The following is a 72089-nucleotide window of genomic DNA, read 5'->3' as shown; positions in this document are numbered from 1 at the left end:
CAGCTATCGGATAACATGTATTATTCTTCTTCTTTAACCAATTCGGCCTTGTTGAATCCCACGCAGCATCGACCAGGGACAATTGAAAGTTACCAGTCAACAGAAAGTAACCGCATCACACCTTTATCGTCATTGTCGTTGTCATCGTCATCATCGTCTTCATCGTCGTCGTCGTCTTCTTGCTCGTTTTCAGCTTCTACTTCGACATCGTCTTTGTCAGGTAGGATGTCAAGTGGCAAAGGAACACCTGGTCAAATGGTGACGACAGCAACGACAACAACGGCGACCACAGCAACAGCACTATCAACAACGCCGATCCCAGGGGCTTTATTATCAACGACAACCACCACCACGACAGCAACAACAGCTTTATCAACTAACGCAACAACAATAACCACGTCAACATCAAATTACTTGTTGAAAAACAAAATCCCCGTGAACAACCTCAGTTTGGGGGGTTCGGTCCCGACTAGTTGTATTTCGTCTACAGTCGCAAACATAACTGCGAATGGCAGCAACCATGGAGTAAGAGGGGGTAGTAATACTAGTAACAGCAGTAATGGCAGCTGTAGCAACATTAATAGTGGATGTGGTAACAAACTCAGTTTGAACGATGCTAATAACAAGAGCTATGTTCCTACATTGAGCGCATTTGCATCGTCGGCCTTCATGTCTTCAAAGACACCGGCTAAGACCACATTTACACCACGAACAAAACAACAACAACAACAACAGCAACAACAACAGCAACAGCAATCTAAAGCCATTAACATAGAGAAAAAGCCATCTTCTTATGATGAGATCTGCCCCCAGTTACAACCGAGTAGTAACTCGGAAGATGATGATAATTCTGAAGATTCGGGTCTGCCACTTGTGCACCAAGCACCCAGGAGACTTGATTCAATGACTTTCGATGAGTTTGAAGCTCTGAGTAGTTGAAACTTAAAGAAAAAACAAACGAAACAAAAAACACAAAAACAGCTAATAAATATTAAAAAAACACAAAAAAGCAACATAAAGCAAGGAAAATTTTTTAAATTTACAGTAAACAAGCAAGGAAAAATAAAACAAAATATATAATATATATACATATACATATATATACATACATATATGCATGCATATATATACATATATATATATATTTAACAAAGCTTGGTAATGAAACCAGAGATGGAAAAAAATGTTAATCAAGGTTGAAACAATAGAAATCATAATAATTATTAATAATATTAATATTATTGTTATGGTTATAGACGGAGCATGTAACTTAATTGATTACGGCCACCCCCACTCCCAACCCCTTGCTCCCTTCTCCACTCCTGTCGAATTCTGTCGGACTCTGCCAGTTCAACATAACCCTTTCCTTCTTCACCCCAGTCGACCCACCCTGTCCCTATTTACTTACACGGTTACCCTGCCAACCATCTCATTATGCGTAGATCGTTCTTTAACAACAACAACGACAACAACAACAACAACAACAATAACAGTCATCATCGATGAAAATCTTAATTAATTCAGACAACGCTGCTTCAAGTGGGGGTGGGCAAGAAGGCCTTTGCGAGTAAATGTAAGTAATGGCAAGCACAGTAGTCGTCATCATTATCAGCGTCATCATCGTCATCGTCATCGTCATCGTCATCGTCATCATCATCATCATCATCACTGTCATCAACAATAACAACAACATGACAGCAATGATTATGAAGAGAGCAATGGCAAAGTTTGAAATAAAAAGTTATCTTAGATTTTAAAATAACGAGGGGAAAAAAAATTAGAAAAGTATTTCAAATTAATTCAGTCGTCAAATGGATCAACAATAATGGCTGTGTTTAGACAGGAGTTCATAATGTAGTTTTGTTTGAAAGATTTTATTATTATTATTATTATTATTATTATTATTATTATCATTATTATTATTATTATTACTTTGTTGTTTTTGCAACGTGGTGTCTGAGAATGTGTTTCTGAGTACCAGAGTACGTGTTGCAATGATGCTGTTTGTATGTGTATTTCTGTGTATGTATCAAGTATTATGTGATTACAAAATCAATGAGTATGTGCACATACACCCATGCATGTGCACTTCCAAATGTGCACACATACGCATACACACGCACATGGATATATTATCTGAACCCCATGCTATCATGAAAAACTAGAAGTTAAAATGGTGGTGGTGATGGCGACAGTAGCAGTAGTGGTCATATGTGTGTGTGTGTGTGTATATATATATATATATATATATATATATAACACATATATGTATGTATGTATATACACACATACGTGTGTGTGTATGTATGTGCACGTGTATGTATGTGAATGTGTATGTTTTAAGATGTATCCATGTTAAATGTTCCTATATTAATCTTGGAGCAAAGAAGTCAATGATTCTCAGACAAACTAATAGATTAAATTAATCAGTGTAATTAACAATCAATTTGTAATGAAAGTTTTGGAAATCTGAATGACAAGGGACAGAAAAGAAAAATATCATTTCACAGAATTTGCCCAGTAGATATTTTCTTTGTGTTGTATGTTTTGACTGAGTGTAAAAATTTTTCTTCTAAATATTTCCTCATTTACCGTTTTATTGACAAACTCCAAGGTAGAATTAATCAGTCATGTAATAGGTATACCAAATTCTTACATAAATTGTAGGCGCAGGAGTGGCTGTGTGGTAAGTAGCTTGCTTACCAACCACATGGTTCTGGGTTCATTCCTACTGCGTGGCACCTTGGGCAAATGTCTTCTTACTATAGTCTCGGGCCGACCAAATCCTTGTGAGTGGATTTGGTAGATGGAAAACTGAAAGAAGCCTGTCATATATATGTATATATATATATATGTGTGTGTGTGTGTGTATATGTTTGTGTGTCTGTGTTTGTCCCCCCAACATTGCTTGACAACCGATGCTTGTGTGTTTACGTCCCCGTAACTTAGCAGTTCAGCAAAAGAGACCGATAGAATAAGTACTAGGCTTCCAAAGTATAAGTCCTGGGGTCGATTTGCTCGACTAAAGGTGGTGCTCCAGCATGGCCACAGTCAAATGACTGAAACAAGTTAAAGAGTAAAAGAGAGTAAAGAGTAAATCCTGCAAGTCTTCTTCTAAAACATCCATTACATCGAATTTATAACTCTTTAGTCAATAGAAATATATGTAGCTCTACATCTAAATTAGAAATAATTGATTCTATAATGCTATAAGAAACTAATTATTGGACTATCTGTGTTGGAACATTTAGTTTTATTTACTCTAAGTTCCAAAACCTAATCTAGTGGGGCTTGCTTTGCTCTTGACACTGCATAGATAGATAAATAAACTCTTGCTGATTCAGTTGATTATATCTCACATCATTTCATATCAGATCATTGTTAATAAGGTGGTTAGTTGGCAGAATCATTAGCAAGCCAGGCAAAATGCTTAGTAGCATTTCAACTGTCTTTATGTTCTGTGTTCAAATTCCGCCAAGGTCGACTTTACCTTTCATCCTTTTGGGGGTCGATAAAATAAGTACCAGTTGAACACTGGGGTCAATGTAATAGACTTACTCGTTTATCCTGAATATTACTGGCCATGTGCCAAATTTTGAAACCATTATTAATATGGCTGTGGCTTATTGTAGAAAAGCATAATTTATTAAGATAAAATTTTGGATTAAATCAAAAGTATGTGTATGATTGTGTATTGAAAGAAAAGTGTGCAGTTAATAAGTTTTTCAAAATGGGTTATATAACAATGGAACAACAGAGAAAGGCGGTGAATGAAAATACCTCAGTGGCACCATACTTACGGTATTTTATCACTGGCTTAGCCCCTTTTCTCAATTTCACATCTGATTTGTTTCCTTGAAAATTCAGGGATACAAATTAGATGAAATCCTAATTATTTTTTTTTTGTTTGTTCTTTATATAAATATTGAATGGTATTGATTTTTGTGGATTTCATTTTTCGATTTATTTCTCCATTTGTTAGATTTATCGAAAAATTAACTATTTCCAAGGATCATCATTCAATATATATATCAATACATGAACATGGGCATACTTTCTGCTGCTAGTTTGTAAGATTGTTCTCCGGTTCCAATCAACCTTACAAACGTGTTAAGCAGTATATGCAAGGACCCCATCCAGTATGATAGTTATGATAGAAAGAAACTTCTGGAAGATTTCAAAATTAGAAGAAAAAAGGTGGAGGAAGAGTGAGAGGGAGAAAAAGAGAGGTGCATACTATCAGATATCAGTGATGACAGAATGAGTGTGAGTTCAAATTCTTCAAAGTCATATATTAGACAGCTTGGAAAACATTTTTTGACAAAATTATAGAAAATTACAATTGGTATAGTGAATTCTTTAAAGTGTTTCATTTGGTTGGTGCCTCACAGATTTTGGTCCAAAACCTACTGATATAAAGTTGGTCATTCATTCTGCTGATATAATTTTATATTCAAGTATTAAATTTAAAAACTAGTAATTTAATGAGAGCTAAGTGGCTTCATGGTTAGGTGCATTGAGTTAATGATCATGAGGTTGTGTGTTTTATTCTTTGAGCAAGGCACCTCGTTTCACATTGCTCCAGTCTGTTCAACTGAAAAATGAGTACAGGCTGAGTGTGAGTGCAGCCTTCTCTCCTTGCGGTAGTCACATCCTTGATGTTCTGCTGAGTCACGGGAGGGAGAGATGAGGGTGTGTCTATGTCTGCTCATGACTCCATAGGCATCTAAAACAATTAGTGAAAGCATGCTACATGCTACCAAGTCATACTTGCTGATGCATAACAACTATAGTTTTAGTAATCTACTTCAGTGTTGAGATGACACGATAAATTTGAGCCAGTTCTTAAAAAGGTAGACAGACAGACAGATAGATAAACTGATACATAGGCAGATAGATAGATAGATTTAAGTTACTGACTAGCTATGCATTTTTTTTTTTTTTTTGTTATCTGGTTAAAATTTGATTATTCTTCAGTTATTCAAATACTAACAAAATATTACAGTAAAATAAATAAATATCAGTATAAATATCTCAATTTTTTTTTTTTTTAATTAAATTAATTTGTTTCTGATTGTACAGAACTGTTTCAATTTTACTTGTAATGTAACTTCCTGCAGTTTGTTTGAGTGTTGGCAGAAATAAAAATCTCGTTAACTTTTTTCTTTCTACATTATGATACGAATGTTGAAATCTGGCAAAGATATATAACTTACCTACATTTTTTTCCATAAAAACTTTTTTTTTTTCACCAGATGTTAGCTTTTCTGGTATCTGCAATCATCTCAACCATTAATTCTGTTTCGAAGTTATTCTCTTTGTTTTGGGTGGGGCTTAGATTATGCTAGAAAACGTCATAGGCTAACATATATATAATAGAATACATTTCTAAGAAGATACCTAGGTATTTCTTTACCTATGCAAAACTTTTTCGGGCCAAAGTGTTTTTTGGAAAATTTTTGGTATTTGACGTTTTCTAAAAATAAAAATAAAAACACAAAATTCTTTGGAAAATGTAACAAAAGTTCCAAACAAATTTCGTTATTTTCAAATATTTTCTTTTATTTAGTTTTACATTAAAGAGGAATTGCGGGATACTAAAAATTTAGAGTGATTGCAAACATATAATTTGAATACAATATGTAGGTTGTGTCTGCATTATAGGAAGTAAGTAGTGGTAGTAGTAGTAGCAGCAGATATATTCCACAAGATTTAAGTTTCAAAGAAACTAAGCTTTGTTTTGGATTGATTCAATAACATAGTTTTTAATCTAAAGAACTATATATAATTCTTTTTTAATGCACTGTAGAATACATTGAAACAAATACATGTGTATTAAATATATTTTCGGTAAACATACTGAAATTAACTCTTTTTCAACGACTTTTCTCTTCCTTTAGATTTATCTATCTATCTACCTGTACATATATATATATATATATTGTGTGTGTGTGTGTGTGTGTGTGTGTGTGTGTGTGTTAGCTTTCAGATGTGGATAAGATATACAAGTATGTATAACTAATATATGGAGGAGCAATTAGTTAAAACTTACTCACAAAAGAAATTAAATGCAGTTTTTAGCATCAATCCAGGTAGACAATATTCATAAAAGATTGAATGATCTTATGACTGACCATCTATTGTAAATAACCTTTAACTGAACTACAATGATAGCATCTTAAGAAGTGGGTCTCAGACTGACAAATTCCAGCCTTTCCAAATGAAATAGATAAATAAAAGATTTAACAAAATAGATTGAACAAAATAGATAAATAAAAGATGTAATTCCTCTTTCGGGTTACAACGCTGAACAAATTTAAAACGTTAAAAATTTTAATTTTATTAAACAGCTTGGGTATATGGCCACCTCTTTTTCAGTCCTCTCAGCGCCCTACTTCTATGAGAAACACTGATCCCAGACAGAAGTTACAGAGAACTCTTCAAATGTAAATTTGTATCTTCCTAAAATCAACTCATTTTTTTATATTGCTCTAGCAGTGACCGATTTAGTCTTTGCTGATATATATATATGTATATATATATATATATATATATATATATATATATATATATTTATATTTATATATATATATAGCAGTGGATGTATTTATGAAGAATTAGAAGTGACTCATGCAAATTCTGGTAATTGATTAACACAGAAAGTTCAACAGCTACGGTTGGTTAAATCATAAACAAAAAAAGATCTCATTCATTATTTATTATAAAATTAACCAATCATTCCTATACTTCCTTCCAACAGTTGTACAATTTTAATTAGAAACCTAGTTGCCTTTCAAGGCAACAGTTACTACTACTACTACTACTACTACTAAATCATAAGGATAATAGTAACAATAGTTTTGCAATTAGCAAAAATAGTTTCGTTTTTTTTAATTGACTAGTGCAAAATCATTTAGCAGTAATAGTAGTAGAAATAATAATAATAATAATAATAATAATAATTGTGTTTTTTTTCTTTTTGCCACAAGGGTTATGGATGAAGGGGACAAATTAAAAATAACAAACAAAAAAATTTTAAAAAAACACGTGGATGCTTCATGCAGAAACGATTATGAAAACAACAAAAACAAACATGGAAGTATGATGATGATGATGATGATGATGATGATGATGATGATGACAATGCTAATTAAGAAGAGGAGAAGGAAGATGGAGATGACAACAGTTTTTTTGTTTTTCTTTTTCAAAAAAATATTCTGTTATTTTTCTGAAATAATCTGTTATTTTTCAAAAATTGTCAAAACAATATTTATATTTCTGTCTTCAAAACTTCGCCTGAAAATTCTTCAGACTCTCTATTCTTTCAATGACAGCGACGTTGTTTTTTTGTTGTTTATGTTTTTGTTTTTGTTTTTGTTTTGTTTTCTTTTTTTCTTTCTTTCCTTTCCCAACCTTCATCCCTTCACCACAACCCTCCCTTTCTCTTTCTTGCTCTCCCTTTTGTTCCTTTTTGCTCTCTCTCTCTCCTTCTATCTTTCTCTCTCTCTCTCACTGTTATATCATAGGAAAAGCAATGATAATATTTACACTAAAACCAATAACAGAATCACACAAACTGACAACACCACCACCACCACCAACAACAACAACAACAAAATGGAAACAACAGCTGAATTCCAATTAAAAAAACAAGTCACGTGTATTCATTATTATGATTATCAACAACAACAACAATAATAATAATAATAATAATGATGATGATGATGATGATGATAAATAGAAAACATTCAGGGTGTAGGGTTAAGATGATTTATAGACTTTTTCTCGATTTTTTTTTTTTTTTTTGTTGCTACAACAGATTTTCATCGGCATCTTAATGGTTTATTTATTTCAAATATGCTAATTTTCTATGTCTACCTCTTACAGTGTTGTACATCTACTTAGTCAGCCTCTCATTGCTATGGCGACAAGTAAGGTGAAGTTTAATCTTGTTCCATTGATGAGGTCTAATAAGGCCGACTTGCCGAAAATTATTAGAATATTAGTGATTAAGATACAGTGGGTTTTTCTTTTCCTCATTGCATAAGTATTTCTAATTAGATTGTAATGCTCATTGATTTAATTATGCTGACATAAACTTAACCATCTAATGTACAGTCCACCCTTCACCTAGCTGTTCTCATACATATTGACAAAACAAAACATCAGTTACACAGTGGCTCCAGTTCTAATAGTGACTTGTATTTACCATCATAATGGTGCTTATAAAGCTAAAAGTAGATTGAACCAGTTGAGAATTATGTGTCTTGGTAGTTTATGAGAGTACAAGGTTACCAACAGGAAAGCAATCAGTGGGATTACTACATCGTCAGGTTGAATAACACATAAACTCAGCCAACCAGCTACTGTTCTCACTATTATAGAAACTATAACATGCAAAGAGATGATATGGGATTTCAAGATTAAAAGTGTTAGTGCAGTAACACACCCATAAATATACACACTTATGCACATACACATGGATAAGAGGTGGACTACTATTATGAAGAGTCAATGCAAAAGGTGAACGAGTAGAGAAAGAGAGAGAGAGAAAGAGAAGTTAGGGAAAAAAATAAAAATTTATAGTACTTAGATTCAATCACACACACTTACATACACAAATACATACATACACGCACACATGCATGTGGGTGTTGATGTACATATATTTATACAGCCATAAATATTAATATATTCATATGTACCTAAGCACACATGCATAGGTATAGACCGTATTATTTCATATTAGTTTACATATTATGTTATACACTGTTTAATGCATTGCTGATATGTATACAAATACATGTATTTATATATAACTACCTGCATACATACTTGAAGACATGTAGGAAAACATATATATATATAAGTATACTGGATCATAAAAACAGACATGTAAGAACACACACACACACATATATATATATATATATATATATATATATATAAATATATTATGCTCACTTACAGCCATATATGCATGTACACACACTCAAACATTAATAAAAGTATATACACATACACACCCTAACATACCCCAGTTTCTGTTTTAACACCTTCCCACCCAATCATTGCATGTCTCTGAAATCCAGCTTCTGTTTTCAAAAGAAGTGAGATGTTTGGTTCACTTTTCCAGAAATTACAAAATTGTAAAATACCTGTACCTGATGCGTTTGTTTTCATTTATTTCAAAGATCTTGTTGCTAATTGGGTGTGTTTGTTTGTACAAACAATTTTTAAGGTGATGTACTGAATGCCTATACTTGTTGCAGGCATTCAGCTGGTGAGATTAATAGACGGAAGAAAATTTTTAAAAAACGGTCTATCAATAATTATTTGTGATTCGCAAAGAAAATGGGAGATGATTTCAAGAAAAGGGTCAACTTGCAATATGAGCAGTGAGTTTCAGATGAAAAGCAGGAATAGGAAAATGGAGATGACTGGTAATGATTCTTAATGATCAGGATAATTAACAGTGGTAAGAAGCTTACTTCCAAACCCCATAGTTCAGAGTTCAGTCCCACAGTATGGCACCTTGAGCAAGTGTCTCCTACTATAGCCTCAAGCCAACTAAAAGCTTGTAAATGGATTTGGTAGATGGAAACTGAAAGGTGCCCATTATATATATATATATATATATATATATACACACACACATATGTATATATCTATGTGTGTATCTTTGTGTCTGCATTTGTCCACCACCACCACTTGACAACAGATGTTGGTGTGTTTACATCCCTATAACTTAGCAGTTTGGCAAAAGAGACTGATAGAATAAGTACTAGGCTTAAAGATAAGTCCTGGGGTTAATTTGTTTGACTAAAACCCTTCAAAGCAGTGCTCTAGCATGGGCTGCACTCAAGTGACTGAAACAAGTGAAAGATAATATTAACCCTTTAGCATTCAAACTGGTCAGATATGGCCTCTCACACTCACCCTACAATGTCATTCTAAAAATATACAAACACATCATTGAAATCTCAAAGCTACAAGATAATTAATTCAAGATAATTAATACAAGATTAATTCAAATCTGAATGCTAAAGGATTAAGTGAGTGAGATATGGAGAAATAGAAGGAGAAACAAGGTTACCAGGTAGAGTGTGCCACCTGGGGAAGAGTAAGTGGCTACAGAAAAGAGCATTCATGGATGTGTTCGAAAACTGTCTAACTTTTTAGCACCTAATCCAGCCATATCCAGCCTAAATATTCTGGCCGTTTTTTATGTTAAAAATGATCAGATCTAACCTACAATGTCGTTCTTAAAATATACAAGTACATAATTGACATCTTGAAGCTACAAGATAATGCATGATTAATTCAAGACAATTGGGATAAATAAGCGATATGTTTGACAATGTGAAGGTGCGTGAGTTAGTGGTTAGGGTGTTTGGCTTATAATCGTAAGGTCGTGAGTTCAATTCCTGGTGATGCGTTGTGTCCTTGAGTAAGACACTTTATTTCATGTTGCTCCAGTCCACTCAGCTGGCAAAAACCAGGAGTACCTGGATTTCAAAGGGCCAGCCTTGTCACACTCTGTGTCATGCTGAATCTCCCCAAGAACTATATTAAGAGTACACATGTCTGTGGAGTGCTCAGCCACACGCATGTTAATTTCATGAGCAGGCTGTTCCATTGATTGGATCAACTGGAACCTTCATCGTCGTAACCAACAGAGTGCAATATGTACATTTGACAAAGAAACATGAATACTAATAGGTTAAGTTCCTGGAGAAGAGACTCCTTGGAGTTGACAGTAGAAAAGCATATATTAATACATTTGGCAGTTGAGTAGAAACTCTGCCAAATCAGTGGTACAAGTGCCAGTTATGTAACACCAACTATGTTGGTAGCTATCTCTGGTAAGGTAACTCACTACAGAAAATATATATGTGTGGGTAGCTGTCTCTGGTGAGATAGCTAATTGAAGAATATACATATAGAACGAGCAGCTTTCTTAGTGAGTTGGGGTTAAACAACAACAGTATTGTGGATATATATGAGGCACAATATAAGTGACACAACAGTGTATATTATGTGGCACAAAATTATGTATGTAGCACACTTACTAGGAATGGATTCTACCTGCAGATTGAAAAAGAGCATAGCAGGGATAACACAAATTGGTTATAACATAAAGAGTGAGATATTTGTACCTTAGAGAGGTGTGTTTAATAGGGATGATAAGTGAAGTTCAGTTGGTTTTCTGATACTAATTTTTTTCCACATATTTTCTTGACAAGCAATGTGACTTATGTATCAGATGATGCTATTAAGTTAGACATGGCCTGGGCCAACCTTTGGTCAAGACATATCTAAGTTGTAGGTACATGAAGAAATCAAGATATTTCCTGCTCAGGAGCCTGATCTAAATGCTTGCCACAGAATGAATACAATGAAAGCAACTTATAGTATAGGATCTAAATGCTTGCCACAGAATGAATACAATAGAGGTGACCTATAGTATAGGATCAAAATGCTTGCCACAGAATGAATACAATGAAAGCGACCTATAGTATAGGATCAAAATGCTTGCCACAGAATGAATACAATGAAAGCGACCTATAGTATAGGATCTAAATGCTTGCCACAGAATGAATACAATAGAGATGACCTATAGTATAGGATCGAAATGCTTGCCACAGAATGAATACAATAGAGATGACCTATAGTATAGGATCTAAATGCTTGCCACAGAATGAATACAATAGAGGTGACCTATAGTATAGGATCAAAATGCTTGCCACAGAATGAATACAATGAAAGCGACCTATAGTATAGGATCTAAATGCTTGCCACAGAATGAATACAATAGAGGTGACCTATAGTATAGGATCGAAATACTTGCCACAGAATGAATACAATAGAGATGACCTATAGTATAGGATCTAAATGCTTGCCACAGAATGAATACAATAGAGATGACCTATAGTATAGGATCGAAATGCTTGCCACAGAATGAATACAATAGAGATGACCTATAGTATAGGATCTAAATGCTTGCCACAGAATGAATACAATAGAGATGACCTATAGTATAGGATCGAAATGCTTGCCACAGAATGAATACAATAGAGATGACCTATAGTATAGGATCTAAATGCTTGCCACAGAATGAATACAATAGAGGTGACCTATAGTATAGGATCTAAATGCTTGCCACAGAATGAATACAATAGAGATGACCTATAGTATAGGATCTAAATGCTTGCCACAGAATGAATACAATGAAAGTGACCTATAGTATAGGATCTAAATGCTTGCCACAGAATGAATACAATGAAAGCGACCTATAGTATAGGATCTAAATGCTTGCCACAGAATGAATACAATAGAGATGACCTATAGTATAGGATCGAAATGCTTGCCACAGAATGAATACAATAGAGATGACCTATAGTATAGGATCGAAATGCTTGCCACAGAATGAATACAATAGAGGTGACCTATAGTATAGGATCTAAATGCTTGCCACAGAATGAATACAATAGAGATGACCTATAGTATAGGATCTAAATGCTTGCCACAGAATGAATACAATGAAAGTGACCTATAGTATAGGAAACATCATTGGAGTAGATGCTGTATTTTTATATAGTCATTTGACCAGCTAGAAATAGCAGCCAAATTTCCTTCAAATTACATCTTAAAGAAAGGATACCTTTGACAATGTCTGAAGAAAGAAAATAGGATGGTCATGGCTGGAATGCTTTTTGGCCAGCACAAGAGAGATTGTCTATTGGGCTTACAGCCCCCAACCTGCTCTGTATTAATGATAAGCGTTTCAGAAAGACCAGTCCTCCTAGAACAGTGTCTTTACTGCGGCTGTAGAAACCGAGAGAAAACTTTACAGTGCTTTGTTAGTGGTTAATTATTGCAGATACATGACTTAATTGGAAGAAACTGAAGAGCTGCTGGTTGAAATGTGTCTGGGGATTCAGATATGATAGAAAAAAAAAAAGAAAAGAAAATTAAACTGAGAATGAATGAAAAAAAGCATGGTTGCAATAAAATCTTGGTCAAATGAGATTCGGGGTAACCATGGCTCCTAAATGACTTGCCTTAGATGTAGCTGTGGAAGCTATGTTTCTGCAGACGTGATTTTAGAAATTGAAACTCAAGACAATTGTAATAAAATCCTGATCAACAGAGATTTATAATAGCAAGGGCTCATAAATCGGTTCTCTTTGCCATGGCTGTATCTGTAATAATTAACAAAACACTGTATCCTCGCAGAGATGATTCATAAAGTGAAACCCAAAACGAAGGTGCATAAGGAGGCTGTTTTCACTGTAACTGTAGATGCTATGTCTTTACTGAGATGATTCACATATGGGTAATTGTCAGTTTACAAAGCTATCAGGGTGGTAGGTACTCAGATCTTAATGAAGAGGAGAGAGATCAAACAAAAATGAGCAGAATGAAAGGATATTGAGTAGAAAACATACATAATACTGAAGCTGATTGGTAAATACTTTTCGAGTAAAAATCAGGAAAATATGACTGCTACAAGAGTAATGCCAAATAAGTGGCATAGAAAAATTTCCCAATTGGGAAAACTCTAACCCTTGATAGCAACCGAGGATATTAGTTTGAGAAACTATTATATAAGAGAGAATATCCATAGAGCTGAATAAAATGATAAGCAGTGGGGATAGGTTGCTAGCATATAAGACATGTGGAAGAAATATTTCAATGTTAAAAGACTCATCAAATGGAAATTGCTCTGAATTTTCACCTAATATCATGGATTCTCTTTATGTGGAAACGGTGAGTGAGATCGTTGCCAGTGCCACTGGACTGGCTCCTAGGTGGGACATGAAACTTGGCTTGTGAAGACCAATTGAGGCAAGCAAAAGTGAAAACGTGATGGCATCTGTTCCCAGCGTCGCCTTCCTGGCACGTGTAAAGACATTCGAGTGAGATCGTTGCCAGTGCCGATGGACTGGATCCTGTGCAAGTGGCATGTAAAATACACCATTTTGAGCGTGGCCGTTGCCAGTACCGCCTGACTGGCCTACGTGCCAGTGGCACGTAAATGCACCCACTACACTCCCAGAGTGGTTGGCATTAGGAAGGGCATCAAGCTGTAGAAACTCTGCCAAATCAGATTGGAGCCTGGTGTAGCTATCTGGTTCACTAGTCCTCAGTCAAATCGTCCAACCCATGCTAGCATGGAAAGCAGACGTTAAACGATGATGATGATGATGATGATTGCAGACAATACGCAATCATTTCTTTAAGCAGAAAAGCAACAGCCAGAGAGAGAAACCAAAATGGTTATTGTAAGAAGAGCAGAGGGAGCAAAAATTAACTTTGATAATGGCCAGGACAGATTACAATAAAACATACAACCTGGATTCCATTTCTGGATAAAAATAGAAGGCATGAAGTTATTTTAAGTAACAATGTCACAGATTTTAGTGGATGTGGTATGAAAAAACTGGAAGTGTGAACTTATGTCATCAAGAGGAGGGTAAAAAAAGTTAGAGGAATCTACCAAGGACACAGTTTATCCCCATTGTTGTTTGTGCTTAATGGTTTAGTGTTGATTTTAAGAGGCAAGAGTATTGGGTATGATTTAGGGAGAAGCATTCCAGAATTATACATCTGTTATTATTCATAAATGATTTTTAATATGTTTGGAAGTAGCACAGATTAAATTGATGCAATAGTTGTTGTTGTTGTTGTTGACGGCACTCCATCGCTTGCGAGGTCGAGGGTTCCAGTTGATCCGATCAACGGAACAGCCTGCTCATGAAATTAATGTGCAAGTGGCTGAGCACTCCACAGATACATGTACCCTTAACGTAGTTCTCGGGGATATTCAGCGTGACACAGTGTGACAAGGCTGGCTCCTTTGAATTACAGGCACAACAGAAACAGGAAGTAAGAGTGAGAGAAAGTTGTGGTGGAAGAGTACAGCAGGGTTCGCCACCATCTCCTGCCGGAGCCTCGTGGAGCTTTTGCTCAATAAACACTCACAACGCCCGGTCCGGGAATCGAAACCGCAATCCTATGACCACGAGTCCGCTGCCCTAACCACTGGGCCATTGCGCCTCCATGATGCAATAGTAAACACTGATCATATATTCAACAAGGGTATAGGGATGGATTTCAGAATCAAGAGGTATGGAATACTGCATTTATTAAGGGGAAATGTTGTGCCATCTCATAAAACAGCAATATTAGACAGGCAAGTGATGAAAACCATAGGAAACAATGGATATACATATTTAGACATATCGAATACAGATAAAATGAAAGAAAATTAAATGTAAAGGGTATTAGAAAAAGTATGGTCCACAACAGTGGTTCTCAAACGTTTTGGGGGTGCTGACCCCTTGGGTCACATTCCTAGCACTCCCACTCTTCACTCACCACTGCAAACTAAGACAACTTTCTGCAGCAAATTCTAAACATCCGTATTTCACAAATAAAACTTAACCTAATTAACCCGTTATTTGTTTGTTTTTACATCCATTGCCCCATTTTTGGCCAACCCATTATCACCCCACTCTTCTTCAGCACCCCACTAGAGCTTTCCATTGCCCCCCCCCCCCTGGGGGCAGTACTGATCACTTTTGGAACCACTGGTCTTGAAGATCCAAATTGGTTTCAAAAGGCAAAATGGAATAGAAGATATAAAATTATTTCAAATATGTGGACTGCCTTGATGATGAAGCACAGAGCTGGAATTATATAATGGAGCAAAAAAGACATCAGGAGAACGGTTAGTAATTTTTGTGAATGATAGCTGCAAATGTCATGGTGTGTATCGTATTAGATGCAGAGGGGAGATAACTGCATGAATAAAATGCTGAGTAACTGATACTTCATAATCTTAAAATGATAGCAATGATAGATTAACAATACACTTACATATATATCTACAGAATGATAACAATAATAATAATAATAATAATAATAATAATAATGATAATAATAATAATAATAATATTCTACAATAGCATTGCGAGTGGATTTGGGAAACAGAAACTGAAAGAAGCCTATCATGCATATATATATATATATATATATATATGCTGGTGGCACAAAAGCACCCACTTCACTTTCGGAGTGGTTAGCATTAGGAAGGGCATCCAGCTGTAGAAACTCTGCCACATCAGGTTGGAGCTTGGTGCAGCTATCTGGTTCACCAGTCCTCAGTCAAATAGTCCAACCCATGCTAGCATGGAAAGCGGACATTAAACGATGATGATGATGTTTTTTTAGAAAAACATAGATCTGGTGAAGAACCACACTTTAAGAAGCCGAGATGTCTATATTAATTACTGGTGAAGGCTGGTTTATAGAGGTTTCTTGTCATAAAGGGTACCTTCATGGCATATCTTCAGACCCTAAGACCTAGAGGCCATAGACCAACAGTTTTTAGGGTCTAAAGATACGCCATAAAGGTACCTACCCATAACCCTATAAACTGGCCTTCACCAATAATAATTGTATATATATATATATATATATATATATATATATATATATATATATATATATATATACAATATATATATATATATATATATATATATATATATATATATATACAATATATATATATATATATATATATATATATATATATATATATATATATATGTACCAATGTGCCAGAAGGGAGGCTAGGCGACAGGTTTATTTAGCCAGAGGGGAAGCAGATAAGGAAAGATTTGCCAATGTTCTGCGCCGTGAGGACCAAAGACTCGAGGTATTTCGTGTTGCAAGACAGTGTAGGAGAGAGAATAGTGATGTTGTAGGAGACAAATGTGTTCGCATGGATGATGGTACGCTTGCATTAAATGGGGATGCAAAGAAAGAGGTCTGGAGATGCCACTACGATAGATTGCTTAATGAAGAGAATGAATGGGAGAAAGAGAGCCTGCCGTATGTCGACCCAATAGAGGGACCAGCTATCCGAGTTGATAGTACCAGGGTAGATAAAGCAATTAAGAGTATGAAGACCGGGAAAGCCCCCGGCCCATCAGGAATCACTGCAGAGATGCTCAAAATATCTGGCAGTGTTGGCTATAGCCTAGTCACCCGTATTACGAACCAGGTGATACACGAAGGAGTCATACCCAATGACTGGTGTAGCAGCATCATAGTCAACTGCTACAAAGGTAAAGGTGACGCTTTAGATACAAATAATTACAGAGGCATCAAGCTGTTAGATCAGGTTATGAAAGTTACAGAGAGGGTCATAGCCCAACTAATTAGGGAGCGAATCAATTTAGATGAGATGCAGTTTGGGTTCGTGCCAGGTAAAAGCACTACTGATGCCTTATTTCTAGTGAGACAGTTGCAGGAGAAATACCTAGCTAAGGATAAACCTCTGTACCTGGCTTTCGTTGACATGGAGAAAGCCTTTGACAGGGTCCCCCGATCCCTTATCTGGTGGTCAATGAGGAAACTTGGGATAGAAGAATGGTTAGTGAGAGCTGTGCGAGCCATGTACAGAGATGCTGCCAGTAAAGTGAGGGTTGGAAATGAGTACAGCAATGAATTCTGGGTAGAGGTAGGGGTCCACCAAGGTTCCGTCCTCAGCCCCCTCTTATTTATCATAGTCCTCCAGGCAATCACAGAGGAGTTCAAGACAGGTTGCCCCTGGGAGCTCCTCTATGCTGATGACCTTGCCCTAATTGCGGAGTCACTATCAGAACTAGAGGAGAAGTTTCAGGTGTGGAAGCAAGGTCTAGAATTGAAGGGCCTTAGAGTCAACCTAGCTAAAACCAAAATCCTAATAAGTAGGAAGGTAGATAAAACACAAACCCCTTCAGGTAGATGGCCCTGCTCAGTATGTAGAAAAGGAGTAGGTAGTAACTCTATAAGATGTACCCAGTGCAAGCTATGGACACATAAGAGGTGCAGCAACATCAAAGGCAGGTTAACTAGCAAGTTAGTCTTTGTTTGTGGCAGATGTTCAGGTGCAATAAAGACTGTAAACAAACAGGAAACAACTTCTATCTCATTCCAGGGTGAAAAACTAGAGGTAGTCGATAGCTTCTGCTATCTGGGCGACCAAGTTAGTAGTGGGGGTGGGTGCGCTGAAAGTGTAGCTGCTAGAATAAGAATAGCCTGGGCAAAGTTTAGAGAGCTCTTACCCCTGCTGGCGACAAAGGGACTCTCACTCAGAGTAAAAGGCAGACTGTATGACGCATGCGTACGAACAGCCATGCTACATGGCAGTGAAACATGGGCTGTAACTGCTGAGGACATACGTAAGCTCGCAAGGAATGAAGCCAGTATGCTCCGTTGGATGTGTAATGTCAATGTGAATACCCGTCAGAGTGTAAGTATCTTGAGAGAAAAGCTGAACATTAGAAGCATCAGTTGTGGTGTGCAAGAGAGACGATTGCGCTGGTATGGACATGTGGTGAGAATGGATGAGGATAGCTGCGTGAAAAAGTGCCACACCCTAACAGTTGAGGGAACCCGTGGAAGAGGTAGGCCCAGGAAGACCTGGGCTGAGGTGGTGAGGCAAGACCTTCGTACATTGGGCCTCACCGAGGCGATGACTACTGACCGAGACCTTTGGAAATGTGCTGTGCGTGAGAAGACCCGGCAAGCCAAGTAAGATCGTTGCCAGTGCCCCTGGACTGGTTCTTGTGCGGGTGGCACATGAGATGCACCATTTTGAGCGTGGCCGTTGCCAGTACCGCCTGACTGGCTCCCGTAGGATTTTCGAGCGAGATCGTTGCCAGTGCCCCTGGACTGGCTTGTGCGGGTGGCACATAAAAGACACCATTTCGAGCGTGGTCGTTTTCGTGCGGGTGACACGTAAAAGCACCCACTACACTCTCTGAGTGGTTGGCGTTAGGAAGGGCATCCAGCTGTAGAAACTCTGCCAAATCAGACTGGAGCCTGGTGTTGCCATCCGGTTTCACCAGTCCTCAGTCAAATCGTCCAACCCATGCTAGCATGGAAAGCGGACGTTAAACGATGATGATGATGATGATGATGATGATGATATATATCTATATATATCTATATATATATATATACAACAACATTTTATAGAGAGTTTTGTTGTAATAATTACTGTTCTGTTTGTTAAAGTGTGCATCTTTCTGATATGTTTTTTTACTAACTATATATATATATACATGCCCAACAGGCTTCTTTCAGTTTCTGTCTCCCAAATTAACTCATAAGGCTCATAGTAGAATACACTCGCCCAAAGTGCCTGGGATCGTGTGATTGGCAAGCAAGCTTCTTACCGCAGAGCCACTATGGTAGGCTGTTGCTGAAAAATTCTACAATGGAATAAACAAATGCATCAGTAGCTGCAAGAGGTAGGCTAGCATATATATTAAAACAACAATAATGGGAAAGAGTATATACACACACGACTGGCTGAAAGCACTGGAAGGTACTGCCCCTGTATGGCCGCAGCCCACTGACTGAAACACGTACAGAGTTCAGGCATGCACAAATGTTGGTTTAAACAACTTCACCGCCATTGTTCTACACAATTAACTTTGTAAATAAATTACAAAAGGTTTATGGATTAGGAATTATGATTTAAAGGTAGTTACCAATTCTTTCTCCATCATCAACCTGTTTACAATATTAACAAAAGAAAGAATAATTAATATTGAGTCGTTATGCCCAGTGTGGAGGGGCCCAGTGGTTAGGGCAGCGGACTCGCGGTTTCCATTTGCAGAACGGGCGAAACCTGCTGTACTCTTCCACCACAAATTTCTCTCACTCTTACTTCCTGTTTCTGTTGTACCTGTATTTCAAAGGGTCAGCCTTGTCACACTCTGTGTCACGCTGAATCTCCCCGAGAACTACGTTAAGGGTACACGTGTCTGTGGAGTGCTCAGCCACTTGCACGTTAATTTTACGAGCAGGCTGTTCCGTTGATCGGATCAACTGGAACCCTCGTCGTCGTAACCGACGGAGTGCCATCCAAGTTGTGCCCAGTAAGTGTACTGAGAATCGAGAGTTCCTTAAAAGATTTCATCGTGGAGAATGCCATTGATTTATATATTATTAATAAAACACTCTCAGGAAGTGGAAACATTGCCCCGTGGAACAATATTTCGTCCTCTTTTTTCTTTTTTCTTTTTTTTATTTTGACGTTATAGTACTGCTTGAGGAAGATTTCGCTGTTATTTCTAGTAGGTCGAGTTCGTAGGAGATCAGCATACACGATATGTCGGCAATTAGAGGTTTTCGCTTGGTTAAAATTATATATATTAAAATGATTATAACTAATGAGTTAAATTAAAAAAAAAAAAAAAACCAATGCGAATTTCGTCAATAGCAAAACAAATTTATTTTGAAAATAATCTGGTGAAAATTTGAAAAACTTAATACGACTGGAAGAAATTTAACAAGATCCGATAAAATATATAAATATGTACGTCTTTAAAGTATTTCTCAAGATCAAGTTTCTTGAAACGAAATGAAAAGGAGCCACAAAGGACAACCGAAATAAAATTAAAAGATTCAAGAAAAATAACCAACAGGGATTATTGCAAGAGTTAGTGCCCTTTGGTAAAGAAAATTGCTGCTAGCGTCCTTCCTTGTTGGTTTCGTTTAAGTTTAGCTCAAACGTTCGTATTAGTTACTGGATCTTTCTGATTTGGCGGATACCATTTTTTTATTTAGTTTTTATTTAGTGTGTTTTCTACCGAAACACTTTAAAACTTCGTATACTTGTATATTTTGGCTTATAGAACAGAGAAACATTTTTTAGAAAACAAATAGTGTCCGCCAAATCAGGAAAATCCTAGTTACTTTGTTCAGATTCAAAACACTGGGCGATATGTAAATAAATCATGATGTGATGCATATGTTGGCACTCCGTCGCTTACGACGTCCAGGGTTCCAGTTGATCCAATCAACGGAACAGCCTGCTCATGAAATTAACGTGCAAGTGGCTGAGCACTCCACAGACACGTATAAAGTTACAAGGTTTTCACATTTGGGTAAGAAATATAGTTGGGTTTATAGACCCCAGTCTTTGGCTGTTATTTTTTTAATCCCAAAATGAAGTACAAAATTGAGTTTGGGATGATTTTTAAGCAGAATGTAAACTAAATAGTACATGGTATTTAGTCAGACACTCTATTGATTATGCTACATCAACAACCCTTGTCCATTCCTTATACTAATTTCTAAAATTCTTCCAAATTAGGGGAAAGGTAAAGACCAGGTGGGGGCAACCTTTTTTGAGAATTGGGCCACCTGAGACATAACTCATTAATAAGCAGGCCACACTACTAAAAGAAATTCTTAGTAATTTTTTTGTTAGGCATGCCATTCAGAGAATATCACTGGCCAGTTTACCCATGAATGGTATAAATGATTTTGTCAATTCCTAGTGCTTGGCTGATGCTTTATTCTTTTCTACTCTAGGAACAAGGCCTGAAATTTTAGATTGACCCCAGTATGCAACTGGTACTTAATTTATAAACTCCGAAAGGATGAAAGGCAAAGTCGACCTCGGCAGAATTTGAACTCAGAACGTAAAGACAGACGAAATACCACTAAGCATTTTGCCCGGCGTGCTAACGATTTTGCCAGCTTGCTGCTTTATGGCTTATACTTTATTTTATTGAACCTGGAAAGCTGAAAGTCAAGTCAACAGTTCAACCGAATAGGGCATAGTACTTACAGACAGCATTTGGTCATTCTTAATATTGGTTTCAAATTTTGGCACAAGGCCAGCAGTTTTGGGGGAAGGGCCTCAACTAGTATTTATTTTATTGACCCTGGAATGATGAAAAGAGAATTCAACCTTAGCAGGATCTGAACTCAGACCGTAAAGACAAATGAAAGGCTGCTAAGCATTTTGCCTGGCATGCAAGCAATTCTGCTAGCCTACCACCTTAACTAACGGAAAAAATATTGGTTTCAAAATTTAGCTCAAGCAGTTTTGAAGGAGGTGGTGAGTTCATTATATTGACCCCAGTATTCAACTGGTACTTATTTTATCAATTCTGGAAGGATGGAAAGCAAAGCTGACCTTGATAGAATTTGAACTCAGAACATAAGAATGGATAAAATGCTGCTAAGCATGATGATCCTGCTAGCTCACCACCTTAACTAATGGTAAAGATATTGCAATATATTGTTCTTGAATGACAAGAAGGTTACTATGGGAGTCAGCAATGAAGAGTGAAGCTTGGGCAGATTTATAATAAAGTGGTTTATAAGCTTTATTTTTGTTAAACACCATCATCTGGTCCTTGGGTGTTTTTACTTGGAGTTCATGCTATCGTAAGTATTCAAATGAACTCTTCAATCTAAGAATAGCATCCTTTTCTCTCACCTGTCTCAAAGGCTCTTAAAAGAAGTGACTGTTGCCCCTTCCTTCTTTGATTAACCATTTAGCATTTAAGCCAGTCATATCCAGCTCAAATATTCTACCTGTTTTATGTTCAAACCAGCCAGATTCAGCCTCTCACACCTACCCTACAATGTCATTTTAAAAAGAAAACAATTGTGTCGTTCAAATCTCAAAGCTATGATATAATTAAAAAACTGTAAATAAACACATTTGAAAGAGTAATCTGAATACTTATGGCTTAGATAATTTAAAAAAAAACGAAAGGTAGTCATATATCAACTGTTTCACATTTTGTAACCAATAATATCCATCGCTGGGTGATTGATCAACTTCGCATCAGATCAGAGATGGCTCATATGGGTTTCCATATATGTAAAGGGAAATAACTGCAACTGAAAATAGTTTTCACTCATTACATCACCATTTTGAAACAAATTCTTATGGAACCATTAAAATACATTTAATGTCATACATAAAAATATATTATATACCTTTATTGATATCTATTTTCTTCCTGTAGCATAAAATTTAATTCAGAAGTGATTAAACAAATTTGTCTTTGAATTATTTGGTTTTTAAATCCATTGATGGCCAACGTTTATGTTAACCCATTACCTCCCATAATTCTATTAACTGCAATTTTTTTTTATGAAACTTTAATTTCTAGCATAAAACAGCCTTAGAAACACGCTGGAATTTTCAAAATAACATTTCAAAATAGCATTTTAAATAGAAATAAGCGAGATATTGGGTGAAATGACCGCGAGTCCACTGGGCCATTGCGCCTCCAAAAGAATAAATATTCACTATGAACAAAAATGAAAATGTTTGTTAGGAAAAAGTTTACTCTTTATATCTCAAAAATTCTAAAATTGTGTCTGTCTTTCACCATTTATCAGTGTTGGTTTGTTCATGTTCTATGCCCTAGTGGTTCGGCAACAATGGGTGGGGTGGGGGTCGAAATGACAGAATTGATATGTTTTCAAAAATAAAATGTGTAGTTGCTGATTAGATTGACTTAGCCCTTCATGGCCGCAGTTTTATGATTGAATTTAGTTGATGAGTGCCAAATTAAAAATCCTTTATTTCTTTTTAAAGCCAACTTAAAGGCAGATACTCCATTTATAAGTATTCTTTTCTACTCTAGGTCTGAAATTTTGGGGCTGGGGGCCAGTCGATTAGATCAGCCCAGTACGCAACTGGTACTTAATTTATCGACCCCGAAAGGATGAAAAGCAAACTTGACCTTGGTGAAATTTGAACTCAGAAGTAAAGACAGCGGAAATACCGCTAACCATTTCACCTAGTGAGCTAGCATTTGTGCCAGCTCACTGCCTTTCTTAATTTATAACTATTAAACCAAAGATATACAGGATTAATATTTAGGTTATACTTGTTAGAAGAAAGAGGTATTTTCTCAAAAATTCAGAGGTTATCTATCTATCTATCTATATAATATAATATAGGATAAATTCTTTATAAGAATTTATCAAGTAGTCAGCGTGAAAAAACCTCATAATGAAAAAATAACGAAAAATTTCGTTATGAAAAAATTCATCGTTTCTTCATAGATATATTTAATAATATATAAAGGGCATTAATTTAGTCCCTCGATAGCGTGAGGCATTGATGCACAGTTAATGCCCTTTATATATATATATATATATATATATATATATAATAATACAAAGAATATATATACATGTATACACACATATATGTACATACTTACATCTACATGTGTATATACATGCATATCAGGGTACAGGACGTTAGAACAATAAACTACAGACAACGGAACGAACACATAGGAAAACGGAAAGCCACTTGGAATATCCCTTCATCAGCTGTCTCTATTCTATCTAGACGTTTCGAAGACAAGACAGAACGTACTCTAGAATAGTCTCTTCCTGAGTAGTGGATCAACCCACTACACAGAGGATTCCAAGGTGGCAAACACAAATGCTTTCTTGAACACTCATTCTCATTGTTCGGTGTGTGTGTGTGAGTACGCGTGTGCGTGTGAGTGTGTAAAACATTTATGGAAATTACTGAAGAAAGTGAGGCCTTAAATATTAAAATTTTATTGGACTTAATGCGTCATCAGGCATATACCTGCTCACTGATAACACAACTTCCTATTCATGTTCTAATCTCACCAAAGGTTTTTATTTCTTTGAAAATGCGTCTGATATACAAGTATTTTAACCTAATACAGTTCTATATTTAAGAGATGGGGGATTATGTACATTATTTACATTTGACAGATATTTGTCCTCATCTTGTTTGTTGTTAACCCAATGTTTCAGCTGATATACCTTCCAGCTTTCATCAGGTGTCTTGGAGAAATTTCGAACCTGGGTTCTCATTCCTAAGGTATTTTTCGATGTTGTTGTTATTATTATTATTATTATTCGTTTACTCTTTTTCTTAGTTCATTTATTTGACTGCGGCCATGCTGGAGCACTGCCTTTAGTCGAGAAAATCGACCCCAAGACTTATTCTCTGTAAGCCTAGTACTTATTCTATCGGTCTCTTTTTACCGAACTGCTAAGTTACGGGGACGTAAACACACCAGCATCGGTTGTCAACCGATGGTGGGAGGACAAACACAGACATACAAACACATATATATATACATACATTTATACGATGGGCTTTTTTCAGTTTCCATCTAACAAATCCACTCACAAGGCTTTGATCGGCCTGAGGCTACAGTAGAAGACACTTGCCCAAGGTGCCACACAGTGGGACTGAACTCAGAACTATGTGGTTGGTAAGCAAGCTACTTACCACACAGCCACTGCGGCGCCTTATCATTATTATTATCATTATCGTTATTATTATTATTATCATTATCGTTATTATTATTCATGTCACTGCCTGGAATCGAACTCAGAATCTTGGAGTTAGTAGTCCGCACTCTTAACCACTACGCCATATGCCCACGGGTTACTAACTCCAAGATTCCAAGTTCGATTCCTGGCAGTGACCTGAAAAATAACTATCATAATAATAACACCGAAAAATACTTTAGGGATGAGAACCCAGGTTCGAAATTTCCCCAAGACACCTGATGAAGGCTGGAGGATATATCAGCCGAAACGTATTAACAACAAAGAAGATGAGGACAAATATCTATCAAATGTAAATAATGTAAATAATGTATTTTAACCTAGTTTAGATATTTTATTTCTCGGAAAAATTCACATCTCTGAACGCTCAGTACACTGAAAGAAGCCTGTTACATATATAGAAATAAATAGATAGATACATAGATGATGTGTGTGTATGTGTGTCCTCACACACACTGCTTGACAGCCAGTGATAATTGTTTATGTCCCCATAACTTAAAGGTTCGGCAAAACAAATCGATAGAATAAGTACCAAACTTTTGAAACAAGTGCTAGGGTTGGTTTGTTTAATGAAACCGATACGAGACAGTGCTCCAGCATGACCACAATCCAATGACCGAAATAAGTAAAAAAAAAAAAAAAGGTGAATGATAAAAATAAAAGACGGAGCAAATGGACAATGAAAAGCAATAAAATCACTGAAAATGAAGAAATGGTGAAGTTAATCAGTAAATAAATAATCGGAAGGGGTAAGCGCTAACCATTATACAGTGGTGAGCACTCAGAATCCATAGAGAAATGGAAAAAATGGCTTTGCGATATTTATTCCAACTCTTTATGTTCAATGTACAAATCCTGCTGAAGTCAACATTGTCAGTAATTCCTCTGGAGTCAATGAAATAACGTACAAATCAAGTACAGGACTTAATGGCATCGACTAACCCTTTCCCTGAAAATTTCTGACCTTGTACATTAAGTAGAAAGTTATACATCACATCGTGGAGGCACAATGGCCCAGTAGTTAGGGCAGCGGACTCGCGGTCATAGGATCGCGGTTTCGATTCCCAGACCGGGCGTTGTGAGTGTTTATTGAGCGAAAACACCTAAAGCTCCACAAGGCTCCGGTAGGGGATGGTGGCGAACCCTGCTGTACTCTTTCACCACAACTTTCTCTCACTTTTACTTCCTGTTTCTGTTGTGCCTGTAATTCAAAGGGTCAGTCTTGTCACAGTGTGTCATGCTGAATATCCCCGAGAACTACGTTAAGGGTACACGTGTCTGTGGAGTGCTCAGCCACTTGCACGTTAATTTCACGAGCAGGCTGTTCCGTTGATCGGATCAACTGGAACCCTCGACGTCGTAAGCAAGAGTGCCAACAACAACAAGCCAGCTTGATGTACCCGAGGTGCTTGGCTGACAAGAGCTACTGTGCAGTAATATGTAATGTGCTACCTTCACAAGCTAGGTGTTATCTTCAATAACACAAATACTAGTAATAAATGGAGGTAAGTTCAATTGATTTATAGCTCTTTACCTAGAGATGTGTGCTCATCTGTAAAAGCTAAAAATCAACAAGAAAATGGTTTGTTTGTTTTTTTTTTTTTCTTGCTATAATAATCTGCACAAAAAACAATTTGTAAAAGCAAACAAACATTTGTGAATTTTAGTAAAAACAAAATTAAAAAAAGTACTAATAATTTTTCTAAAATCAATACACATCAAAACAAATATTTTGCAGGCTTTTTTTTTTTTTCATAATTTCTTTTAATATAAAATGATAATAGATTTTACAAAAAAAGAAAAAAGGGAAAAAAATCATTTAAAGTGAATTAAGCTTAAAAACGAAGAAAGATAAAAAATATTGAAGAAAAAAGATTGTTAAAAAAAAAGTAACTATTGAATCAAGATTAATTAATTATACTGCTTTTAAACAATAAAAATATCAAAAAAAATTGTTAAAATCAAGAAACAGAATACAAAACATACAAAGAGAAAGATGTTAAAAAAAAAAGACGAAGATAGAGAGGAATTATCTAACCCTCAAAAAAAGAGCTTGAATATTGTCATACAACTGAAGTTCAATGGAAAAAAAGTAAGGGTGGGAATAAAGGGAGGTAATTAAATCTGAAGGCTGAAATTAGCCATTTATTATTTTTTTTTTTAATTTCATATTCGGAGAATTTTATTTGATCCAAATACAAGGATTTATTTTGAGAGAGAGAGTTCATGAAGTTTAAAAAATGTGAGAAAAAAAAAAAAAACAAATATAATAGAGGATACCTTCTGTTATTTTAATCAAAATGTTCCACAAATTCTTATATTTTTTTTTCTTTTTCATGACATTTTACAGGGTTTTCTTGTAAAGGAAAAAAAATGAGAATTTAGTTAAGATAGGATTACAGAAATGTAACAATAATGTTGTTTTCTTATTTTTTTAATTTTTTTTTTTTAGACACATGAAATCCGAGATTTTAAGGAAGGAAACATAAAAAAAATTATGAGATCCTTTCCCAAAGGCCTTAGCAATTGAAATTATTTGCTTTATTTGCAATAAACAATTCAGTGAAAAGTAACAGAATTTACACAAATAAACAGTAAGAAAATAGAGAGAGAGAGGGGAGGGGGGAAAGGAAATTAATAAATAATGAAACCAGATATACACACTCTCCCGTTTAAAATTTACACCTGGGAACACTATTTCTTTCAGAGAAGAAAAAAAAAAAAAGAAAAAAACCAAACTATTCCAAGGCAACCCCTAAACAGTATATTCTCAGGTTATTGCAAGGTTGAGGGGCCATAATAGCCGAGTAGCCTCCCAAACATTATCTGATGCTTTCACTAACAAAATAAGGAAAAACTCTAAATCCATTATCAATGGACCAGTTTTCCAAAGATCTCAAAAGCCAAACTTACCTGCTTGCCCTGGTGTGACATTAACAACTGAGGGAGTGAATGTACCTGTTTTGGTTATATATTTACTGCATTCTTTTGTTCTTCTTGCTTCAGCCATGCTGGAGCACCACTTTGAAGAATTTTAGTCAAACTAATCAACCCCAGTATTTATGCTATCAGTCTCTTTTGCTGAACCGCTTAGGACATAAACACACCAACACCAGTTGTCAAGCAGTGGTGGGGGCCAAACACAGACACACACGTGGGTGTGTGATGGGCTTCTTTCAGTTTCCATCTACCAAATCCACTCACAAGGCTATAGTAGAAGACACTTATCCGAGGTGTCATAGTGGGATTGAACCCAGAACTTTGTGGCTGGGAAGCAAATTTCTTACCACACAGCCACATTTTTTTTTTTATATTAATTTTTCTCTCTTTTTATTTTCTTACTGTTATATTTATAAATTACATTACTTTTATTTATGCTGAAATATTGTAAATTAAGGGTACCATTTTAAGTGATGAGTTTCCGACTGGGAAATGAAACAGTCTAATAATGATGACCCGACACTGCCAGAATATTAAAGTACCTACCGTATTAATAGAATTTACTTTGAAGAGACGGAATAAAGAATGAATGCATAATTAATATCACCTGCTTTTTTATTTAAATTCTTTTGAAACACCCACACTCACATATATATACACAACAACCAAACTTCACTGACAAATTTTTTAATTACTAAGAAGAAGAAAAAGAAGGAAAAGGAGAAGGAGAAGGAGGAGGAGGGGGAGGCAGCTTGATTACAAGTTTCCAACAACAGTTTGAAGATTTTAATGTAAATGTTGATGTTGACAAAGGGTTCATGCTGTAAATAATAATGCTAATGAGCAAGGAAATAATGAAGTCAGTTGCCAACAAGATGAGCTTCAGTAATTAACACGTGTGAATATATTATATATGTGACTGTGAATATATTATATATGTGACTGTGTATATCATATATATATATATGTATGTATGTATGCACATGTTTATTCATATAATAGAGAAGAAAGAGTAAGACAAAGAGAAATAAATTAACATCCTCACCACTCTGCCTTATGTTTTTGAGTACTTCACCTTAAATTGTGATTCTCTTAGTATATATGTGTATGTATGAGTGTGTATACATGTGTGTGTGTGTGTGTGTATATATATAAAATCTGGTGTGATTTAATAAGACAAAAAATGCAGCGTTTAATGGAACAGAGATGAATAGCTTTACATTATGATTATACAAACTTCAAAAAGAGTACATCACTTTCACATCTGATGACTGCAAGCTTACATCCTTGAATGAAACTGACAACACAACAATGTACTCTAAGTTCATATGATCGTCACATAAAATCATATAGATCTAATATAGAAGGTGGAGTAAAACTGTAACATCGCCTGAGGGAATTGAACACTGCATCTGCTGTTTGCTGTACAGCTGTGCTCACCAAAACTCCCAAAAGGACATTAAAACCCCTGACTGCCCAAATTAGTAGGCTTAAACTAAGTTGCTATGGTGACATATATATATAGATGAGGTCACATATACATTAATTAAAAGAGATAAGATATAGAAAGAAATATTTGCTTCCAATGAGTCAGTATTTCAAGGATTAAATAAGAGGTTTATTTTGGATATAAATATGGTCTTAAGTTAATTCCATTTTCTTTTTCCTCTAGTTTTATGAATAGAGACAAAAAAAAAAAAAAATGGATTCAAAACGAGATTTTCTTAAAAAAAAGTGATTAAGAAAGAAAGAGCACGTCAGTGGTAGCCCTTGATTTTAAAAGGACAATTTGCTGATTTAATAATAATAATAATAATAATAATAATAATAATAATTCTACTATAGGCACAAAGTCAGAAATTTCGGGGGAGTGGTTAGTCAACCTCACTGCGGAACTGGTACATATTTTATCAACCCTGAAAGGATGAAAGGCAAAGGTGACCTCAGCAGAATTTGAACTCAGAATGTAAAACCAGAAGAAATGCCACTAAACATTTTTGTCCAGTGCAGTAATGATTCTGACAGCTTGCCAGATATAATAATAATAATAATAATAATAATAATATTGATGATAATAATAATGGCACAAGGCCAGCAATTTTCGGGGGAGGGGGGATGGGCATATTGATTATGTCAGCCCCAGTGCTTAGCGGGTCCATATTTTATCGACCCCCACCCCCACCAAAAAAAAAAAAAAAAAAAGGGTGAAAGGCAATGCTGACCTTGGTGGAATTTCAACTCAGAACATGCTAATGATTTTTGCCAACTTGCCGCCTTAATAATAATAATAATAATAATAATAATAATAATAATAATAATAATAAAAATGAATGAATGAATCTAAAGCTATTAAAGAAACTTAAAATTGTGAAAACAAAACTCTTGCATCATTGTCATCATCATCATCACTGTTGTCATCATCACAGATGAAAACAATTTGCTCCCATCTTCACCCAGTTAAACTGTTAAATTTGTCTTCAAGTGAATATTGATCCCTACAATTTTTCGTTTTTTATGTGCGTGCCTTTGGTGACGTAAAATATGTTTAAAACAACACTAATTTGCAATCAGATGTCTTTTTTTTTCTTTACTTTTTTTTTTGAATTTTTTTTTTTTCTTTATAGTTTTTTATTTAAAAAAATAAAAAATGACTTTCTAACATCTTGAATCAATTGTTTCATTGCAAAAGGTACATCTTTGGTGGTATGCATTTTTTTTGCTTCTTTCTTTTGTTTTTGCTTTTTTTTTTTTTTGTTTGTAATGGTCGAATTGTTATTCCACACCTACCCCCACCTACTGAACAAACCAAATTATTAACTGATAGCTAATAAAAGAAAAGAAAGCAAAAAAAAAAAAATAATGACTATATAAATAAATAAAAAGTATCTAGATAGGGATTAAACACAAATTCTAAATTATATACTTCATATGCAAATGTTAAAAAAAAACCAAAACAAGTATAATTAAAGAAGCTTTATACCAAAAAAAAAATTAAAAAATTAAATACAAGAAACTAAAATAAATGAAATATATAAAAAAAAAAATAAAGGGAAAAATATATTTACTGTAGATGTTCCAATACTATTAGGTTGCTTTGCGAAGCTTCCATGAATAGTTTTAACAGATTGGGGAACTGTACACATATTTTTAATTGTACATGTGTGTGTGTGTGTGTGTGTGTGTGTGTGTGTGTGTGTGTGTGTGTGTGTGTGTGTATGTAAGTACGTATGAATGTATGTTTGTATGTATTTATGTATATATAGTTGTGCTTCTTTTCCTTATGCAGATCCTGGATGTTGGCTGAGCAACACAGAAAGATCGCAATATATCCATCAGAAGAGCTGTTGTCTGTTCAGTGCTAGCAACAACTGGCAAGGCTTGCTGTTACACTCTGCTGCGATCTGTCAGCACACGGATTATTGAGCCCAAACCGCCAATGGCAAACACCTACAAACAAAAGGAAACATATATTACATACATAAATATGATCAGATATATACACACACAAATATATATATATATATACAGGGTGGCCCAAAAGTAGGTTTACAGTTAGTCAACCATCTCTTTCACATTCATATATTAACATAGGCGTAGGAGTGGCTATGTGGTAAGTAGCTTGCTTACCAACCACATGGTTCTGGGTTCAGTCCCACTGCGTGGCACCTTGGGCAAGTGTCTTCTACAAGTGAGTGGATTTGGTAGAAGGAAACTGAAAGAAGCCCGTCGTATATATGTATATATATATATGTGTGTGTGTGTGTGTGTGTATGTTTGTGTTTCTGTGTTTGTCCCCCCAGCATTGCTTGACAACCGATGGTGTGTTTACGTCCCCATAACTTAGCGGTTCGGCAAAAGGGACCGATAGAATAAGTACTAGGCTTACAAAGAATAAGTCCTGGGGTCGATTTGCTCGACTGAAAGGCGGTGCTCCAGCATGGCCACAGTCAAATGACTGAAACAAGTAAAAGAGTAACAGTTTAGATCTTAATTACAAAAAAATAGGAAACCATTATTCCATGCTGATTTAGTTCATTTTGTCAAGTTCCCTTTTCAGTTAGAAATTTAAATGTAGCAAAATGTTATAAAAGAAATTTAAAGTGCCTATGTGATAACTGTAAACCTACTTTTGGGCCACATTGTATATCGTCATCATTTCACATCCATGAGCCAAACTGGCACAGGTTGGAGGGTTTAATTCTGTAGCATATAAACCAGCTATATCTGACCCCAAAACTACCTGCTTTCAACCCATGCCAGCATGGAAAGCAGGAATATGATGATGATGATGATGACGGCCAGATCTGGCCTCTCTCACCTATCCACCAACATCATTCTCAAAAAAAAAAAAAAAATCACATCATGCTCACAAGTGTTTGTTTTGGCATGCCTTCTACAATTGGATGCCCCCCCCCCACCTAATACCAACCACTTCATGGCTGATACCAGTTGCTCTTTTTTGCGTCACCAGCATTACTGTGGTTGTCATGCAGCTTGCACAAGAAGGTAACTTTATGCCAGTCGAGAGAGGTAAAGTATGAGAGAATAGGGCCTGGACAGAACAGGTTTCTTGCAGTAGAGGAACTACCCACATTTAAGAAAAAAGGGTGAGAGTGATAAGAGTATGGAAAAGTGAATGTTTAAACAATGATGGTTACGATTTGGAATTTGAAATTTGAATCTGAAATCGAAATTGAACCGAATCCGACTGGCACCCATGCCAACCTCTCCTTCATTGGACACTAAACTCTGCTTGCGAAGACCTTTTGGGGCAAGTGAAATCGAAATTGAACCATACTCGATGACTGGTCACCACGCCAGTGGAGTACTAATCAGCACTGTCGAGCGTGTTTATTGCCAGAGCAGCTGTCTGGCTTCCATGCTAGTGGCCCGTAAATAGCACCATAAGAGCGTAATCGTTACCAGCGTTGCCTTGTAGCATTTGTGCCGGTGGCACGTTAGAAAATCATTCAAGCGAGGTCGTTGCCAGTGCCGCTGGACTGGCTCCCGTGCAGGTGGCTCATAAAAAACACCTTTTTGAGTGTGGTCGTTGCCAGTACCGGGTGACTGGCCCTCGTGCCGGGGCACGTAAAAGCACCCAGTACACTCTCGGAGTAGTTGGCATTAGGAAGGGCATCCAGCTGTAGAAACTCTGCCAGATCAGATTAGAGCCTGGTGCAGCCTTCTGGCTTGCCAGTCCTCAGTCAAATCGTCCAACCCATGCTAGCATGGAAAGCGGACGTTAAACAATGATGATGATGATCATCATCATCATTGTGGTATACATATCTAAACAAGCTTCCATACAGTTTCCATCTACCAACTCCACTAACAAGATTTGATTAGCCTGGGGGTATTGTGAAGTACCACACAGTGGAACTCAACCCAGAACTAAGTGGTTGTAGAACATACTTCTTAACCCTACAGACATATATCTGTTTCTCAGATTCCTATTTCATATCCAGTGGTTGAAATTCAGCTGTCGTAGCTGATGGGAAATCTCCTGCTTCCAACAAGACTTAGCAGAAGATATATTTAAAACAAAACGAAAAAGGAGGAAAATGGTGAAATAGTTTACCTTTTCATGCCATGTAAGCAATATGGCACTGCTACCTTCTGAGAAGAACTCAAAACCTATATAAATGTATTTCATCAACATATCTATCTGTTTAGAATTTAGACCTTCAACAGCAGTGTCCATATCATTGCCTCGGAATGATGTGAGAACTTTCGTTGTCAGTTGGGATGTTTTGTCCTGTTAAAAGAAGAAAAAGAAAACTGAAAGTCAATTATTCTTAATTGTGAATTATCTTCATAAGACTAAGAAAAAGGCAGCGAGCTGGCAGAAACTTTAGCGTGCCGGGCGAAATGCCTCGCGGTATTTCGTCTGCCATTACATTCCGAGTTCAAATTCTGCCGAGGTCGACTTTGCCCTTCATCCTTTTGGGGTCGATAAATTAAGTACCAGTTACGCACTGAGGTCGATGTAATCGACTTAATCCCTTTGTCTGTCCTTGTTTGTGCCCTCTATGTTTAGCCCCTTGTGGACAATAACGAAATAAGATGAAGAAATATTGTTACTAGACGTGATTTAAATGATGTTTTCAATGCTTTTATGCTGTCTTAGTTAATGTTACCAAAACATAACAGTGATAACAAGTTACAACAAGCAGGTGTACAAATACTTCCAATATAGTATGAACGACTTGGTAATTTGCTGAAAGAAAACACAGACCAGCTCAGGTGAATGTGCTATGTAATATTAAAATATTTTGAAAATGCTTCAATTAAACTCCACACTAGCTTTGTTGGAGAGCTTTTGGTAACTAACTTGCACAAGTGTGTCCAACCACTACTATGACCACAGCAAGCATACAGGTATGTGATGACATTATGGTGATCAGAGCAGGTAGTATAATATTATAGTTCTATTCTGTATGTGGAGACGCAATGGCCCAGTGGTTATGGCAGCGGACTCGCAGCAATACGATCGCGGTTTCGATTCCCAGACCGGGCGTTGTGAGTGTTTATTGAGCGAAAACACCTAAAGCTCCACGAGGCTCCGGCAGGGGATGGTGGCGAACCCTGCTGTACTCTTCCACCACAACTTTCTCTCACTCTTACTTCCTGTTTCTGTTGTGCCTGTAATTCAAAGGGTCAGCCTTGTCACACTCTGTATCACGCTGAATCTCCCCGAGAACTACGTTAAGGGTACACGAGTCTGTGGAGTGCTCAGCCACTTGCATGTTAATTTCACGAGCAGGCTGTCCCATTGATCGCATCAACTGGAACCCTCGACGTCATAAGCGACGGAGTGCCAACAACAACAATATTCTATATATTAGTTCTAACAGTGAAATGTCTTCTTCATTATAGAATAATTTATCAGTCTTGCCTTATTTGTGTGAATACCAGAAAGTAGCAAGGCTCAAAGCAATGAAAAGATGGGCAAGTAGTGTAGTAATTAGTGAATATTACTAATCAGGTTCATTTATAGTTACTAAGGACATATGAAAGCTCTGGGAGTCAGAATAGAAAGCTTGCAGTTAGTAAAAAATGTAGTGATCCCTACCAAATGCGAATTGTAAAATAATACATAAAAATTTCCTACTTCATTGAAATAATTTGACTGCTTACTGCAGTGAAAATAATCAAATCAGATTTAAGGGCTTCTGTAAAGAAAGATCCAATAGATACAGTTCTGATTCTAAGAAGATGTTTTACATAATTTACCATAAGAAGCCCGTTGTATATATGTATATGTATATGTATATATATATATATATATATATATGTGTGTTTGTGTGTCTGTGTTTGTCCCCCCAACATCGCTTGACAACCGATGCTGGTGTGTTTACATCCCTGTAACTTAGCGGTTCGGCAAAAGAGACCAATAGAATAAGTACTAGGCTTCCAAAGAATAAGTCCTGGGGTCGATTTGCTCGAATAAAGGCGGTGCTCCAGCATGGCTGCAGTCAAATGACTGAAACAAGTAAAAGAGTATATCATTTTTATTGGATTTTGATGTCATCTTTCTTGTTACATTCACTTAAATTTTATACTCGAACAAGGTTTTAATCTCAAAATGAAGTTTCATGTATCAAATTGAGTCTATTTAATAAAACAGTCATTTGATAAATTGCTGTAGATGTTCAAACCTTTTAGTTTTATTTATGATGTAAATAAAGATATTCCTGATTTTCTTTGATATTTTTAAAGTCTATTTCTTTTATACTTGCCTCTTTTAGTTTTATTTTCTGCTTAATTGTTTAGAACTTCTTTAATAACACAAAAAGCCACAATAACCTTTACCGAACAGAGTACTAAAAAGTATCTTGATTCACATAGGTCAAATATGTTGTGAGCTGTCATTCAAAATTAGATATATCTGATTAGCCTAATTACAAATAGAGGAATCAAAGTTGTCATCAAACATTTTGTGTACCAATTCCACAGCCATAGTAGTCATTACCATGCATGAATTATTGCTTATATACAATGTAAAATGGTTTCTCCCAAAATTGTTCACCAGAAACCACAATTCCTTACAAAGTTCCTAAGAATTGCTTTATATTTAACCTTATTGCAAGCTTGTTACTGTGATCACATGACTTGCTATATTATTGGCATGGAAATGCACCCATTTTTCCAGAGGAAATATCTCAAAAAACCACTCCCAAGTTCCGTATATGTAGTCAGATCTCCACAAGCTTTAATGCACTAAAATCTTTCCTCCTGAATATGTGCAGCTGAAATTGGAGTGAGCTTTATATGCTGTCAAACACTTCATAGTTTAGACATATTCTAACTCTATAAAAAAAACTAGGGATCTTTCTGATTTGGCGAACATCATTTGTTTTCTAACGAAACTAAGTTATTTTACTAAATTCTTTGTTATATCTAAAGTAATTGAAAGAAACACAGAACATCTCAAAATAGATGCGGTAACAAAAGGGTTAAATTTGATCTTACTATATGTATAACTGTTTAGGGAGTTTCTGTTTTAACAAGCTATGTATATACAACAACAAAAACAATAAGGAATGACATCAAAGTATCCAAATCTGTATTGTTTATTTCAACCCTTTAGCATTCAGATTACTTTGTCAGATGTATCATCATCATCATCATCGTTTAATGTCCGCTTTCCATGCTAGCATGGGTTGGACGATTTGACTGAGGACTGGTGAAACCGGATGGCAACACCAGCCTCCAATCTCAGAGAGTGTAGTGGGTGCTTTTACGTGTCAGCCGCACGAAGGCCAGTCTGGCGGTACTGGCAACAGCCACGCTCAAAAAGGTGTATTTTATGTGCCACCCGCACAAGAGCCAGTCCAGGGGCACTGGCAACAATCTCGCTCGAAAATCCTACGAAGGCCAGTCAGGTGGTACTGGCAACAGCCACGCTCAAAATGGTGTATTTTATGTGCCACCCGCACAAGAGCCAGTCCAGGGGCACTGGCAACGATCTCGCTCGAAAATCCTTACACATGTCACGATTCAAATTCATTTGAATTAGTCATGTATTTTCTTGTAGATTTGAGATTTCAATGACATCATTGTTTATTTTTAGAATAATACTTTAACCCTTTCGTTACTGTATTTATTTTGAGAGGTTCTGTGTTTCTTTCAATTACTTTAAATATAACAAAGAATTTAGTAAAATAACTTAGTTATCATTAAGCTAGTGTTAGGAACATAAATTGTGACTAAGGTTTAGTGGAAGATTTTAATTCAAAACTTATGAAAACAAGACATTTGTACTCAGAGCCAGAGCCGGTTTCAGCCGGGTTGGTAACGAAAGGGTAAAGGTAGCTGTGAGAGGCCAGATCCGGCCAGTTTAAACATAAAACCAATAGAATATTTTGGACAGATATGGCCAGTTTAAATGCTAAAAGGTTAAAACAGACAAACATATGCCAGTACTTACCCTGGAAACTTTTGTGTCAGCCGGTGGGTTGTTAAGAATATGAATCAAGGCATCTGCATTTTTACCCCTGAGAGAACAATATTAAGGAAAATACAATACTAAATCAATTAAAACATTAATAACCCAAGTTGTGCTATTCTGTTATTGTTACTTGCTTCAATTAGTGAACAGTGGCCATGCTGGGGCACTGTGTTCAGAGGTTGAATTGATCAGATTAATCCTGGTGCTTATTTTTTGAATGCTAGGCCTCACTAAAGAAATGATAAGGGACTGGGAGATGTGGCAATTTGCTGTACTTGATATCAAGACATATCAAGTTAAGTAAAATAGCTGTCTTCCACACAAACAAGCCTGTCTTTTCTGGTGCTGGTGCCTCTTAAAAAGCACCTATGCCAGTGCTGCATAAATGCACCCATGCTGAGGGCACATAATAAGCACCCAGCACAATTTTGGGGAATATTCGACTTATTTTGTGCATGACAATTGCCCTATTCGGTGTATATATTCTATTATTCTTTTACTTGTTTCAGTCATTTGACTGCGGCCATGCTGGAGCACTGTGATTTAAATGAAAATGAGGTGAAGGAAGTAACTCCGGGTAAGCATAAATGGTAAGTTATTTTCTAAATTGGCTTGATAACCGATGCTGGTGTGTTTACATCTCCGTAACTTAGCGGTTAGGAAAAAAGAGACCGATAGAATAAGTACTAGGCTTACAAAGAATAATTCCTTGGGTCAATTTGCTCGACTAAAGGCAGTGCTCCAGCATGGCCGCAGTCAAATGACTGAAACAAGTAAAAAAAGGTTTAAAAAAAAAAAATTGTAGAAAAATCACTGACAATGTTTTGAGAAATGTGAAGTCTTTACAGGGGTGCCCCCTTTATTTAGGGGAAATGGATGCCACCTAAATAATTAAGGCTAAACAAAGACAATTGAACTCAATTACTCCTACAATGCCATGACACAGTCAACAACAGATGCTGACTCAGTTTTGAAATGGTTGGTTTTACATAAAATCTTTTTAAGAACATACAAATATAAATGTATATAGATGTGTGTGTGTGTGTGTGTATCATACCGGCCATGACGAAGGGAAATAGCCCTGAAACTCGAGTCGCCTTTATATATATATATTTATATTTATATATTTATATATTTGATCCTTTATATTGAACACTCAATATTTCATCTACATTCAATACTTTATTTCATGGTGCCATCCATTTTTATTTTATTTTATATTATATATTGTATATTATATTATATATTGTATATTCCATATTCTATACCCCACATTAGTTCTGCAGGAATATAAATAAAACATAAAAAACAGACAGTGTTGGAACTCTTTTAAGCAAAATAATATATTCCTCTATACACAATCATACAAAAAAATCCACCTTTTTTGTATTTATTTTTACTCGCATATATATATATATATATATATATATATATATATATATATGTCATTGTTTCTGGCACATTAAGCATTAACAGTGAGGCAAAAATGTGGCAAACTTGCCAGTGTGGTGTATTTTGTTCCTTCATTAGGATACACAACTTCACACCACATATACTCAAATATATTATATATATATATATATATATATATACACACACAATGCACAAATAAACATATATATATATATATATATGTATAGACACACACAACGCACAAATAAAAGCATATTATTTTCTTTTTATATATATATATATATATACATATACATATATATATATATATATATATATATATATATTTGCAAAAATAAGAGGAATGACCAGCAAAAGTGGACTCCTATATGCTAGAAATAGATGCCGAATCATCTAACCACGTGGTTAGATGATTCGGCTCTCTTATTTTTGTATGTAATATAATTTTAATCTTTGGATTTTTTTAATAAGCTAGACCACTGGTTTTAATTGATTAATATCAATTTCTACCCTTATTAATAAATTTTAAATATGTATATATATATATATATATATATATATATATATATATATATATAAAAACAATATATGAGTATATGCATATATATGTACATGTGTGTATATACCTTCATCCACATGTACACATAGATACATAACTGGGTACATGACGTGGCAAAAGAACATGGACAAAATGATAAACAAGGTGCAACAAACAAGCAAGCCACATAGAAACATCTCCTTCATCAGCTGCCACCATTAAAACACCAGCGTTTCGAAGAATTAGAGAGAGAGAGAGAGAGAGAGATAGAGAAGGGCAGGTTCTACGATGCTTACAGCCACTCCTGTGCCTATGGACCCCATTTAAGAACCACTGCCTTATAAGTTCTCAATGGTCCCAGAGGGATACTACCACCGAAGTTAAGAACCACTGATTGAAATAAATTTAGGAAAAGGAAAACACACACGCACAGACAGTAACTCCAAATAAACTCAGTGAATATAAAAAGCAGACAAAAATAGACGGACTCTCTGGCAAAACAAACGACTCTATTGTGCTGGGTGCCAGTGCATAACAATAATAAACTCAGTCTTACTAACAACAACTTATCGAGCAAAAAGATAGCTAATTAAATAACTTCCTGCTTCCCATTTCACAATCTTCCTCCTCCTCATCTCTTGCTGCATAAATGGTCAATATCTCTAAATATACACATCCTTTTTAATTACTATTAATGGCTTTTGAACAGCAACAATATTCCATCACCACCATTTACAATAAATATACTTAGCTGCTTTCATGTCCATTATCATCACCACCACTACCACTACCACTACCACTACCACCGCAAACCATCCCTCAGTGAATAGGCAGACTTTTAGAATGTCAGATAAAAAGTATTGTGGTATTAGCTCCAGTTTTTTTTGTTTGTTATTTTGGGGGCTTTCTTTTTTTTTTTTTTTTTTTTTGGTGGAGTTCAAATTCTGCCAAGATTCAACTTTGCCTTTCATCTTTTTGAGAGGTCAATAAAAAGTGTTGAGGACTGAGATATGTGGTGCATTGCTGTACTCAAGCAGACCCGCCCACCACAACAGAATTGGGATCCTAAAACCAAGGTGCCACATAAAAAGCACTGGTGCTAGTGCCATGTAAAAAGCATTGGTGCTGGTGCCACATCAAAAGCACAGGTGACAGTGCCATGTAAAAAGCACTCACTGAACTCTGTGGAGTGGCTGGCCTTAGGAAGGGCATCCAGCTGTATAAATCAAGCCAAATTAGACTATGGAATATGGTGTGCTCCCTGATCTTGCCAGTTCCGGTGAAGCCGTCCAACCCATGCCAATGGTGAAAACAGACATTAAATGTAGATGATCCAAAGTGACTGATTGAAGGAACAGTAAGAATGTCAAACCAGATACCTTGTGGTCTTAATACTCTGACTACAAATCTCATTAAGGCCAATTTTACCTTGCATCATTTTTGGGATAAAAAAAACAGTAATCCAAAGCAGTGGATTAGTAGAACTGTAAGAATGTCAGACCAGTTGCCATTGTAGTACTTGTATTGGTTCTTGGCATTTTTAGTTCAAATCCTGCCATGGCCTACCTGAGTGGTAAACTTAACCCATCACTTGATGCTTTTGAGTGCCTATAGAAAAATTCATTGTGCTGCAGCTATTTTAGGCCAGGAATCTGGTATGAAGATACTTTTCTCCCTCCCTGATCCCAACTTCAGAGGCCCTATAAAGAGTCATGGACACTCCTGATTAATAGATAAAAACAAAAAAAAAAGAATATTGGGGGACAAAAAGAAAACACTAAAAAATTATAAGCATTTGCCTCATAGCATGTACATGAAACAGATGTGAGACATTTGGTGTAAGAGAAGGATTAGATCTTATGTAGCCACTATTGATATCATCAACATCATCAACCTGAACTCAGTCAATAGCGATTCTCTATGCAGTTACTTGACTCTCTAAAAATAGCAGCCACATAAATCTTCCTCCAAGCAAATTGTCTTAAACACTGGAAGAACACATTAGATAAAGTAATCTTTCGCACACTATTCATGAACAAAAGACAGTGTCTTCGATCATAGGTCTGCTGGATCAGAGATGACCTAGGGTTAAACAACAGCAACATTAACTGTATCAATTTTACGTCAGCATCATGATGGCTTCATTTGGCCTTCAGAACAGGAATTCTAATACCGTATCCTTCCTCTATCAGATCATTTTTTTCTCATCCTAACACTTAAATTCTAGTATTCAGATTACTTCTGTCAAATGTAATGCTTATTTATTTGCATTGTTTTGAATTAGCCATGCATTACCTCATAGCTGTGAGATTTCCATGATGTAACTCTTTAGGAATGATATTGTAGAGTAGGTGTAAGAGGCTAGTTAGAACATAAAGAAGAGGGAATATTTAGGCTGGACATGGCCAGTTTGAATGCTAAAGGGTTAAATCAGGTCTATCTGGTGGTAGATTGGCAGAATTATTACAGTCATACAACATGCTATGTAGTATCATTTTACTTAACTAAAATTTGATTTGACACTACTTAAACGGTATTAAGTTCCAGTGCAGACATTAAGGCATTTGTGCAGAGACTTCAAAACAACAAGCAGTTGCCTGTCTGTAAAAATAAAAACTTCTGCAAAACACTCAACACTATGTTTCATGGACACAAAGCAAACACACTTGACACAAATTTATTATCACGATTTCTCAAACACCTGCCTAAGAACGAATATTTGATCTACTGTCAGCTCAGGCTGTTTGATCATGTTACTTTATTTTCCAAGTTAGATCCAGCACACCATGTTCTCTCCTCTGAGTGCCCGGCTGTGGCAACAGCTCTTGTTGGCCAACCACATGCCACATGGTTATGGTGGATGAGGAAGTATCTTGCAAGGATGAGGACTGACCGGGACATCGCTAGGAGCGTTACTGAGGACAATTTGAGCAAATACCAACAAATGGTAGACACAATGACACACTGCAATGGTACATGCCTCCATGCTTAATCTGAACTGACCTTTAACCTTTTAGGATTTAGATTATTCAATCAAATTATCAAATATAACACTCATTGTTTTGAATTTATCCTGTATCATCTTGTAGCCTTGAGATTTTGATTACGTGACTGTAAAATTTTTAGACTAACATTGTAGGGTAGGTATGAGAGGCTGGATCTGGCCAGTTTGAATGTAATATAGGAAGAATATTTTGGTTGGATGGGGCTGGTTTAAACACTAATGGGCTAAGTCTATATAAGAATGCTCAAATGTTTCATCATCATCATCATCTAACATCTGTTTTTCATGCTGGCATGGGTTGGGGGCAGGGGTTAACAGCAGCTGACCAGCCAGAGAGCTGCGATTGTCTGCTTGAATAATTAATGTTAGATTCCACCAGGAATGTGAATAGTCATCTCTCCTTTTCATACTCATTATGAACTGGATGGATATGAGCAGCTAGTGTGGAAGTGATATAAAAACCAGTATATGTAAGATCAGTCAAGAGATAGTTGTGTAACCATGGCATAACTGAGTTGGTTGGAATGTGATGATCGCCATGCAGTAAATAGGTTCAGTGCCAAGTGCTGTAAGGCAGAAATGGAGATCAGTGTTGCAAACACCGAGACATTGGTCCTCTCAAGAAAGCCTGCCCAATGAGCTTCATGTGTTAGTGGAAGTACATTGAAGCACATGAAGAAATTCAAACATTTTGGAGCTATTTTCAGAATTGATCAAAGATAGGAGGCTGAATGGGATGCAAGAACTACTGTCTCTAGGTCAGCTGAAGAAAGAAAATGGATAAAAAAAAGCAAAAGCAAACTTGCTATCTTCAGTTATTTTTCATACCTACCCTTATCCATGATTGAGTAGTGACCAAAAGGGTATGATTACAAATATTTGTGTTTGTCCTCCACCACCACTTAACAAGTGTTGGTGTGTTTACATGACCATAATTTAGCGTTTTGGTTAAATAAAAAGTCCAACAGAGTAAGTATCAAGCATAAAAAATAAGTACTGGGGTCAATTCATTGAATGAAAAACCTTCAGTGTGGTGCACCAGTATGGCCACAGTCCATTGAACTAAATAAGCCAAAGAAAGGAGATACCCACAAACACACACATGCATATAAGTATCCAAGTTTTATACATGTTCTTTCACTGGTTTCAAGACACTAAAGAAATTAAAGTAATAGCGGTCATAGAAGTAGTAGTAATAGTAATAGTAGTAGCAGTAGTAGTAACAGTGATGCTTAATGAAAATGGTACAGGTTGTGTTGGTACTGCCAAAGGTGACAGTAATAGGAACCAGCAAGAAGAACCAATTTCAAATATTTACATCCAGTACACTTTGAAAATCGAGATCGAGCGAGCTTTTGCCCTTTTGCTCGACGTGTGGTTTCTGTCCACGCTGAGCTCGCAATATATATATATATATATATATATATATATATATATATATACTCTTTACTCTCTTTTACTTGTTTCAGTCATTTGACTGCGGCCATGCTGGAGCACAGCCTATAGTTGAGCAAATCGACCCCAGGACTTATTCTTTGGAAGCCTAGTACTTATTCTATTAGTCTCTTTTGCCGAACCGCTAAGTGACGGGGACATAAACACTCCAGCATCGGTTGTCAAGCAATGCTAGGGAGGACAAATACAGACACACAAACACATATATATATATATATATATATATATATATATATATATATTTATATATATATATGTATATATATATATATATATATATATATATATATATATATATATACACATATATATACGACGGGCTTCTTTCAGTTTCCGTCTACCAAATCTACTCGGCCCGAGGCTATAGTAGAAGACACTTGCCCAAGATGCCACGCAGTGGGACTGAACCCAGAACCATGTGGTTGGTAAGCAAGCTACTTACCACACAGCCACTCCTGCACAAATACAAGCAGTGACAAGCAACAATATCCCATAGCATGCATAACTTGGAGATCAGGTTGGTGACTTGTCCTCTATCTCCAGCTCGATCATCCTACCAAGGCTTTACACTCAGCTGGGAGCTGAAAGAGGCCTTGTGACAGGCAGCTGAACCAGATGACTGGATGTGATTGGGGGAAGACCTCCAGTGGTTCGATGTGATTTTGGAGGATGCAGAGGGACTGGCACAGGACCACCAGCGATGGAGAGCATTGGTGGACCTGGTCGGGTCTGCGCATGAAGTCTCTGGAACCATTCACCTGGGATGATGCCAACCTCATCAAGCAACAACAGGAAGCAAACAAGCAAGCACTTGGAGATCAATTGCACCAAGTGAAGCCACTACTCAGCAGTGAGGGGTTACAGCTCCAGTTCTACAGGTATGTGGTTAGTGGGTATGATGAAAGAATTACTGGACAGATTATATCAAGTTAGTCAGCAGGAGACTTAGAAGTAGACCAAGGGTGAGATGGTCAAATAAGATCCAGGGCCTTGGTTGGCTCATTCGTGGATCCAGCCATGTCATTTGCTGCTGGTTGTTTCTAAGTATTTTCTGAAGAACATGTCTGAGAGTTCTCTAGAGGATAAGTCCGAGGATTCAGCTCCCATCATTCCAACAAGAATAGATGGGTAACATGGATGGATGCAGGGATGGACTAAATTGATTTTTAACACCTGCACCATAGCAGAAGTAGTTGCTGTCTGCTGAACAATAAATGCTGAATTTAAGGTGGTGAGCTGACAGAATGGTTAGCAGCATTTTGTCTGTCTTCACGTTCTGAGTTCAAATTTCACCAAGGTTGACTTCGCCTTTCATCCCTTCTGAATCAATAAAATAAGTACCAGCTGAGCAGTGGGGTCAATGTAATTGACTTAACACCACCACCCCTGCCGAAATTGCTGGCCTTGTGCCAAAATTTGAAACCAATAAATGCTGAATCTTCTATAGATTTTGATTTTGAGAAAATATGGACAGTGATAGATAATGAGCTAACAAGAGAGAGAGAGACAGAGACACAGACAGAGAGAGAGAGACAGAGAGAGAGAGAGAGAGAGAGAGAGAGAGAGAGAGAAAGACAGAGAGAAAGAGAGTTGGGAATGAATAAGACAAAGCAGAGGGATGAATCATCACTAGAGAAGTAATAGAGTAGAATGAAAGAGACTGTAGGAAGTATTTACAACAGACAATAAATAATTATTGTCTTAGTTGTCAACAACCGTGGAATGCCCATGAGTCAAGCTGTTATAAATTTAAACATTTCAGGAGATATGTTTCATTTTTATTAAATCTCTTCATGTTTTAGAGCAGGGGTTTTCAAACTGTGGACAGCAAATACTTTTTATGGGCAATTCAATTTTATATATGTTTTTTAATCAAAATCTTTTAATTGACAATAAACCTATTTGTTAAATACTGTTAAATAAATAAATGTAAAAATTTATGTTATTTTAAGCAAATATTTATGTATAAATTTCATAAGCGTTTATAAGGGTAAAGCCTGAAATATAAAGGGGTCCGCAAGTCAAAAAGTTTGAAAACCTCTGTTTTAGAGAACAGACCCACAGACCCTAACTGACAAACTTACTTATATATAATAGCTTCAACAACATCTACCAATGTCATAGTTATGAACACAATCTAGCTGATAGTTATTCTTTAAACACAACAGCCTCACTAGTACCCTTGTATAAAATCAAAAACTATGGAAGATTCCAGGAGAGGGTGTTAAGTCAAATACATCAACCCCAGTGCTTAACTGGTACTTATTTTATTGACTCTGAAAGGATGAAAGGCAAAGTCACCCTTGGTGGAATTTGAACTTGGAACATAAAGACAAAGTGTTGCTAAGCACTTTGTCTGGTGTGCTAACCATTCTGTCATAACACACCGTTGTTGTTGGCACTCCATCGCTTACGACATCGAGGGTTCCAGTTGATCCGATCAACGGAACAGCCTGCTCGTGAAATTAACGTGCAAGTGGCTGAGCACTCCACAGACGTGTACCCTTAACGTAGTTCTCGGGGATATTCAGCGTGACACAGTGTGACAAGGCTGACCCTTTGAATTACAGGCACAACAGAAACAGGAAGTAAGGGTGATAGAAAGTTGTGGTGGAAGAGTACAGCAGGGTTTGTCACCATCCCCTGCCAGAGCCTCGTGGGGCTTTCAGGTGTTTTCGCTCAATAAACATTCACAACGCCCGGTCTGGGAATCAAAACCGCGATCCTATGACTGCGAGTCCGCTGCCGTAATCACTGGGCCATTGCGCCTCCACAATAACCCACCAATGTCTTACTTATAAACACAGGCTAACTGATAGTTACTCTTTAAATGCAACAGCCTCACCAGTACCCTTGTATCATAGAGAAGGATATAGACTAGCTAATAGATTTATTCAATATGCACAAGTTCTACCTGCACCCCAATCACCACAGGTCTTATGGTAAATGCACTTCTTGACATTAATCTTTTATATATACCAATTTTATGTGGAGGCGCAATGGCCCAATGGTTAGGGCAGCAGACTCGCGGTTTAGATTCCCAGAGTGAGTGTTTATTGAGCGAAAACACCTAAAGCTCCACGAGGCTCTGGCAGGGGATGGTGGCGAACCCTGCTGTAGTCTTTCACCACAACTTTCTCTCATTTTTACTTCCTGTTTCTGCTGTGCCTGTAATCCAAAGGGCCAGCCTTGTCACACTGTGTCACACTGAATATCCCTGAGAACTACGTTAAGGGTACACGTGTCTGTGGAGTGCCCAGCCACTTGCACGTTAATTTCACAAGCAGGCTGTTCCGTTGATCGGATCAACTGGAACCCTCGTCGTCGTAACCGACGGAGTGCCAACACCAATTTTATATGTACTCTAATGCCCATATGGCTAATCAGATTTACTATCCATCAATATTTAGCAGCAACAGCAGTATGTCTTCAGCTGAGTCCTGATCCAGCTACAAACATCTCACTATGTTTCTAGAAGATGATTCTGTTTCTATTACAGTAACCCTATCTGGAATATAGTCACAGAGATTTATGTGGGAATAATATATATAATAGACTTTATACATAGCAGTTTCGCCTGTTCACACATTCAATATATCTCTCTTTCTAGTTGAGGGAAGCTGAGTATTCACCTCTTCAGTAAAACACCTATTCCTGTCCTATGTCATACTTTCAGATCCTTCAATACTTTACCCCCCTCAGTTGAGGGGGGTTTTGTGAATACTTGGTGACCTCACTAGTGCTAGTGCCATGAAAAAAAAAGCATCCAGTACACTCTGTAAAGTGGTTGGCAATAGGAAGGGCATTCAGTTGTAGAAACCAGGCCAAAGCAGACATTGGAACTTGGCTCATCAGTTCATGCCAAACCATCCAACAGATGCAAACCTGAAAAAGGGAACATCAAATGATGATGATGAGACTCGATGTGTATTTACAGGCAAAGTTAAGTGCTTAAGAAGATTGTTTTGCAATCTCCAAATCCAGAGTTTCATTCCATTGCAAAGCATCATGGGCTAGTCGCTTTCGTCATAACCTGAGGTTCACCCAAAACCTCAGTCTCAAGAGTAAAACTAGATGGGCAGAAACTGAGTGGAAGCCTGTCGAATTGAACAATGTAGCCTTGTCACGTATGTCACACTGATTTTATTTGATGATTATCACAATAATACACTTGTCTATGGAATATTCAACACACTTTACATGTTAATTTTCTAAATAAGAAATTAAAGATAATTAGACAACTGAATGATCATTGTTAAAACCAACAGAGAACCCATCACATACAAAATACTTATGAAGAAGTGTCTCGCTTATCAAAGGCCTCAGATAGAAGGACGGGGTACCAGGCCTGGCACCTGTGAAAATCGAAAGGATTAAGCTATGTAGATAATTTAAAAGGGTCAACTATCAAATGCCTAACAATTGTTAAACAGTCATAGTTGTAAAACTGATTGATTTCTTACGGTAATGTGAGGTGGAGGAATATATTCTATTAAATTAGCATTGATCCTGGAAGTAGGCAAAAAAGCATCTGCAGGATTTGAACACTGATTATAAAGGGTGTTATCTAACTACCGTTTGACATTTAGCACGATACTCTAACAATTCCGCTATTTAAAAAAAATTACGCGTTGGTATTCGCGCGTGAGAGAAAGGTGTAGATAGGAGGAAAACGAGCACAGCCTAATTAGGAGCTCATTACAACAAAACTAGATTGGTATTTAGGACAGATAATTGTTTGTATGCGTGTATATATATATATATCTATTTATCTATCTATCTATCTATATATATATATGTATAAATGAACGTTATTAATATGTTGAATATGTTAATTATCATAAAGTATAAATAAGACAAAACGAAGAGGCAAAACGAAATCAGGGATAGAACGCTAATATCGACAAGTGAGTCCACCATGTGATTGATCGTAATTCAATCGATATTGATAATAAATAAAAAAATAAAAATAAAAAAAACACCAGCAGCAACAGTAAACACTTCGTTCAAAGAGTGAAGAAACGAGGAACCGCCACGTAATAATTCGACTTGCTAGAAATAGCAGCCAAAAAATTTTCAAATCATACAGATCTTAGAAAAGGACATATTGCATAATATTGGCCCGAGGTCACGGAAAAAGGGGAAAAAAACGGGATGGTCACGGTTGGTATGCGTTTCTCATATGATCTGTTTAATGGGGAGGGCAGTTCGACTGTAGCTGAACAACAATAATTGCATTTAAATGAACTAAGAAAGCATTTAGTAACCCACGAAATTAAAACCATTAATTGTTGGCATATTGGCAGTGAAGACAGAATACGAGAAAATTATACACACACACACACACACACATATATATATATATATATATATATATATATATATATGTATATATACACACACTCATCACACGACAAAAACCGAATCTCGCGGTTCAAGGACGAGGACGTGTGTTTGTATGCAAGCGCACGTTCATATGTGCATGAACATGTATGTATGTGTGTGTGTGTGTATGTATATATATATATATATATATATACACATACATGTTCATGCACATATGAACGTGCGCGTGTATGTGTGCGTATATATATACATATATATACACACACCTACCTACACATATACATACATGTATATAACAGTGAAATCTGCATATTGTGATCATTTCGGGACAGAGCAATTTAAATAACAATAAGGAAACGATTTAACAATATACTGTTCATGCTTGGGACCTACTAACTTTGATAATAATAATATAACTAGTAATCATAACAAACAGCTGCCACTAAATATAAACACACACACAAATATCAATTTGTAAATATATATATTATATTATATTTTCAAGATTGTCAATATCCCACCTTTAAACTGACACGTGATTAAGCAACGAAATGGTAAAGAGGGGCGTTGAACTCTTTATATAATGAGACATGGCGAAGTTTGTTTTCTATGCTGCGATATATGGGGAGTAAGAATAAGAAACATGATAGACAGAAGAAAATAGGCAACCATAGTGCATAAAAGCATGGGGGGAGAAATAAAAGGATAGTTGAATCGAAAGACAGCTCCAGAGATTCGAGAAAAAAAGAAAAAAAAAAACAACGAACTCATGATTAAAAGATCCAAGAATTCCCCAACCCCTTCTAATAAAAGTAATTTCATTACATAATTGCTTGATTAATAAGTTTTACCCCAGCATTCGTAGGTTGTTCCCGCAATGTTCTCGGAGATGGCTGGGTTTATTTCGCCTCTACGCATCGCTCTTCTCATCATCCAAGTTGTATCTAATCTCTTTGCCTAAGGTAGGACCGTCTTAGCAGCATTTACAGACACTGGGTAAATTAATGCTCTGGGGCTCTATAGTATTTATTTATTGACAGTAAGTCACAGCATACATAGATTAGAATTGGACCCCTAGACCCTTGAAGTCCCTGAGCAATTGTCCAATGTGCCCCACGCCTTCAGAAGGCAGTGACCCTGAAAATTTGCACTTAATTACTAACACCTAGTTCTACCATCCCAGAATGTCGACCCTCTGGGAATTCCCTCCTCTTACGGATCAGGTGTTGACGTACATAAGTTCGAGAATGCGAAAAGGAATGGCATCACTCCGCTGGTATAGGAGGGCCTAGAAAGTCCAAGGCACTGCCCCACCTCCTCTAGACCCAGCAAGCAATTAACTAAGTGGGTGACGTGATTGATACCAAAGCCTATCCTAAAGCTGTCTTCGTTAAACTAAAAAGTAATCAAATCGATGTTTTAACAAAGCACTGGAACAATTTTTCAAAAAGGGCGCTAGATGACTAAATAGTGAGACACGTTTTATCAACCCTGGATGAATCTACCAACCACAAGACTCGTTTGTCTATTGATTGTGCTAAATCTCTGTGGTGAAGATCACTTATAAAAATGACACCTATATCACTAGTAGCAACAGCAAAGAGAGAGAGAGAGAGAGAGAGAGAGAGAGAGAGAGAGAGATGGAGAAAAAGAGAAAGAACTATATATGTTTATATTTTAGCCCAGGTCAAGCCCGATCATCTCTTCATTTTATTTATTTTTCTGTAATAGTATATTTGGAACGACATTAACCAGTATCATATTACCCATTTTTAGGATAGTAAAGGATGAAATTGGGACTTGGCTGCTAATTCTAGCAAGTTACTCTTTCGTGTCCAGTAGAGAAAGAAAGAGAGAGGAGTGAAAAATTAAATGTCGCTGTCAACTGTCTGAGTAAGCGCAAATGAGTAAGACATGACAATGTATTAAGTGACCAACGAACTAATAACATATTTATACATAATGACAAGTAATGAAAACCACATCAAACAGGACCTAATGGACATCACTTGCAACCTAACAAAAAACAGCGGATCCTAACGACTGATTAGGCCCCCGTCACACGAATATTTCATAATTAGGGAGTTAAACGGAATAGAGAACAAACAGCATACATAAAATGCTTAATATATTCGCTATAAGGCATTCAAGTTGCAGACAGAATCTGTAATAAGAGTTTGACAAATGTTCTGAGAATCTGTTATAAGCCACTAAGATGTGAAAATAGGTGTGGTTGAACGGTCAGTCTCTATAGTGTCTTCCGACTGATATCGTAAACCTTATTTTAATGCATATAACCTCAGCATACAAAGTGTAGCTGTGTGATATGAGTGTGTGTGTGTGTATGGCATGTTACGATATATTTATAGGACAACACATTGCTCTTCTGTGAATAAAGAATCAGTTACTCCTCTATCTGTAAAGATGTCACCCCCAGGAATGTAGTGGAGAGCTTAACACACATGAAGTGTAGTTAAAAATACTTTGTAACATGTTAAACTAGACAGCCTTGAAGAATAGATAACCTGCTCATTAATAATAGCACATATAGACTTTTATATGGCAAAAGAAAAAAAAAAATCAATTTAGTGGGATAAACTCAGACATACTAACGGAACTTACATCCAACAACAAACTTCAAGTGGTAATTTTTCCTCATCAAACTGTCCAGGATGTGACAAAAAGGAGTGGACAGAGAGCATATGTGTGTGTGTGTGTGTGTATGTATGTATATATATATATATATGCATGCAGAATTCTGGTTTAAGTATCTCAAATAATTCCTCATTATATATATTAAAGTTTAGTATATTCTAATAAATCATCCTACATGTGAATGAAATTATTATATAAGAACCTTGTGAATAGAAATAATTTTTTTGGCTTGTTTTTACCAAGGGTTGCTTTTTAAATTAACAAAATTCTAGCCAAGGATAAACCTCTGTACCTGGCTTTCGTTGACATGGAGAAAGCCTTTGACAGGGTCCCCCGATCCCTTATCTGGTGGTCAATGAGGAAACTTGGGATAGAAGAATGGCTAGTGAGAGCTGTGCGAGCCATGTACAGAGATGCGGCCAGTAAGGTGAGGGTTGGAAATGAGTACAGCAATGAATTCCGGGTAGAGGTAGGGGTCCACCAAGGTTCCGTCCTCAGCCCCCTATTATTTACCATAGTCCTCCAGGCAATCACAGAGGAGTTCAAGACAGGTTGCCCCTGGGAGCTCCTCTATGCTGATGACCTTGCCCTAATTGCGGAGTCACTATCAGAACTAGAGGAGAAGTTTCAGGTGTGGAAGCAAGGTCTAGAATTGAAGGGCCTTAGAGTCAACCTAGCTAAAACCAAAATCCTAATAAGTAGGAAGGTAGATAAAACACAAACCCCTTCAGGTAGATGGCCCTGCTCAGTATGTAGAAAAGGAGTAGGTAGTAACTCTATAAGATGTACCCGGTGCAAGCTATGGACACATAAGAGGTGCAGCAACATCAAAGGCAGGTTAACTAGCAAGTTAGTTTTTGTTTGTGGCAGATGTTCAGGTGCAATAAAGACTGCAAACAAACAGGAAACAACTTCTATCTCATTCCAGGGTGAAAAACTAGAGGTAGTCGATAGCTTCCGCTATCTGGGCGACCAAGTTAGTAGTGGGGGTGGGTGCGCTGAAAGTGTAGCTGCTAGAATAAGAATAGCCTGGGCAAAGTTTAGAGAGCTCTTACCCCTGCTGGCGACAAAGGGACTCTCACTCAGAGTAAAAGGCAGACTGTATGACGCATGCGTACGAACAACCATGCTACATGGCAGTGAAACATGGGCTGTAACTGCTGAGGACATACGTAAGCTCGCAAGGAATGAAGCCAGTATGCTCCGTTGGATGTGTAATGTCAATGTGAATACCCGTCAGAGTGTAAGTATCTTGAGAGAAAAGCTGAACATTAGAAGCATCAGTTGTGGCGTGCAAGAGAGACGATTGCGCTGGTATGGACATGTGGTGAGAATGGAGGAGGATAGCTGCGTGAAAAAGTGCCACACCCTAACAGTTGAGGGAACCCGTGGAAGAGGTAGGCCCAGGAAGACCTGGGCTGAGGTGGTGAGGCAAGACCTTCGTACATTGGGCCTCACCGAGGCGATGACTACGGACCGAGACCTTTGGAAATGGGCTGTGCGTGAGAAGACCCGGCAAGCCAAGTAAGATCGTTGCCAGTGCCCCTGGACTGGTTCTTGTGCGGGTGGCACATGAGATGCACCATTTTGAGCGTGGCCGTTGCCAGTACCGCCTGACTGGCTCCTGTAGGATTTTCGAGCGAGATCGTTGCCAGTGCCCCTGGACTGGCTTGTGCGGGTGGCACATAAAAGACACCATTTCGAGCGTGGCCGTTTTCGTGCGGGTGACACGTAAAAGCACCCACTACACTCTCTGAGTGGTTGGCGTTAGGAAGGGCATCCAGCTGTAGAAACTCTGCCAAATCAGACTGGAGCCTGGTGTTGCCATCCGGTTTCACCAGTCCTCAGTCAAATCGTCCAACCCATGCTAGCATGGAAAGCGGACGTTAAACGATGATGATGATGATGATGTTTATATTTTGTAAGGTATTGAATTAATAATAAGCACAAAATAAAAAAAAAACCTGTAATGTCACTCAAAAGCAAATAAATACGAAACCTAGAAATTCTGACAATACAACTATCATGGTTGGTGGGGGTGTATTTAAATTTAAAAAGACAGATCGCAAAAACAAAAATGTGTGTGTATATTCATTGAAACTGTGACAGGATGTGTGCGTATATTTGTATGCATGTTTATTTGAAACTATCACGATTGATGCAAAGTAAGTTGCAACCACACCTTTTTTTTTTCAGACCCAATCCCGCGCACCAGCACGACACCTCACTTTACAAACCTCAACTGATATATATATATATATGTGTGTGTGTGTGTGTGTGTGTGTGTGTGTGATTTAAAACAAATTCGGTTCCATGTTATTTCAAGTTTCGCAAGGCCCCTAAGGGGAGTATGAGTTCTTCAAGCTTTGGATTGCCGAAAACTTGGAAGTATCACGGAACCGAATCAAACTTTTTTTAAATCAAATAATACATGTAACTCCTACTAAATGTATTGAGTACCCCTTCTCTTTCGCCTGTCTACTCAGTCACATACACACACACACACATATATATTTTACAAAGAATATATATGCATGTATACACACATATATGTACATGTGTATATAGATGTGTATAAGGGTATATATATATATATATATATATATATATATATATATATATAGTCATCCTTCGATACAAGTACTGAAAACGTCAAGCGACCTCGTGCCTTATATGAGTGTATGTATGTCTGTCCACTCACATATATATACACAGGCATGTTTGTCAATCACATAAACGAAAAAAAGGATACGCGTTGAGGAAATTCACTACTTCACTATAATTCGGTCCTTGCTCCTTCTGATCTTCGTTATGTTCATCTTGGTATTTATCTTCGTCGTAATCATCGACGTTGAAGCTGCGAAACAAGGTGGCACCAGTGTTTTTAGACATGACCGTTAAAGTGATGTAGATGTTATAAGGGGGGAAATTTTTTTTTTTTTCCTACAAGAAATTAATTGAAATAAGGAAGTTGACTTCAGACGAGAACCGGTCACTGTATTATTAAGTCTGCTCCACGCCCCGGAAATGGCTGACACTTTGCATTTACTTTCGTATTTTGATAATTTTTTTTTTGCTTTTAACTCGGACTTATTTTTAGTTTCTTTTTAGATTTATCTGAGATAAATATAATTTAAAAGTTACACTGAATTAAATTTGTTTAAATATTTGGTGAAAAATTATGACAACTTTAGTACGGCAAAAATGATATGAAAATAAGATTATATTAAAAAAAATACATTTCTCGTTATTGTTCCGGTAAATGAAACAAAAAATTAAAATCAAAAATATTTTCAATTTAATGTTTTTTTCTGTCAAATATATTACAATTATTTTATTTATCAATTTATTTATTTTTATTCACATTTATATTAAATAAAAGATATTGCTGATCACAATTGTACTGGAGTTAATAAAACCGGAAGTGAGGTAAGGTTCACAGTAAAAAATATTGTAACTTCCTTTTAGGGATTAGACCAATTCAAAGATGGTGAGTTTTATTTTTTACCAATAATTTATCTCTGTTAATCTTCACATTAATATTACAGTTTATTTACTTAAATCTGCTCTAGGTATTCTTTCATTATTATAGGCATTAATTGTGTTCTTTTTTATTATGAAACATGAATATTTCACTCTTATTTTTATGGTAATATATTCCATGTATCCACCACGTTAACCATGCTTATAATTTGATCTTTAAAAAAGAATTACGTTTCTTCTGTTAGTATAGTTATTTCATGAATAAATCCTGAATTAACATCTATAATATATTTAGATTTATTTATTCAAAGCTCAATATCGTGCACCTGCTTATTCCATGTTTCTTCATTTACCATTTTTACTCAAATATATTGCAACCCATACTTTACTACTTTGGAATAATAATTCTTTTTACACATTCCTATTTTTTTCTGAGTTGATTTCTTGTTAAATTTAATTGTATATTATGTCGATTTTGTTGCGGGCAATTTTTTCAAAAGGGTTAATTCGCCTTTATTTTGCACAAATTTTTAACAATGGAGTTGTGGTTGTGTGGTAAGTAGCTTGCCTACCAACCACATGGTTCTGGGTTCAGTCCCACTGCGTGGCACCTTGGGTACGTGTCTTCTACTATAGCCTCGGGCCGACCAAAGCCTTTTGAGTGAATTTGGTAGACGGAAACTGAAAGAAGCCCGTCGTATATATGTCTATATATATATATGTGTGTGTTTGTTCCCCCCACCCAACATCGCTTGACAACCGATGCGGTTCGGCAAAAGAGACCGATAGAATAAGTACTAGGCTTCCAAAGAATAAATCCTGGGGTCGATTTTCGGTCCAGATGGACTACATGTAATCTGAACCTTTCCCCCCTTATTTATTTATTCTTTTTACGGAATCCCACGTTTTAGGCTTTGGAGATTCCAATTCTGAAAAAAAAAAATTTTTTAATCTCAATTTCAAAATTTCGATTCCCCCCTCCCGGTTTTTATATAGATCCACAGGGTAAACCTAACCCATAACACTAGTTCTGTGAGATTTGGCTGTTATTTCTAGCATGTAAATAGCCTGCTTGGTGGCGGGGGGGGGTTGAAATTTTTCAAACAATTTTTTGGCAGGGGGGTTCAGATTACATATAGTCCGTCTCCGCCCTAGAATCCGCCAAATTTGCTTATAATGCCAGGCCGAATTATGTAAAGTATTTTTTTGAACAATTGTAATATGGGGCAAGCGAAATCGTGAAGACACCATCGTTCGAGCGGGATCGTTACCAGCGCCGCCTTACTGGCACGTGAAAAGTCATTCGAGCGAGGTCGTTGCCAGTGCCGCTGGGCTGGCTCCTGTGCAGGTGGAGCGTAAAAAACCACCATTTTGAGCGTGACCGTTGCCAGTACCTCGTAACTGGCCTTCGTGCCGGTGACACGTAAAAGCACCCGCTACACTCTCGGAGTGGTTGGCGTTAGGAAGGGTACTCAACTGTACAATATTTCCTATGATATGGGTTATCTTCTTTTTCTATCTTGGAAGCTATTTGATCTCCAAGTTCCTTCAGCTAATAGAAAAATGGGTTTGCAACCGCTAAATCATCTCTGTTGGGTGTAGGTTCGGAAACTCAAAGGCTTTCCCATTCTTCCCGAGCATTAGACGAATATATCTGCTTGTTGTTCCCTCACCTGTTTTCGTCTTTCTTTTTCTGTAAATTTTAACTATATATATGTTTGTGCAAATGAATTCTTTGTTAGTTTTAACAAATGTGTACACAAAACCAGGGGGAATGCACGTAGGTTGATAAATTTTTACTTGCATTGTTCTTTCTCTCAGTAAGCTTGAGATGAAACTTCAATATTGCTGGAATTTCTTACCTAATTGGAAGCAGATTGATTGGTATGGTTTTTGATTCCTCAGCATGATAGAATATATAATAATTTACTTGCAGTATAGGTGTTGTCACTTGTTCAATGTTCTTCTTGCAGACTAAAGTTAAAGCTAAAGATCTCCGAGGCAAGAGGAAAGAGGAGTTGTTGACACAAGTCAAGGAACTTAAAAATGTAAGTATATATTTGGCAGCTTTTGGAAATTTGCAGAGGCAGTGGAGTGCTTAGTATAAATTAGTTATCTGAATTCGTGAAGGTAGCAGGAAACAAGTTTGTATTATTTGACCTTGTGCTATTAAACCTTTGGATAGGATTTTATTTCTGCTAAATCATGTGAAAACCATGCAATTCCCTCATATTGACAAGTACTCTTTCAAATTCGCAACACAGATGAGGCCATCACACAGGGGAAGTTAACAAGTTGGGCTTCTTTTTTTTTATCATTATTACGCTCATGCTGTCGTTTATAGTATGTATGGCAATTAAAATTTATAGCCCCATGTATTTTTTTTACACGTACATACTAAATTATATAACATTGTTTTTGTCCACTTTTCCATGCTTGCTTGGCTCAGAGGGTTGCTGAGGCAGATTTTCTCTGGCTAGATGCCCATCCTGTCTCAAACACCTTTTTCCTACTGGGGTAATATCTCCCCATGGCCAGACATGTTCTTGCAGAATATTGGAAGTAATGACATTGCTTGTATAACTAACACTCGTTCACATGAATCGCACGATGATGGTAATGTCTCCAAGACAAGGAGATGCAGTTAGGCTTCTTTCAGTTTCTGGTCAGTCCGAGACTATGGTAGCAGACTCTTGCCCACAGTAGTGTTGCATGACTTAGTGGTTAGGGTGTCAGACTCATGATCATAAGATTGTGGTTTCAATCCCTGGACCAGGTGACGTGCTGTGTTCTTGAGCAAAACACTTCATTTCACATTGCTCCAGTCCACTCAGCTGGCAAAAATGAGTAATCCTGCGACAGACCAGTGTTCCGCCCAGATGGAAACCGATCCTTATGTGTTGGTGTGACCCGAGAAAGAAGGAAAGGAAGCATGCATGAAGACATCCCAAAAGCAAGCAAATTGGCACTGTCATGCTATTAGCTGTCAGAAGTGAAAGTGCTCACTGCTAGTGAAGTATCTGTCTGTCTGCCTGCATGCCTGTTGCTGGCCTGTGGATTCTTTGGCTACTGACAGCTAATACCATGACTGGCCGGAGCGAGCTATTGGCTTACTTACTTACTTACTGATATCTATCTATCACTCGTCCACCTTATTAGAAAACACAAATTTAATATAAAAACATATTTCCTGAAATTGCAAATTATTCAAAATATAAGAATATAATTTTCAACAGAGAGAATTTATCAAAATAGAAAACAAATGAAGTTTGAAGTTTAAAAATAATAGGATCGACCACTCACGACTAGCTAGCGCGGACGCGAGTACCCTTATACTCTGTTGTGTTTTCAAACGCATGGATATAGGTGTCAAATTTGTTCCAATAACTTTCGAGTAATAGAGAGAGAGAGACAGACATATAGCTCGCTCCGGCCAGTCATGGTATTAGCTGTCAGTAGCCAAAGAATCGACAAGCCAGCAACAGGCAGATACTTCACTAGCAGTGAGCACTTTCACTTCTGACAGCTAATAGCATGACAGTGCCAGCAAATTTTATCCCCTAACATGCTAGGAATATCTCATTTGCTGTCAATATTTGAGGTTTTGTGCCGTAAATGTAAAACTCTGCTGATAAATGCCTCGTGGCTCAACCAGATGTGTTCTGGGTGATTTCTTAATGTAAATAAGTAGCTTATGGGCTTCTGATTTCTTTTCAAAACAGTGAATAGATAAGCATTACATTTGACAATTATCTGAATGATAAACTATTCTGAATTTTTGCACAATGGTTGATTTTCTTGCAGTATGTTCTAAAGATGGAATGTACAAGTGAGATTTGGTCCTTTGGCTTATCTGAGTTGGCAGTAACCCGAAAAGAAAATAATAATAAATCTTGACTGGGCCTCTGACAGCCTGAGCTATTGCTGAGCAGAGAGCAGGCATTTGAATAATGATGATAGCTTTAAAACATAAAAATCATTTAAATCTTGCCTATCAGTTTTGTTTTTCATTGTTTTATGTGATTGTAAGGTATAAAAGTATACTAACTCCTTTTGACACCAAACTTCTTGAGCCTGCCACTAGTTCTATGATACAAACTTCATGTTTTAACCCTTTAATAGTTAAACCAGCCATGTCTGGCCCAAACATTCTGCATGTGGTATATTCAGACTGGCTATGTACAACTTCTCACACTTATCTAATAATGTCATTGTGAAAAATAAACAATCACATCATTGGAACTTCAAAGCTACAAGACAATACATGATTAATTCAGTGTGGATAGATAAGCGTTGCATTTCAGAGTAAACCTAATGCTAAATTGATCTAAATTATAACCTTTCATCGAATGTAAAATTAATTTTGGCTCCAAACACTGGCTTAATAATGACAGATATTTTAGTTAATTCTGCGTTATTTTCCAAATTGTAACAAAATCGGTGCATTTCAACAGAAGTATGGTAACAAAAGGGTTCAGACTAAGATTTTAAATCTATTTCTTGCTGCTAAGTTATATAATCTCTTTGTAGTTTTGTTTTACATGCCTCAATGTATGACTCCATATGGCTGATGTTGAAATTGCACTGTGATTTTACAGGAACTTGCTCACCTCAGAGTTGCCAAAGTGACCGGTGGACAAGCTTCAAAGTTATCCAAGATGTAAGTATGCTAGAATTTGCTTTTCTTTCCTAAGTCAGTGAGCTAGCAGAATTGTTAGCATGCCAGGGTATATGCTTAGTGACATTTCGCCCATCTTTATGTTCTGAGTTCATATTCCATTGAGGTTTGTCTTTGCCTTTTATTCTTTCAGAGTCAATAAAATAAATACCAGTTAAGCTCTGCAGTCAATGTAGTCAACTTAGCCCCCACCCCAACTTGCTGATCCTGTACCAAAAATTTGAGACCAATATTTTGTTGTTTTGACTTCAAATTTTTAATCAATTAATACTTTCCAGTACAGAGAGAAAACATTGTGGGATCTTACATAGCAAGTTCTTTCAGATGCCAGTGGACATCTGGGAATTAAATCTTGAAATATTTTAGTTATTTTCCAGAGTATTTGATATAGATGTACCTAAGAATTTTTAAAGATACAGAAACTTAGCACCAAATTAAGCTATTTCCTTTCTCAAAATAATTAGTTTTTGTCCGGGAGAATGGGATGACTGGAGTCTTTAATTAACATCTCTCTTCAACTATTGCAGTTTTATCACATTCAATAGATGACAAATTTGGAACTAAAACGAATAAACAAAAATCTGTTCTCTTGCTTCTGCTTTTCATTTGTGCTTCACAATTAAGAGAACTAAATTCCTTTTTCTCAAATCAAATACACCAAAAAGGAAAAGTTTTAGTGACAAACATAACACCTACATGAGATGTATAACTAGAACTGTCTCCAATTTCAGTCAGTATGCACAGTGACAATCCACCTGAAAAGCATGTGATGCAGTCAGATTTTTAGAATCATCTGAGTGAAAATATTGCTGCTGCAGTTGCCATGCGGCTTTAACTGGTTATGAGACGATGTTGCTTACTGGTGGTTGTCAGGATTAGCATCAGTCTAGATTTTATTATCCCTTTTCATAGGTTTTGGTTATGCCTTGAATTTATTTCACGTTCTACCCATGATGGTCAGTCACGGAATTAGTTGTGAACACATTTTGCCTGCAATACATGTTCATGGTTAAACATACATATTATGCTAGGTTTATTCTCATTAAAATTGTATGAGCCAGAAAATTCAATTTTGACTGGTTTCATACCATACTGTTGGATTCGTCGTTAGTTAATGTCCACTTTCCATGCTAGCATAGGTTGGACGGATTTGACTGAGGACTGGTAGACCAGATGGCTACACCAGGCTCCAATCTGATTTGGCAGAGTTTCTACAGTTAGATGCCCTTCCTAACGCCAACCACTCCAAGAGTGTAGTGGGTGCTTTTACGTGCCACCGGCACGAAGGTCAGTCACAAGGTACTGGCAACAGCCACGCTCAAAATGGTGTTTTTTACATGCTACCTGCACAGGAGCCAGTCCAGCGGCGCCGGCAACAACCTTGACCTCGCGATATAATTTTTCATAAAGTATATTTTAAAAGGTTTTTCCCTAATTTCTTTTAAATTTAGGACGAAGTATTAGTTTGGCCTCAATTGCTCCATCTATTGGCATAAATTTAATTTTTACTTACCTGCATCGTTTTTTATATTTATTTTCTCTTAAGCTGGCATGGGATAGAGTAAAATTTACTGAGGCAATATTCTACTGCTGGATGCTCTTTCTGTTGCTAAACCATACCTGTTTTCTGAGCTACGGAACATATTTATTGGCAATGTAAATGCCACAGTTTTGCTCAAACAGCTGCAAAAAGTTAGGTTAGGAAAACCCATGCAACAAGCATTTGTGTGGTTTCTATCTGCCAGTTTCACTTGGAAAGCATTGGTCAACCCAATGATTTAGTCAAAGAAACTTGCCCAAAAGTAACTCCATTTTTTTCTCCTGTTCCTTGACTGAAAAGGGGATGATTTTATGTGGATTGCTGAAAAGGCTTATTGCTGTGAAGGAAATTCAGTACTACACTATTATTATGTGTAGGTTGTACCTGAAGAAATAGAGATGGTTGTAATAAGTGTCCCAGATGATGATGTGGAGATGGAAGATTTAGGAATGGTGGGTAATAGTTGCGAGGGTATGATGGGGAGGGGGGTTAGATAGGTAACAATAGAAATGGTGTTAAAGGAGATGAATGTAGTGAATGCGAGATGGCTGTCAATCGGAGGAGATGAATGTAGTGAATGCGAGATGGCTGTCAATCGGAAGTGGCACATGGGAGAGTTTAATTGGTTGGCAGTACAAAATAGGGGTGATGATATGATATACTGTAATGGCTCCTGATTTCATGAATTTACATCATCATCGTTTAACGTCCGCTTTCCATGCTAGCATGGGTTGGACGATTTGACTGAGGACTGGTGAAACCGGATGGCAACACCAGGCTCCAATCTGATTTGGCAGAGTTTCTACAGTTGGATGCCCTTCCTAACGCCAACCACTCAAAGAGTGTAGTGGGTGCTTTTACGTGTCACCCGCATGAAGACCAGTCAGGCGGTACTGGCAACGGCCACACTCAAAATGGTGTATTTTATGTGCCACCCGCACAAGAGCCAGTCCAAGGGCACTGGCAACGATCTCGCTCGAAAATCCTTACATGTGTCACGGGCACAAGTGCCAGAAAGGCGACGCTGGGCACAGGTGCCATCACGATTTCGCTTTCGCTTGCCCCAATAAGTCTTCGCAAGCTATGGCAAAATAATATAGAAAATAGAAATCATTGTATAGTTTCTTAGCTTCTTTTGAAATAAACCAAATTAACAAAACAATGTTACTCTCTGAGTGGTTGGCGTTAGGAAGGGCATCCAGCTGTAGAAACTCTGCCAAATCAGACTGGAGCCTGGTGTTGCCATCCGGTTTCACCAGTCCTCAGTCAAATCGTCCAACCCATGCTAGCATGGAAAGCGGACGTTAAACGATGATGATGATGATGATGTTCCATCTTTTTATATGTTGGTGTAAATTTCCTTAGTAATAAAATATATAAAAGAATGAAATTACGTTTTATAAGGGTAAAATCACAAAATGTCCCTTGATATTTTGTCAATGTGAATTTTTCTTGGATGGGTTGCATCCTATCAAAACACATCAGGTTTTTTGATGGCAAAGGAATCGGCATCATAGTTTATGTTATAAATGAATTAATGGCTGTTATTATTTGATTTGGCCGAGTCACTTTAAAATGTTCTTTTCGTTTTCTTATAGCCGTGTTGTTCGTAAATCTATTGCCCGAGTATTGACAGTCATCAACCAGACCCAGAAAGAGAATTTGCGTAAATTTTACCGTAACAAGAAATTTAAGCCTAAGGATCTGCGTCCCAAAAAGACTCGTGCCATGCGGCGGGAGTTGACAAAGAAAGAGAAATCTTTGATGACACACAGGCAGGCTAAGAAACGTATGTTGTGGAAAATCAGAAAGTTTGCTATTAAAGCATAAGTTTGTTTCATAGCCACAAATAAATGTTTAAATAAGATGTACAGTGTCTGTTTTTATTTTCTTATGTGTGTAGCTGCTTGGGTTTATATATATTATGTTTTATAATAATAATATTAGGGATAAAAATCCAAATTTACAGGTAAAAACTCAATTAAATTCAATTTATTAAAATTAAATTAAGTTTCACAGTATAGAATATAAATATATAGTTTTAGGGAAAAGAACCAAGTTTACTTATTAATTTTTCCATATGTGACAGTGGATTTTCATCGATGAGTTCATGAAACTTGGTTCTTTTCCCTAAAATTATATATGTTTTGAGTTTAGATCAAATAGGAAAGTGTTGTTTCTATGTGTGTGTGTGTAACCCTTAAGAGTTTCTGAGTCTGGCAAAAGAAACTGGAGACTTGGTTCAACTGCTTTGCAACAGTGGACTCAGCTGAAGTCACCTGAACTGCATTTCAGAACACAAAAATTTGGAATAGATACCATTAGGGAGGCTGTCCAAGATAATGATTCCTCACTTCAAACCATTCTGGTTTGGTACTTTTTTCATCTTTAGGGATGGATCCTTGTGGTACATGGGCAGAAGACGGCAAATTTTGAAAATGCTTGTGTACACTGCTTATCCTTGTTAGTTAGTATTCTGTGTTTCGTAAGTTAAGTTTGAAAATTTTTAATGTGTTTGGATAACAGGTGATGGAGTCAAATGCTTTTCTTGATATATCAGTGTTGACTGGAATGGTACGTCCTTGTTCTAACTCTCTTTTACTTGTTTCAGTCATTTGACTGCGGCCATGCTGGAGCACCGCCTTTAGTCGAGCAAATTGACCCTGGGACTTATTCTTTGTAAGCCTAGTACTTATTCTATCGGACACTTTTTGCCGAACCGCTAAGTGACGGGGACATATACCAGCATTGTTTGTCAAGCAATGCTGGGGGGACAAACACAGACCCACACACATATATACGACGGGCTTCTTTCAGTTTCCGTCTACCAGACCCACTCGAGGCTATAGTAGAAGACATTTGCCCAAGATGCCACGTTTCCTTTTCCATAGTTGCATGGATTAGTTAGAATTTTTTGAGACTGATTTTTACTGTCAGACACCCTTCGTATTACCAACTCTCACCTGGTTCCAAGTCAGATAATTTTACTAAAGATTAAGTTGAAGGTAAAGATGACCTTCTTGAGTCATGCTGACTCATAAGGGCTGGTTTCCATGGCATAAATTCCCACCTGACATCACAACATTACTCACTTTTGCCAGCTGAGTGGACTGGAACAATGAAATCAAGTGTCTTACTTAAGAACACAATGTATCACCTGGTCGAGGAATCAAAACCACACTCTTACAACATCAACACTAAGCCACGCACCTCCTCTTACAGAAGACTGAAAATGAAGGACACAGCATGCACGCCACTGGCTCTCGTTTATAACTATCCTGAGATGCCAAGACAAGGAGATTAGTATAACCACACGCACATCAATAGTGCCCCATCATGGCCGCGATCAAATGACTGGAGCAAGTTAAAAGACAAAAGATATATGAACAGCTTTTGGTCAGTTATAGTAGAAGACACCTTGGCAAGGTGCAACACAGTGGAACTGAACCTGCAACAAGCTTCTTGCCATGGCTGCGCTGTCCTTGCATGCGGAAGGTTGTGAAGTGAGCGTTTAAGTAACACTTAGCATGAGAATGTGAAATTACCTCCCTTTAATAGTTAACGATTTCTTTGCCATAGTTCTAGAGTCGTAGTTATAATATTACACTGTGTATTGCTTCCGTACCACCAGCAATCAGTATTACGAACTGGGACCCTCTTTGAGGTCACTTGACTTGCTAGAAATAACAATTAAAATCACCACCATCCTCCTAAAAATAATATAAAAGAAGTTTGATAGTGGCTATTGTCTTCTGAGAATTATTTTGTTAAATTCATTATTTTCAAAATTAACTGAAACAAACTGATGCTACACTATTTTTAAGCAACATTTGGTATGAAGATACGAAATTACCTCCCTTTAATAGATAGCGATTTCTTTCTCAGTTCTAGAATCGTAGTCTAATATTACAATATATATTGCATCTATAGGAAAGTAGGTTATACATCATTAGATGTACACCTGACTTTCCTATATTAAATTAGAAATTAACGGAATGCTGAACTCCAGACTATCAACACAAACAACATTTGTTCAAGGTGGAATATATACATCTTTAGCTTTTGTTTGTTGAGACGTCCTCTGTGTGTGTGAGCATGGTTGTTGGGACGTTGATATGTAGATGTGAGCGAGCTGTCTAGCGTAAGTTCGAAAGATCCAACGGCGGTCGAGCACGGGTCAGTCGGTCCTAAGAAGCGGGCGAAAGCTTCCACGAAAGGCGCCGGATCCGTCACGAAAGCGATTAAACACGTCCTTGCCCAATCGCTGGCCAGCAAGAAAGAGACAGATCAAAGCGGAAAAGCTTGGTTGTTGAATTCCACGCATGCGCACAGCGTTACTACAGGGCTCCCTTGCCAGTGCGGAACGCACAATAATATAAAATAAAATTCTGTTGGAACGCCTGAGGCAGGATGGCCACTGAAAACCACCCACAAGATGTAGCACAAACACACACAAAGAAAAATGAAAGAAATGAAATGTACACTCGTGTAATACATGCATGCAATGTACAAATTGAAGGAATGAAAGAAAAACATGCAATATGGGCAGTAAATGCCACCTAGTAAAAAACAAATGAGACAATGATAAAACAAATCGTGATGACTACTGTCCAGGAACTGGAATCACGGAATGTGAAAGTCTGAGTGTTTGTTTTTACTGAAAGGAAAGAAAATGTATGAGTGCACATGTGTGTGTGTGAGAAAAAACAGAACATATTATAAGTGTCTGTAGAGACGAAAAAATCCAGTTCGTATAAGAGTTACACAAGTTGATTTAGAATGTCTGTACTCAGGAAGTCGTGGTCAGTTGGCAGAGCTATAGTTGAGCATCAATGCGAGATTGCGACCGGTTACCTGGTACTAAATATCCAAGTCGGCTAGCTCTGACTGTTGTGCGTGAGTGGATAAATTCCACTCCACAGTGAAGATAAAACCGAGTGTGTTTATATGGTGTGTCCCTGGTGGTGGGGTTGTTGGCGCACGACATTGTGGTAGACAGTACATTGATGGTGAAGACGTCGGCGCAGGAACTGTAATATAGCTGTGTTCTGTATGTGTGGTGGTAATGATGTCCTGTTGAAACTTGGCGACGTCGGGGGAATGCTTGTAGTTGGTAGTAGTAGTTGTTGTCGTTGCGGTGGTAATCTTGGTTGAACGAAGCTGGTGGCGAAAAGGCTGCTTGGTGATGGTGTTTGAAGAGGTGCGCTTTAACAGATGGTCGACAGACAAATCTCTGTGCGGCCATTAGCAAAAACCTTGAAGAAAATTTTGTAACCCAAGATGAAATTGTTCGCATGTGACGAATGGAAGATGATAAACACAACCGTATGAAATGAATAACAAGAGATATTTAGTGTGGCATAAAAGATGTATGTGTATGTGAGAGTGTGAATGCGACATATAAGAACATAATAAAAGACAGGCCGTCTATATGTATGTGAGATATTACAGCAGATAGAAAGTCAGTACACGTGAGAGTTTTATACCAAGTTCTTGAGTACACAATTGGAAGTATCACAGGCTGTAATTCTTGTCTTTTTATTATCGTGGTGAAGCTAAGTCACCTAACAGAATCAAAGAGAGAGATTTGCCGCGGTGGTTTAGTTTGGTGTACATAGTAAGTCGTGTTGACTATGGTTGGAGATGTTGGTGGCGTTCGTTGCTTGGTAGTTCAGTCTCCATGGCCGCAATTGTTCTTTAGTCGGGTACACCAGTTATAGGTTGGTAGCCCAGAATCCATGGCCACGCTTGTTTCTTAGTCGGGGTCACCACTTTATAGGAAAGTGGGTTATTGTAGCTCAGCGGGCTGCGTGTTTGAATCACATTGGGGTCACCACTTTATAGGAAAGTAGGTTATACGTCATTAGATGTACACCTGACTTTCCTATATTAAATTAGAAATTAACGGAACGCTGAACTCCGGACTATCAACACAAACAACATTTATTCAAGGTGGAATATATACATCTTTAGCTCTTGTTTGTTGAGACGTCTTCTGTGTGTGTGAGCATGGTTGTTGGGACGTTGGTGTGTAGATGTGAGCGAGCTGTCTAGCGTAAATTCGAAAGATGGAGAGAGACAGCTAAACACGTCCTTGCTCAATCGCTGGCCAGCAAGAAAGAGACAGATCAAAGCGGAAAAGCTTGGTTGTTGAATTCCATGCATGCATGAGACTACGCATGCGCACAGCGTTACTACACATCTGTCCCACCAACAATCAACATTACGAACTGGGACCCTCTATGGGTCACTTAACTTGCTAGAAATAACAATTAAAATCACCTCTCCCTACTAAAAATAATATAAAGGTAGTTTGATATTGGATATTGTCATCTGAAAATTTGGGTATTATATTCTTTTATTTGTTTCAGTTGTTTGACTGCGGCCATGCTGAAGACTGCCTTTTAGTCAAAGAAATCAACCCCAGGACTTATTCGATCATGTGGTGGGTCTGAACCTGGAACCATGTGGTTGGGAAGCAAGCTTCTTACCACATAGCCATGCCTACACATATGATCACTTTTAAACACAAACTGTATGATATACAACATTGAATTCTCCCATACTCTTTTATTCTTTGATTTGTTTCAGTTATTGGAGTGTAGCCAAGCTGGGGTACTGTTTGAAGGATTTAGTAGATCAAATTGTCTCCAGTATTTATTTGTTGAAATTTCACTCATTCTAACAGACCCAAGTTTCACTCAAAACATTTAAAGAATAAATTTTATCTGTGTGAAAGTCGATTCCAGACACTGACCTGAATAATAATAACAGCATCGAAAAATACGTTAGGGATGAGAACGCAGGTTCGAAATTTCCTCAAGACACCTGATGAAGGCTGGAGGGTATATCAGCCGAAACATGTTAACAAACAAGATGAGGACAAATATCCATCAAATGTAAATAATGTAAATAATCTAGTGGAACATGAACTCGAAAGCAAACTTCATAACTACACAGCCAAGCCATATATATATATATATATATATGTGTGTAAAACAAATAATAAATGAGTATATGCATATATACGTACAAGTATGTGCAATATCTCGCTTATTTCTATTTAAAATGTTATTTTGATCATTTCAGCGTGTTTCTAAGGCTGTTTTATGCTAGAAATCAAAGTTTCATAAAATAATTCCAGTTAATAGAATTATGGGAGTTAATGGTGTGGATGTGGCACTGAAGAAAGAGCAAGAACTCCTGAAATATGCATATACACTCACTACTCTTTTTTTTTCTATCTTCGATCACATTATTTCCATAGACATATTTCTATGTGAAATGCTGTAACTTTCAGTACTGGCTCTAATTTCGTAATTGACCAGGCTATCAGATGTTGTTACACATCACTAGTCACAATGCACTTTTGCATTGTTTTAGTCTTCAAATGATGCCACGCTGCTAGTCTGATTGAAAGCAGGGACTGGAGCAATGTGAAATGAAGTGATTTGCTCAAGACCACAATGCACCATCCAGTTAAGGAATTGAACCAACAATCTAGTGATCATGAGTGCAACAGACTAACCACTAGATCATGCAGCTTCATATATGTATATATATATATATATATATCATCATTATCGTTTAACGCCTGCTTTCCATGCTAGCATGGGTTGGACGATTTGACTGAAGACTGGGGAACCAGATGGCTACACCAGGCTCCAGTCTGATTTGGCAGAGTTTCTAATATATATATATATATGTATGTATATAGATATATAATTATATTGATATCTATACTATAATGGAGAAAGCTGCTTATTAATTAGGTATGTAACAATTACTAAAAGTACTAAAAGAAAACAATTATTAAAGGGTTGATCATCTGGATATCATCATCATCGTTTAACGTCCGCTTTCCATGCTAGCATGGGTTGGACGATTTGACTGAGGACTGGTGAAACCGGATGGCAACACCAGGCTCCAATCTAATTTGGCAGAGTTTCTACAGCTGGATGCCCTTCCTAACGCCAACCACTCAGAGAGTGTAGTGGGTGCTTTTACGTGTCACCCGCACGAAAACGGCTACACTCGAAATGGTGTCTTTTATGTGCCACCCGCACAAGCCAGTCCAGGGGCACTGGCAACGATCTCGCTCGAAAATCCTACGGGAGCCAGTCAGGCGGTACTGGCAACGGCCACGCTCAAAATGGTGCATCTCATGTGCCACCCGCACAAGAACCAGTCCAGGGGCACTGGCAACGATCTTACATATTTTTATAAATTCATGTTTTAAGAAATTTCCTATAATTCCAATTTCTCAACGTTACTGAATTTTTTCAATTCCAATTTCTCACAAATTTAAATATTCACTGTGTCTAATTCATCACAAATTTAAATATTTATTGCATTCACTGTGGAGTGCTCCATTTTTATTTGCAATGTCTCACACTTTCTGGTTTAATTTGCTATTAATGTATATGTAATGTAAAAACTTTATTTATTGAATGAAAATTCTTTTAAATACCTGTATAATTTTTGAACGCGGGATAGCTGTAAGAAGAGGCTAGAATGTTGGGTAATTACTATTAGAAGACAAGGAGAAAAAAAAAAAATTTACTGACAAGTACTCAAAACTTGCACCTTATTTACAGTTTCCAAACACAACTTCAACAGTGACACACACACACCAATACACACTCATGCACACACATAGATACAAATACACAAATTAAAGGCAATGAATGTGTGTGTGTGTGTGTGTGTGCATTGTTCGCAGACAAAACTTTGTGCTGCATCACTTTTGTGAAGCTGTAAAATACACCATTTCGAGCGTGGCCGTTGCCAGTACCCGCCTGACTGGCCCTTGTGCAGGTGGCATGTAAAAAGCATCATTTTGAGCGTGGCTGTTGCCAGTACGGCCTGACTGGCCTTCGTGCCGGTGGCACATAAAAGCACCCACTACACTCTCGGAGTGGTTGGCGTTAGGAAGGGCATCCAGCTGTAGAAACTCTGCCAGATCAGATTGGAGCCTGGTGTCGCCATCTGGTTCACCAGTCCTCAGTCAAATTGTCCAACCCATGCTAGCATGGAAAGCAGACGTTAAACAATGACGATGATTTGATGATTGTCAGTGAACAGGTCGCTGTTTCAAAGTGACAAAAATATTTTGACACAAATGGAGTTTTAATGTTGAAGTGAAACTAACAGTATTCGTGTGTTCTTAAATGGTTTACAAACATCTTCCATGCTGCAATTGTTTTTGTTTCAGCACATGATCTCAGATCAAGTCACTTGCTATGCAAGTACATCTGCTTCCTGTTTCCAAGCAAGACATTTTCTTCTCATTAGGACATTATGTTACAGAAGATTGAAAATTATTGGATTTTGATGTTGGTTTATGACTAGTATTTAATGCAAAGACAAAGCCACACACACACACATACACAACTGGCTTTCTTCCATGTTTCTGTTTATTAAATTCTCTCATAAGTGTTTGGTCAGTCAAGGGTTATAGAACAACTTACTTGCACAAGATACCACACAGTAGTGGAAAAACAAAAAACAAAAAAAGCTAGTGTTCTTCAATAATTGTTTTGCCCCAGGTAATGGACACTCCCTTATCACTCACAATTTCAAAAATGTGGTAAATCAGATATTGGCCTATTGAAAATCTGTAATCAATGACACTGTTATTCATCAAATGTAATGCAATACATAGAAAACATGAGTAGATAAGTGAAAAATTGACTCATCTTAAAAGAAGAAAAAACTTCTATAGGCAATACAATATTATTAAAATGGGTGTCAAGTTGAAATCATTTTTAGAAGGAAATTCTTGTCCATATATGTTAGGTGATTTTGGTTCATGTACAAGGCCTTGGTTGGTTAATTTAACAATGTGTCTGTATATATATGAGCAGGTCAAGACAACAGTTTTGAAGAAATGTGACAGTTGCCTATGCATGTAGGTTGCAAGAGAAAGGCTGCCAATTTGATTCAATACAGTTTAACCCCAGTGTCATTATGAACAATGCTGCCAAAATGCAAAGAACCAGAACAGATGCCTTAAAGCAGTGGTTGTCATTTCTGGTTCGTATGACCCTTCAGGATCCATATAAGATTTTGTTGTTAAAATTTATCTGCAGTAAATTGGCTATACTTGTATAATACACAGAATATTTGAATTCTTTTTGTGCAGGAGTGGCTATGTGGTAAATAGCTTGCTTACCAACCACATGGTTCCAGGTTCAGTCTCGCTGCATGGCACATTGGGCAAGTGTCTTCTACTATAGCCTCGGGCCGACCAAAGCCTTGTGAGTGGATTTGGTAGACAGAAACTGAAAGAAGCCCATCATATATATGTATATGTATATATATATATAAATATATATGTGTGTGTGTCTGTGTTTGTCCCCACCAACATTGCTTGACAACCGATGCTGGTGTGTTTACGTCCCCGTAACT

The 72089-nt window shown here is 37.1% G+C and overlaps 3 protein-coding genes across 14 annotated transcripts in view; 2 read left to right on the top strand and 1 right to left on the bottom strand.

Annotated features, from left to right (window-relative positions):
* LOC106878170 (uncharacterized) overlaps positions 1-9163 on the top strand; it is a 482992-nt gene extending 473829 nt beyond the window's left edge. For all 12 annotated transcript variants that reach the window (XM_089356171.1, XM_089356167.1, XM_089356166.1 and 9 more), the window contains 2 exons: positions 1-1573; positions 6990-9163. The exon at positions 1-1573 is cut by the window's left edge and continues 810 nt beyond it. In XM_089356171.1, the coding sequence (XP_089212297.1) occupies positions 1-939 (939 nt within the window). In that variant the 3' untranslated portion in view covers positions 940-1573; positions 6990-9163. The remainder of the gene's footprint in view (positions 1574-6989) is intronic.
* A 21911-nt stretch (positions 9164-31074) lies between these two features.
* On the bottom strand, positions 31075-54989 carry LOC106878172 (actin-related protein 2/3 complex subunit 5-C). Its single transcript, XM_014927314.3, has 4 exons — positions 54731-54989; positions 37547-37613; positions 33695-33871; positions 31075-31563 (listed from the first exon to the last, which is right to left on the bottom strand). Exons 1-4 carry the CDS (start codon positions 54868-54870, stop codon positions 31501-31503), a joined length of 447 nt encoding a protein of 148 aa, XP_014782800.1. The 5' UTR covers positions 54871-54989; the 3' UTR covers positions 31075-31500.
* A 353-nt stretch (positions 54990-55342) lies between these two features.
* LOC106878171 (large ribosomal subunit protein uL29) lies at positions 55343-63546 on the top strand. Its single transcript, XM_014927313.3, has 4 exons — positions 55343-55468; positions 57435-57509; positions 60060-60121; positions 63278-63546. The coding sequence occupies exons 1-4, from the start codon at positions 55466-55468 to the stop codon at positions 63507-63509; spliced, it is 372 nt and encodes a 123-aa protein (XP_014782799.1). The 5' UTR covers positions 55343-55465; the 3' UTR covers positions 63510-63546.
* The last annotated feature ends 8543 nt before the right edge of the window (positions 63547-72089 follow it).

This window comes from Octopus bimaculoides, chromosome 8 (assembly GCF_046866305.1).
Source record: "Octopus bimaculoides isolate indiv1 chromosome 8, ASM4686630v1, whole genome shotgun sequence".
Lineage (NCBI taxonomy): Eukaryota > Metazoa > Mollusca > Cephalopoda > Octopoda > Octopodidae > Octopus > Octopus bimaculoides.
The sequence above is the reverse complement of the archived record's forward strand: the minus strand, read 5'-3'. Positions and strand labels throughout refer to the sequence as shown.

Bases quoted from the DNA above. Each gene is read 5' to 3' on its own strand.
- LOC106878171 (XM_014927313.3), top strand. The intron at 57,510-60,059 runs GTAAGTATATAT...GTGATTTTACAG, and splicing joins AAGTCAAGGAACTTAAAAAT to GAACTTGCTCACCTCAGAGT. The intron at 60,122-63,277 runs GTAAGTATGCTA...GTTTTCTTATAG, and splicing joins GCTTCAAAGTTATCCAAGAT to CCGTGTTGTTCGTAAATCTA.
- LOC106878172 (XM_014927314.3), bottom strand. From the start codon at position 54,870: ATGTCTAAAAACACTGGTGCCACCTTGTTTCGCAGCTTCAACGTCGAT. The intron at 37,614-54,730 runs GTATCCTTTTTT...TTGTTCTCTCAG, and splicing joins GTAGTGAATTTCCTCAACGC to GGGTAAAAATGCAGATGCCT. The intron at 33,872-37,546 runs GTAAGTACTGGC...TTCTTTTAACAG, and splicing joins CTGACACAAAAGTTTCCAGG to GACAAAACATCCCAACTGAC.